The following is a 72,089-nucleotide window of genomic DNA, read 5'->3' on the forward strand; positions in this document are numbered from 1 at the left end:
TAAAATTCTTGGCCGAACCCAAGCGTATGCGGACCAAGATCATCATCTTTGGATTTGCAATGAACGTCGAGTTTCTCATTCGGACCTAAGTCATTAATAACGTACACAGTGTAGCCCCTTCCCTGTACAAAATATGGCTTGGACAAGACCAATGTGCAGGCTAGAACAAGGAAAAACTTCGAAGTATTCATGGTTTTTGCAATTAAAGAGGCTTCCGGTGTAGTTGTTCTAGGTAACTGATTTCCTCTCGTTTAAATAAATTTCCAGGAGATTTAGATAAGGTGAAAGTTAAATGGTGGGAGAGAACTCAAGCTAAATTTGGATAGTCTTAACTAAAATGGTAGATTTTGTATGCACCACTAGTTATCCCGATGGTTGTGATTTCAACAGAATTCACAAATCCGGGTGTTAGGAAAACAGATTTTTCTCAGCCTTGAAAAAGAGGGCTTTTCTCTAAAAAGAGACATGGGGTTGGAGTCTCCACGTAGATTTAGGGATTTAGGATGAATTTTTATCCTCTCCTATTACAGCATAGTGCTTGATCTTGCATCGTCCGTGGCTGCAGAGGCCATGTGCACCATGTGAGGCTCGCTGTGCCACATGGCCTCTGCAGCGCCGCACAATGCAGTACAGTCCCATGTTGTAACAGGAGAGGATAATTTCCCATTTAGGATCCATGCATTGTTATTGCTTTTTATCTTGATAGTCTTTGAGTAATCCTAGTGACACCTTTTTGAAATTGATTCAACCATGAAAATGGGCAAAGATCATATAACAATTTGGAGAAGGTGATAGATTTCAATCCAAAAGCATGGTATGGAAAAATTTTAATAGCTGGTGAATCTTTGGCTTTGATATCCACTACATGGCGAATCCACTTCGTCCTCTATAAGTCCAATATTTTAAATTGGTGCATCAGCCCTCTATTGAAATTTGACAAGTAAACCATCTAAGGGATATTAATTTTATCTTTTTAATGGTTTTTTTGGGAAACTATCTTTTCAATGGTTGGATCAATCATGATCACTCTACATGGCTAAACCATATCCTTCAACAACAGATTTCTATTTTCCGCTAGATTGTTCCCTGTAAGTGATGTGTCGCATAGTCGGTTGAATGTGGTGTTAGTAGGCAAAGGTTCTCGTATATATAGTAGGCAAGTGCAAATTAAGAGGTCAGTCTAAAAGCGTAGGATTAGATTAGCATCTTGGAACATTGAATCTTTTTTTTAGGTAAACGAACATTGAATCTTTAACAAGTAAAAATTTAGAATTGATAGATATTATGAGGACAAAAAGAGTTAATATTGCATGTATTCAAGTGACTAGATGGAAGGGTAACCTCTACCAACCAAAAAAATATTTACCTTTTGATACGTAAGTCCCTTACATACTGTTGGAAAACACATTCCTCCATAAACTGATTTTGATGATAACAAACATTAAGATTAATACTAATATTCCAATCTTTAAGCAATCTTCATAGTCAGACGTTGGAAGCATCAAGCATCCAGGAAGGACTTGATCAACGGAGTTCACAACAGAAGAGTTAAGGAAAAGAAGAAATTTGAAGATTGAAGAACATCTTTTAATGGAAGCCAAGAATTAACAAAACAAAGACTCTCCAAGAAGATTCAAGTGCATTAGAACACATTTCTTTACATGTGCATATCACATTGCACACACATTGCATTCACATGTAAGAGACCCTAGGAGGAACTCATTCCCATCCCCTAGACTCAAGAAACATGGTCATTAAAGTGTTGGACAAAAACCTATGAAGTCCCAAGCAAGCTGGACAAAAAATCCCCTTGACAGACAATCAAAAATAGGACAACTGTCTGTCGGTCGACCTACAAAATATAAAACACACACCTGTTTCCAGTAGCCTGTCGGTTGCAACCGACAGAATTATAGGTTGACCGACACTTGTAGGTCGATCCATAGGTCGATCGACAATCGACCGACAGCCCCAAACTTGGCCTTAACGGCTAGTTTTTCAATGGCTAGTTTTTGATGGTCGACCGACAACCTTTATAGGTCGACCGATAGTCTAAAAATATGACAGTTTTATATCCGTTGGAGAACAAACAAACTCCAACTTTTGGCTTTATAAAACACATCCAAACAAGGAACAAAATACAACTTTTAATAGAAAAAGTGCATAGTACATTTGTGAAAGTATAAAAGTAAAAATTTGTCATTGAGCTTAATTATTCAATTCAAGCTCTTCAAAGAGATCTTACCAAGCTCTTAACTCTCCATTCTCTCCAACTCATGCCATCAAGGAGAATCATCTAGGAGACTCAAGGTGCATCACTCTCATTCATATCATTGAGCACCATCACTAAAAGGGTAAAAGTGTCACTACTCTTTGATAGGTATTTATACCAAACTTTTATTGTATTTACTTGTTTATGCTTTTGATTTGATAAAGCATTGTTGTATTACTCTAGACCATACTTAGATTACTACAAGGACCCTCTCATCCTTAAGAGATTGAAAGTATACTCTTATCCTGGAACTAAGATTGTAAGGATCCTCTTATCCTGTTAAAAAGAATTGTAAAGGTGTCATTTTCCAACCTATTGTATTGAAAGAGAAATACTAGTGAAATTCTCTCAAGGTTGAAAGGAGTGGATGTAGACTAAGTTAGCCAAACCACTATAAATCTTGTGCGTCATTTACTTTTGCTTTTTATATTTAATAGTGCAACAAATCAAAAAAGAGGCAAAATCCACTAGTGGTAACCTATTCACCCCCCTTTAGGTTACCCAACACATACATGGTATGTTGTTTACATAATTAATGAAGGGTGGAGAGTTTTCCATTTGGGAGTGTGGCCTCTGCACCAGCGTGGGGCCAATGGGAAAGTGCACAGAAGCATTAACCAGGGCAAGATTTCCATCTTCATGGTGAGGCGGGGAGGTCATTTTGTAAGGGCTTGTGTTTGGGCATGCTCTTTTGTCCCTTAGAAGGATGTAAATGGATGGGATACGGATTGGATGTGATCAGATCCGGATATTCCTTGTTCGGATACGTATGCGAATTGAATTCATTTCAATTAACCATTTACATATCTGACTTGTGTAACCCAGACCTTCCACCCCCTCAACTGATACAATTCACTCACAATCTATGTTTTAGTCTCATAATTTCTCACTTGTTCATTCTTTAGGACCTGTTGAATCTTCAAAAACCTCTATATCACATTGGTTGGATATCTATTCGGATTGGATAATTTTTTTCCTGGAATATTCGAATAAAAATTCGAATACCCTTAAATGGATACGGATATCCCTAAACGAATACGGATGCAAATCCAGTTCGGATTTTGGGGTACTCATTCACATCCCTAATTTAGAGGAGTCTGAGGTGTGATTATTAACCAATGGGTCCCACATGCTGATAAGGTGAAGGGCAAGGAAAGTAAGGTTGGGGGAAAGTTGGATTTTTCCACCCCAACTACGTTCGGAAGAAAAACAAGGGTAGCCGATGGAGGTGCGTAGTTTCCCTAACAGAACACTTTTCCCATCAATCATGAACACCATCCCATTGCCATTCTTGGGTTATCAATCTCACCTCCAAAAACTCTTCCAAATGGGTTGTGGAGACCATGATTGGCCTAGCCGGTCCTACCCTAATTGGATTAAAAGATTTCAATCCAAGTGGTATGAATGCATCAATACAAATGGATATGTCTCTTTAAACTTTAGAGAAACATGTCCATTCAATAAAAACATAGTTACTTAATTAAATCCAAAAAGGATTAATACATGACAAAGTCTAAAGCCAGGCTAACTTTGAACCCAAAAAAATAACTCAAAACCAAGCCAACTTTGAATAAAAAAATATATATATTAAATAAACCACACCGCACTGCCACGACACGACTTAACTCCTCATACGCGCATATGCCTTTATCATTTCTCGTTCCACTTCCAATGCATTGCCCAAAAGCAAAAACTCAAGAAAACTAAAAACATTTGCAAAAGCTTTTAATGATTGGTAGACATAATAGCTACTCAAACATTAGCTAGAGAGTTTACATTGTATGAAAAAGTAGCCCGAAAAAGACTACCATGAATACTTCTTCCAATAGGCTCCATCTCTAAGTTGACTACCATGAATACTTCTTCCAATAGTCTCCATCTCTGTGCTTGTTATAATATACTCCATCCTTTCTTACCTTCCTATAACAATGGCCATCAAAGGTATTCCCACACTTATATTGCTCTTTTCTAGCATTGAAGATCTCAAAACTACCTTGTTTATTCCCCCAATCCATGTTACACCAGAAAAGAGTTGTTCCGAAGACGTTGAGATCAAAAACCCAATAAAATTCTTCGGCAAACCCAAGCGTATGCGGACCAAGATCATCATCTTTGGATTTGCAATGAACGTCGAGTTTCTCATTCGGACCTAAGTCATTAATAACGTACACAGTGTAGCCCCTTCCCAGTGCAAAATATGGCTTGGACAAGACCAATGTGCAGGCTAGAACAAGGAAAAACTTCCAAGTATTCAAGGTTTTTGCTATTGAAGAGGCTTTCGGTGTAGTTGTTCTAGGTAACTCATTTCCTCTCGTTTAAATAAATTTCCAGGAGATTAAGATATGGTGAAAGTTAAATGGTGGGAGAGAACTCAGGCTAAATTTGGATGGTCTTAACTAAAATGGTAGATTTTGTATGCACCACTAGTTTTCCCGATGGTTGTGATTTCAACAGAATTCACAAATCCGGGTGTTAGGAAAATAGATTTTTCTCAGCCTTGAAAAAGAGGGCTTTTCTCTAAAAAGAGACATGGGGTTGGAGTCTCCATGTAGATTTAGGGATTTAGGATGAATTTTTATCCTCTCCTATTACAGCATAGTGTTGTACTGCATCGTCTGATGGCTACAGAGGCCATGTGCACCATGTGAGGCTCGCTGTGCCACATGGCCTCTGCAGCGCCGCACAATGCAGTACAGCCCCATGTTTTAACAGGAGAGGATAATTTCCCATTTAGGATCCATGCATTCTTATTGCTTTTTATCTTGATAGTCTTTGAGTAATCCTAGTGACACCTTTTCGAAACTGATTCAACCATGAAAATGGGCAAAGATCATATAACAATTTGGAGAAGGTGACAGATTTCAATCCAAAAGCATGGTATGGAAAAATTTTAATAGCTGGTGAATCTTTGGCTTTGATATCCAGTACATGGCGAATCCACATCGTCCTCTACAAGTCCAATATTTTAAATTGGTGCATCAGCCCTCTATTGAAATTTGACAAGTAAACCATCTAAGGGATATTAATTTTATCTTTTTAATGGTTTTTTTTTGGGAAACTATCTCTTCAATGGTTGGATCAATCATGATCACTCTACATGGCTAAAGCATATCCTTCAACAACATATTTCTATTTTCCGCTAGATTGTTCCCTGTAAGTGATGTGTTGCATAGTCGCTTGAATGTGGTGTTAGTAGGCAAAGGTTCTCGTATATATAGTAGGCAAGTGCAAATTAAGAGGTCAGTCTAAAAGCGTAGGATTAGATTAGCATCTTGGAACATTGAATAATTTTTTTAGGTAGACGAACATTGAATCTTTAACATGTAAAAATTTAGAATTGATAGATAATATGAGGATAAAAAGAATTAATATTGCATGTATTCAAGTGACTAGATGGAAGGGTAACAACTACTAACCAAAAAAATATTTACCTTTTGATACGTAAGTCCCGTACATACATGGTATGTTGTTTACATAATTAATGATGGGTGGAGAGTTTTCCATTTGGGAGTGTGGCCTCTGCACCAGCGTGGGGCCAATGTGAAAGTGCACAGAAGCATCAACAAGGGCAAGATTTCCGTCTTCATGGTGAGGCGGGGAGGTCATTTTGTAAAGGCTTGTGTCCGGGCATGCTCTTTTTTCCCTTAGAAGGATGAAAATGGATCGAATACGGATTGGATGTGATCAGATCCGGATATTCCTTGTTCGGATACATATGCGAATTGAATTCAGATTTTCAATTAACCATTTACATCTCTGACTTGTGTAACCCAGACCTTCCTCCCCCTCAACTGATACAATTCCCTCACAATCTATGTTTTAGTCTCATAATTTCTCACTTGTTCATTCTTTAGGACCTATTGAATCTTCAAAAACCTCTATATCACATTGGTTGGATATCTATTTGGATTGGATAATTTTTTTTCTGGATTATTCGAATAAAAACTCGAATACCCTTAAACGGATACGGATATCCCTAAACAAATACAGATGCAAACCGAGTTCGGATTTTGGGGTACTCATTCACATCCCTAATTTGGAGGAGTATGAGGTGTGATTATTAACCAATGGGTCCCACATGCTGATAGGGTAAAGGGCAGGGAAAGTTGGATTTTTCCACCCCAACTGAGTTCGAAAGAAAAACAAGGGTAGCCGATGGAGGTGCGTAGTTTCCCTAACAAAACACTTTTCCCATCAATCATGAACACCATCCCATTGCCATTCTTGGGTTATCAATCTCACCTCCAAAAACTCCTCCAAATGGGTTGTGAAGACCATGATTGGCCTAGCCTGTCCTATCCTAATTGGATTAAAAGATTTCAATCCAAGTGGTATGAATGCATCAATACAAATGGATATGTCTCTTTAAACTTTAGAGAAACATGTCCATTCAATAAAAACATAGTTACTTAATTAAATCCAAAAAGGATTAATACGTGACAAAGTCTAAAGCCAGGCTAACTTTGAACCCAAAAAAATAACTCAAAACCAAGCCAACTTTGAACAAAAAAATATATATATTAAATAAATCACACCGCACTGCCACGACACGACTCGACTCGTCATACGCGCATATGCCTTTATCATTTCTCGTTCCACTTCCAATGCATTGCCCAAAACCAAAAACTCAAGAAAACTAAAAACATTTGCAAAAGCTTTTAATGATTGGTAGACATAATAGCTACTCAAACATTAGCTAGAGAGTTTACATTGTATGAAAAAGTAGCCTAAAAAAGACTACCACGAATACTTCTTCCAATAGGCTCCATCTCTAAGCTGACTACCATGAATACTTTTTCCAATAGTCTCCATCTCTGTGCTTGTTATAATATACTCCATCCTTTCTTACCTTCCTATAACAATGGCCATCAAAGGTATTCCCACACTTATATTGCTCTTTTCTAGCATTGAAGATCTCAAAACTACCTTGTTTATTCCCCCAATCCATGTTACACCAGAAAAGAGTTGTTCCGAAGACGTTGAGATCAAAAACCCAATAAAATTCTTCGCCAAACCCAAGCGTATGCGGACCAAGATCATCATCTTTGGATTTGCAATGAAGGTTGAGTTTCTCATTCGGACCTAAGTCATTAATAACGTACACAGTGTAGCCTCTTCCCTGTACAAAATATGGCTGGGACAAGACCAATGTGCAGGCTAGAACAAGGAAAAACTTCGAAGTATTCATGGTTTTTGCTATTGAAGAGGCTTCCGGTGTAGTTGTTCTAGGTAACTCATTTCCTCTCGTTTAAATAAATTTCCAGGAGATTTAGATAAGGTGAAAGTTAAATGGTGGGAGAGAACTCAAGCTAAATTTGGATGGTCTTAACTAAAATGGTAGATTTTGTATGCACCACTAGTTTTCCCGATGGTTGTGATTTCAACAGAATTCACAAATCCGGGTGTTTGGAAAACAGATTTTTCTCAGCCTTGAAAAAGGGGGCTTTTCTCCAAAAAGAGACATGGGGTTGGAGTCACCACATAGATTTAGGGATTTAGGATGAATTTTTATCCTCTCCTGTTACAGTATAGTGCTGTACTGCAGAGGCCATGTGCACCATGTGAGGCTCGCTGTGCCACATGGCCTCTGCAGCGCCGCACAATGCAGTACAGCCCCATGTTTTAACAGGAGAGGATAATTTCCCATTTAGGATCCATGCATTCTTATTGCTTTTTAACTTGATAGTCTTTGAGTAATCCTAGTGACACCTTTTTGAAACTGATTCAACCATGAAAATGGGCAAAGGTCATATAACAATTTGGAGAAGGTGACAGATTTCAATCCAAAAGCATGGTAAGGAAAAATTTTAATAGCTGGTGAATCTTTGGCTTTGATATCCAGTACATGGCGAATCCACATCGTCCTCTACAAGTCCAATATTTTAAATTGGTGCCTCAGCCCTCTATTGAAATTTGACAAGTAAACCATCTAAGGGATATTAATTTTATCTTTTTAATGGTTTTTTTTTGGGAAACTATCTTTTCAATGGTTGGATCAATCATGATCACTCTACATGGCTAAACCATATCCTTCAACAACATATTTCTATTTTCTGCTAGATTGTTCCCTGTAAGTGATGTGTTGCATAGTCGCTTGAATGTGGTGTTAGTAGGCAAAGGTTCTCGTATATATAGTAGGCAAGTGCAAATTAAGAGGTCAGTCTAAAAGCGTAGGATTAGATTAGCATCTTGGAACATTGAATAATTTTTTTAGGTAGACGAACATTGAATCTTTAACATGTAAAAATTTAGAATTGATAGATATTATGAGGATAAAAAGAGTTAATATTGCATGTATTCAAGTGACTAGATGGAAGGGTAACCACTACTAACCAAAAAAATATTTACCTTTTGATACGTAAGTCCCGTACATACATGGTATGTTGTTTACATAATTAATGATGGGTGGACAAGTTTCTATTTGGGAGTGTGACCTCTGCACCAGCGTGGGGCCAATGTGAAAGTGCACAGAAGCATCAACAAGGGCAAGATTTCCGTCTTCATGGTGAGGCGGGGAGGTCATTTTGTAAGGGCTTGTGTCCGGGCATGCTCTTTTTTCCCTTAGAAGGATGTAAATGGATCGAATACGGATTGGATGTGATCAGATCCGGATATTCCTTGTTCGGATACGTATGCGAATTGAATTCAGATTTTCAATTAACCATTTACATTTCTGACTTGTGTAACCCAGACCTTCCTCCCCCTCAACTGATACAATTCCCTCACAATCTATGTTTTAGTCTCATAATTTCTCACTTGTTCATTCTTTAGGACCTGTTGAATCTTCAAAAACCTCTATATCACATTGGTTGGATATCTATTTGGATTGGATAATTTTTTTTCTGGATTATTCGAATAAAAACTCGAATACCCTTAAAAGGCTACGGATATCCCTAAACGAATACAGATGCAAACCGAGTTCGGATTTTGGGGTACTCATTCACATCCCTAATTTAGAGGAGTATGAGGCGTGATTATTAACCAATGGGTCCCACTTGCTGATAGGGTGAAGGGCAGGGAAAGTAAGGTTGGGGGAAAGTTGGATTTTTCCACCCCAACTGCGTTCGAAAGAAAAACAAGGGTAGCCGATGGAGGTGCATAGTTTCCCTAACAGAACACTTTTTCCATCAATCATGAACACCATCCCATTGCCATTCTTGGGTTATCAATCTCACCTCCAAAAACTCCTCCAAATGGGTTGTGGAGACCATGATTGGCCTAGCCTGTCCGATCCTAATTGGATTAAAAGATTTCAATCCAAGTGGTATGAATGCATCAATACAAATGGATATGTCTCCTTAAACTTTAGAGAAACATGTCCATGAAATAAAAACTTAGTTACTTAATTAAATCCAAAAAGGATTAATACGTGACAAAGTCTAAAGCCAGGCTAACTTTCAACCCAAAAAAATAACTCAAAACCAAGCCAACTTTGAACAAAAAAATATATATATTAAATAAACCACACCGCACTGCCATGACACGACTTGACTCGTCATACGCGCATATGCCTTTTTCATTTCACGTTCCACTTCCAATGCATTGCCCAAAACAAAAAACTCAAGAAAACTTAAAACATTTGCAAAAGCTTTTAATGATTGGTAGACATAATAGCTACTCAAACATTAGCTAGAGAGTTTACATTGTATGAAAAAGTACCCTAAAAAAGACTACCACGAATACTTCTTCCAATAGGCTCCATCTCTAAGCTGACTACCATGAATATTTCTTCCAATAGTCTCCATCTCTGTGCTTGTTATAATATACTGCATCCTTTCTTACCTTCCTATAACAATGGCCATCAAAGGTATTCCCACACTTATACTACTCTTTTCTAGCATTGAAGATCTGAAAACTACCTTGTTTATTCCCCCAATCCATGTTACACCAGAAAAGAGTTGTTCCGAAGACGTTGAGGTCAAAAACCCAATAAAATTCTTTGCCAAAGCCAAGCGTATGCGGACCACGATCGTCATCTTTGGATTTGCAATGAACGTCGAGTTACTCATTCGGACCTAAGTCATTAATAACGTACACAGTGTAGCCCCTTCCCTGTACAAAATATGGCTTGGACAAGACCAATGTGCAGGCTAGAACAAGGAAAAACTTCGAAGTATTCATGGTTTTTGCTATTGAAGAGGCTTCTGGTGTAGTTGTTCTAGGTAACTCATTTCCTCTCGCTTAAGTAAATTTCCAGGAGATTTAGATAAGGTGAAGGTTAAATGGTGGGAGAGAACTCAAGCTAAATTTGGATGGTCTTAACAAAAATGGTAAATTTTGTATGCACCACTAGTTTTCCCAATGGTTGTGATTTCAACAGAATTCCCAAATCCGGGTGTTTGGAAAACAGATTTTTCTCAGCCTTGAAAAAGGGGGCTTTTCTCTAAAAAGAGACATGGGGTTGGAGTCTCCACGTAGATTTAGGGATTTAGGATGAATTTTTATCCTCTCCTGTTACAGTATAGTGCTGTACTGTAGAGGCCATGTGCACCATGTGAGGCTCGCTGTGCCACATGGCCTCTGCAGCGCAGCACAATGCAGTACTGCACCATGCTGTAACAGGAGAGGATAATTTCCCATTTAGGATCCATGCATTGTTATTGCTTTTTATCTTGATAGTCTTTGAGTAATCTTAGTGACACCTTTTTGAAACTGATTCAACCATGAAAATGGGCAAAGATCATATAACAATTTGGAGAAGGTGATAGATTTCAATCCAAAAGCATGGTAAGGAAAAATTTTAATACCTGGTGAATCTTTGGCTTTGATATCCAGTACATGGCGAATCCACATCATCCTCTACAAGTCCAATATTTTAAATTGGTGCATCAGCCCTCTATTCAAATTTGACAAGTAAACCATCTAAGGGATATTAATTTTATCTTTTTAATGGTTTTTTTTGGGAAACTATCTTTTTAATGGTTGGATCAATCATGATCACTCTACATGGCTAAACCATATCCTTTAATAACATATTCTATTTTTTGCTAGATTGTTCCCTGTAAGTGATTTGTCGCATAGTGGCTTGAATGTGCTGTTAGTAGGCAAAGGTTCTCGTATATATAGTAGGCAAGTGCAAATTAAGAGGTCAGTCTAAAAGCGTAGGATTAGATTAGCATCTTGGAATATTGAATCTTTTTTTTAGGTAAACGAACATTGAATCTTTAACAAGTAAAAATTTAGAATTGATAGATATTATAAGGACAAAAAGAGTTAATATTGCATGTATTAAAGTAACTAGATGGAAGGGTAACCTCTACTAACCAAAAAAATATTTACCTTTTGATACGTAAGTCCCGTACATACATGGTATGTTGTTTACATAATTAATGATGGGTGGACAAGTTTCCATTTCGGAGTGTGGCCTCTGCACCAGCGTGGGGCCAATGGGAAAGTGCACAGAAGCATCAACAAGGGCAAGATTTTCGTCTTCATGGTGAGGCGGGGAGGTCATTTTGTAAGGGCTTGTGTCCGAGCATGCTCTTTTTGCCCTTAGAAGGATGTAAATGGATCGAATACGGATTGGATGTGATCAGATCCAGATATTCCTTGTTCGGATACGTATGCGAATTGAATTCAGATTTTCAATTAACCATTTACATCTCCGACTTGTGTAACCCAGACCTTCCTCCCCCTCAACTGATACAATTCACTCACAATCTATGTTTTAGTCTCATAATTTTTCACTTGTTCATTCCTTAGGACCTGTTGAATCTTCAAAAACCTCTATATCACATTGGTTGGATATCTATTCGGATTGGATAATTTTTTTTCTGGATTATTCGAATAAAAATTCGAATACCCTTAAACGGATACGGATATCCCTAAACGAATATAGATGCAAACCGAGTTCAGATTTTGGGGTACTCATTCACATCCCTAATTTGGAGGAGTCTGAGGTGTGATTATTAACCAATGGGTCCCACATGCTGATAGGGTGAAGGGCAGGGAAAGTAAGGTTGGGGGAAAGTTGGATTTTTCCACCCCAACTGCGTTCGGAAGAAAAACAAGGGTAGCCGATGGAGGTGCGTAGTTTCCCTAACAGAACACTTTTCCCATCAATCATGAACACCATCCCATTGCCATTCTTGGGTTATCAATCTCACCTCCAAAAACTCCTCCAAATGGGTTGTGGAGACCATGATTGGCCTAGCCTGTCCTATCCTAATTGGATTAAAAGATTGCGATCCAAGTGGTAAGAATGCATCAATACAAATGGATATGTCTCTTTAAACTTTAGAGAAACATGTCCATTCAATAAAAACTTAGTTACTTAATTAAATCCAAAAAGGATTAATACGTAGCAAAGTCTAAAGCCAGGCTAACTTTGAACCCAAAAAAATTACTCAAAACCAAGCCAACTTTGAACAAAAAAAAATATATATTAAATAAACCACACCGCACTGCCACGACACGACTCGACTCGTCATACGCGCATATGCCTTTATCATTTCTCGTTCCACTTCCAATGCATTGCCCAAAACCAAAAACTCAAGAAAACTAAAAACATTTGCAAAAGCTTTTAATGATTGGTAGACATAATAGCTACTCAAACATTAGCTAGAGAGTTTACATTGTATGAAAAAGTAGCCTAAAAAAGACTACCACGAATACTTCTTCCAATAGGCTCCATCTCCAAGCTGACTACCATGAATACTTTTTCCAATAGTCTCCATCTCTGTGCTTGTTATAATATACTCCATCCTTTCTTACCTTCCTATAATAATGGCCATCAAAGGTATTCCCACACTTATATTGCTCTTTTCTAGCATTGAAGATCTCAAAACTACCTTGTTTATTCCCCCAATCCATGTTACACCAGAAAAGAGTTGTTCCGAAGACGTTGAGATCAAAAACCCAATAAAATTCTTCGCCAAACCCAAGCGTATGCGGACCAAGATCATCATCTTTGGATTTGCAGTGAACGTTCAGTTTCTCAATCGGACCTAAGTCATTAATAACGTACACAGTGTAGCCCCTTCCCTGTACAAAATATGGCTTGGACAAGACCAATGTGCAGGCTAGAACAAGGAAAAACTTCGAAGTATTCATGGTTTTTGCTATTGAAGAGGCTTCCGGTGTAGTTGTTCTAGGTAACTCATTTCCTCTCGTTTAAATAAATTTCCAGGAGATTTAGATAAGGTGAAGGTTAAATGGTGGGAGAGAACTCAAGCTAAATTTGGATGGTCTTAACAAAAATGGTAAATTTTGTATGCACCACTAGTTTTCCCAATGGTTGTGATTTCAACAGAATTCCCAAATCCGGGTGTTTGGAAAACAGATTTTCTCGCCTTGAAAAAGGGGGCTTTTCTCTAAAAAGAGACATGGGGTTGGAGTCTCCACGTAGATTTAGGGATTTAGGATGAATTTTTATCCTCTCTCTGTTCGATAGATAGTGTCTGTCATCAGAGGCCATGTGCACCATGTGAGGCTCTGTGCCACATGGCCTCTGCAGCAAAGACAATGCGATCGCACCATGTCAGAACAGGAGAGGATAATTTCCCATTTAGGATCCATGCATTGTTATTGCTTTTTATCTTGATAGTCTTTGAGTAATCTTAGTGACACCTTTTTGAAACTGATTCAACCATGAAAATGGGCAAAGATCATATAACAATTTGGAGAAGGTGATAGATTTCAATCCAAAAGCATGGTAAGGAAAAATTTTAATACCTGGTGAATCTTTGGCTTTGATATCCAGTACATGGCGAATCCACATCATCCTCTACAAGTCCAATATTTTAAATTGGTGCATCAGCCCTCTATTCAAATTTGACAAGTAAACCATCTAAGGGATATTAATTTTATCTTTTTAATGGTTTTTTTTGGGAAACTATCTTTTTAATGGTTGGATCAATCATGATCACTCTACATGGCTAAACCATATCCTTTAATAACATATTTCTATTTTTCGCTAGATTGTTCCCTGTAAGTGATTTGTCGCATAGTGGCTTGAATGTGCTGTTAGTAGGCAAAGGTTCTCGTATATATAGTAGGCAAGTGCAAATTAAGAGGTCAGTCTAAAAGCGTAGGATTAGATTAGCATCTTGGAATATTGAATCTTTTTTTTAGGTAAACGAACATTGAATCTTTAACAAGTAAAAATTTAGAATTGATAGATATTATAAGGACAAAAAGTGTTAATATTGCATGTATTAAAGTGACTAGATGGAAGGGTAACCTCTACTAACCAAAAAAATATTTACCTTTTGATACGTAAGTCCCGTACATACATGGTATGTTGTTTACATAATTAATGACGGGTGGACAAGTTTCCATTTCGGAGTGTGGCCTCTGCACCAGCGTGGGGCCAATGGGAAAGTGCACAGAAGCATCAACAAGGGCAAGATTTTCGTCTTCATGGTGAGGCGGGGAGGTCATTTTGTAAGGGCTTGTGTCCGAGCATGCTCTTTTTGCCCTTAGAAGGATGTAAATGGATCGAATACGGATTGGATGTGATCAGATCCAGATATTCCTTGTTTGGATACGTATGCGAATTGAATTCAGATTTTCAATTAACCATTTACATCTCCGACTTGTGTAACCCAGACCTTCCTCCCCCTCAACTGATACAATTCACTCACAATCTATGTTTTAGTCTCATAATTTTTCACTTGTTCATTCCTTAGGACCTGTTGAATCTTCAAAAACCTCTATATCACATTGGTTGCATATCTATTCGGATTGGATAATTTTTTTTCTGGATTATTCGAATAAAAATTTGAATACCCTTAAACGGATACGGATATCCCTAAACGAATACAGATGCAAACCGAGTTCAGATTTTGGGGTACTCATTCACATCCCTAATTTGGAGGAGTCTGAGGTGTGATTATTAACCAATGGGTCCCACATGCTGATAGGGTGAAGGGCAGGGAAAGTAAGGTTGGGGGGAAAGTTGGATTTTTCCACCCCAACTGCGTTCGGAAGAAAAACAAGGGTAGCCGATGGAGGTGCGTAGTTTCCCTAACAGAACACTTTTCCCATCAATCATGAACACCATCCCATTGCCATTCTTGGGTTATCAATCTCACCTCCAAAAACTCCTCCAAATGGGTTGTGGAGACCATGATTGGCCTAGCCTGTCCAATCCTAATTGGATTAAAAGATTGCAATCCAAGTGGTAAGAATGCATCAATACAAATGGATATGTCTCTTTAAACTTTAGAGAAACATGTCCATTCAATAAAAACATAGTTACTTAATTAAATCCAAAAAGGATTAATACGTGACAAAGTCTAAAGCCAGGCTAACTTTGAACCCAAAAAAATAACTCAAAACCAAGCCAACTTTGAACAAAAAAATATATATATTAAATAAATCACACCGCACTGCCACGACAGGACTCGACTCGTCATACGCGCATATGCCTTTATCATTTCTCGTTCCACTTCCAATGCATTGCCCAAAACCAAAAACTCAAGAAAACTAAAAACATTTGCAAAAGCTTTTAATGATTGGTAGACATAATAGCTACTCAAACATTAGCTAGAGAGTTTACATTGTATGAAAAAGTAGCCTAAAAAAGACTACCACGAATACTTCTTCCAATAGGCTCCATCTCTAAGCTGACTACCATGAATACTTTTTCCAATAGTCTCCATCTCTGTGCTTGTTATAATATACTCCATCCTTTCTTACCTTCCTATAACAATGGCCATCAAAGGTATTCCCACACTTATATTGCTCTTTTCTAGCATTGAAGATCTCAAAACTACCTTGTTTATTCCCCCAATCCATGTTACACCGGAAAAGAGTTGTTCCGAAGACGTTGAGATCAAAAACCCAATAAAATTCTTCGCCAAACCCAAGCGTATGCGGACCAAGATCATCATCTTTGGATTTGCAATGAACGTTGAGTTTCTCATTCGGACCTAAGTCATTAATAACGTACACAGTGTAGCCCCTTCCCTGTACAAAATATGGCTTGGACAAGACCAATGTGCAGGCCAGAACAAGGAAAAACTTCGAAGTATTCATGGTTTTTGCTATTGAAGAGGCTTCCGGTGTAGTTGTTCTAGGTAACTCATTTCCTCTCGTTTAAATAAATTTCCAGGAGATTTAGATAAGGTGAAAGTTAAATGGTGGGAGAGAACTCAAGCTAAATTTGGATGGTCTTAACTAAAATGGTAGATTTTGTATGCACCACTAGTTTTCCCGATGGTTGTGATTTCAACGGAATTCACAAATCCGGGTGTTTGGAAAACAGATTTTTCTCAGCCTTGAAAAAGGGGGCTTTTCTCTAAAAAGAGACATGGGGTTGGAGTCTCCACGTAGATTTAGGGATTTAGGATGAATTTTTATCCTCTCTGTTACGAGTATAGTCTTGTCTTGCGAGAGGCCATGTGCACCATGTGAGGCTCGCTGTGCCACATGGCCTCTGCAGCGCCGCACAATGCAGTACTGCACCATGCTGTAACAAGAGAGGATAATTTCCCATTTAGGATCCATGCATTGTTATTGCTTTTTATCTTGATAGTCTTTGAGTAATCTTAGTGACACCTTTTTGAAACTGATTCAACCATGAAAATGGGCAAAGATCATATAACAATTTGGAGAATGTGATAGATTTCAATCCAAAAGCATGGTAAGGAAAAATTTTAATACCTGGTGAATCTTTGGCTTTGATATCCAGTACATGGCGAATCCACATCGTCCTCTACTAGTCCAATATTTTAAATTGGTGCATCAGCCCTCTATGGAAATTTGACAAGTAAACCATCTAAGGGATATTAATTTTATCTTTTTAATGGTTTTTTTTGGTAAACTATCTTTTCATTGGTTGGATCAATCATGATCACTCTACATGGCTAAACCATATCCTTCAACAACATATTTCTATTTTCCGCTAGATTGTTCCCTGTAAGTGATGTGTCGCATAGTCGCTTGAATGTGGTGTTAGTAGGCAAAGATTCTCGTATATATAGTAGGCAAGTGCAAATTAAGAGGTCAGTCTAAAATCGTAGGATTAGATTAGCATCTTGGAACATTGAATCTTTTTTTTAGGTAAATGAACATTGAATCTTTAACAAGTAAAAATTTAGAATTGATAGATATTATGAGGACAAAAAGAGTTAATATTGCATGTATTCAAGTGACTAGATGGAAGGGTAACCTCTACCAACCAAAAAAATATTTACCTTTTGATACATAAGTCCCGTACATACATGGTATGTTGTTTACATAATTAATGATGGGTGGAGAGTTTTCCATTTGGGAGTGTGGCCTTTGCACCAGCGTGGGGCCAATGGGAAAGTGCACAGAAGCATCAACAAGGGCAAGATTTCCGTCTTCATGGTGAGGCAGGGAGTTAATTTTCTAAGGGCTTGTGTCCGGGCATGCTCTTTTGTCCCTTAGAAGGATGTAAATGGATCGGATATGGATTGGATGTGATCAGATCCGGATATTCCTTGTTCGGACACGTATGCGAATTGAATTCAGATTTTCAATTATCCATTTACATCTCTGACTTGTGTAACCCAGACCTTCCTCCCCCTCAACTGATACAATTCACTCACAATCTATGTTTTAGTCTCATAATTTCTCACTTGTTCATTCTTTAGGACCTGTTGAATCTTCAAAAACCTCTATATCACATTGGTAGGATATCTATTCGGATTGGATAACTTTTTTTCTGGATTATTCGAATAAAAATTCGAATACCCTTAAACGGATACGGATATCCCTAAACGAATATGGATGCAAACCGAATTCGGATTTTGGGGTACTCATTCACATCCCTAATTTAGAGGAGTATGAGGTGTGATTATTAACCAATGGGTCCCACATGCTGATAGGGTGAAGGGCAGGGAAAGTAAGGTTGGGGGAAAGTTGGATTTTTCCACCCCAATTGCGTTCGGAAGAAAACCAAGAGTTGCCGATGGAGGTGCGTAGTTTCCCTAACAGAACACTTTTCTTATCGATCATGAACACCATCCCATTGCCATTCTTGGGTTATCAATCTCACCACCAAAAACTCCTCCAAATGGGTTGTGGAGACCATGATTGGCCTAGCCTGTCCTATCCTGATTGGATTAAAAGATTTCAATCCAAGTGGTATGAATGCATCAATACAAATGGATATGTTTCTTTAAACTTTAAAGAAACATGTCCATTCAATAAAAACTTAGTTACTTAATTAAATCCAAAAAGGATTAATACGTGACTAAGTCTAAAGCCAGGCTAACTTTGAACCCAAAAAAATTACTCAAAACCAAGCCAACTTTGAACAAAAAAAAATATATATTAAATAAACCACACCGCACTGCCACGACATGACTTGACTCATCATATGCGCATATGCCTTTATCATTTCTCGTTCCACTTCCAATGCATTGCCCAAAAGCAAAAACTCAAGAAAACTAAAAACATTTGCAAATGCTTTTGATGATTGGTAGACATAATAGCTACTCAAACATTAGCTAGAGAGTTTACATTGTATGAAAAAGTACCCGAAAAAAGACTACCATGAATACTTCTTCCAATAGGCTCCATCTCTAAGCTGACTACCATGAATACTTCTTCCAATAGTCTCCATCTCTATGCTTGTTATAATATACTCCATCCTTTCTTACCTTCCTATAGCAATGGCCATCAAAGCTATTCCCACACTTATACTGCTCTTTTCTAGCATTGAAGATCTCAAAACTACCTTGTTTATTCCCCCAATCCATGTTACACCAGAAAAGAGTTGTTCCGAAGTACGCGTTGAGATCCTCTAGGCTTAGATCTCCATTTCCTTAGCTATATTTCTTACCAATGGAGATATCATTGGTAAGCTAAGTGAGATCTTCATTATTCACCCAAGACCAATGTGTTGATCTCCATTTCCTTAGCTATATTTCTTACCAATGGTGCAGATATTTAATTTTTTTTTAAGGAATTTAAAAAGTCAAATTTATAAAACTAATTTGTAGGGTTTACAAAAAATATAATTAAGATTGCAATTGAAAGGAAACTAATGAACCAACAAGCAGCCCCAAGATCCATGTGGCACAAGTGGATATTAGTGTCAGCTAGGTAACAAGCCAGGCAGACCAATCACTGCTAACATTCAAAACTAGCTTTCCAAATTGTCTAAAAATTTACCAAATCCACAGGATCTATATGTGACCCTCTTCTTAGCTGCCCAAATATGCAGAGGCACAAATCAAGGCAAAACTAACTACAAATGCTTCTTGGTATTTAAAAGCTCCTTTCCCAGCTTATGTTGCATGAATTCATTCCCATAACAGTAAATAACATTACTTCTCAGGCGAAAGCTCTCCTGGATAGACTTTTATCACTTTAGGGTTTCAAGGAGCTATATTCAGGACTTGAGACAGAACAAATTTACACATTGGACCCCACATTCAATCTATTTTTTGAACACATCAGAAAAGCAGTTGCAGATACCAATTATCTTTATGAAGTGTGATAAATTGTTTCACACGTGGCAAATTTCAACTCTTTAACTTTTCTCAACTACTGAGTTGTGATTCTGACTTCTGAGATATGGTCTATTGTTCTGTGATTCTAACTTCTAGGATATGGTTTATGAGAAATTTATAGCAATGGTTGAAAGAGGAAAATAAAGGAAATATTCACACCTGCTCAGCATTAGTTTAGGAACATTATCTTTCATTTTTTCGGTGTACAGGAGGGAATCCAATATATCGAATTACCCACCACATAGCTTTCTTCAACAGATGAGTAAAATAAGTCACCCACTATCTGCAAGATCCACCATTTGAGCAATCACCTCTTCAAGGCAAGAAAGGTGACTTGTAAGCTTCTCTTGCAATTCTTTGGATTCATAGTGCTGTTGCTGCCATAAAGCAAGACCTTCTCCAATAACCTTCAAACCATTCTGCATCAAAGCCACTCCTTCTCTTATTTCACCAGGAAGTTTTCTTTTCTTGTTTGGTTGGTTTTCCTCATTTAACTCCCTGATCTCTGTTCCTGGATCCACTAGATTAATATTTGAGACCTTAACAGTTTCTTTCAGCACCAGACCTTCTTTCAAAAGCAGCCCAAGTTGCTCTGCACATGGTTTAACTGCAACAATAGCTACTTCCTTCTCGAGAAAAACCTTCAGCTCAGACATAAACCTCTCTTCATTTGCATCGTTCCCTGTCTCTACATTAAAAGAGAGAGCGGCATCTGGTGGTACAAATCTCCATAGTTGATTACAAGAAGTACGAGCTGCAAAATATCCGAACGCTGTGATTGCCAAATGAACAAGCGCCCAGTGTCGTTCTCTTAACAACATGTGATACAACTCCCATATGGCACAGCAGTCTGCACTTCCCTCACCTTCTGCGATTTCCATGTGACCAAGACCTGCCATGAAAGAAGCTAGATGTGGTTTGCATTGATAAAATTGAGTATCTGAGGCTGCAGAACCTTTGACAAACAAGTTTTGAAGCTCAAGGATGACTTCTCTCATCTGATCAGATGCATATAGATGCTTGACATTAGAGATGATCCTTAAAGTCTGACTCAGAAGTGTAGAGAACAGGTTCTTTGTGAAACTATCCACAGCACTTCTGTAGCGATGAATAACATCAACTGTGAACTTCAGGGTCTTTGCATTAACATCAGTGGCATTGATATTGCTAGACGAACAAAAGAACAAAAACAAGAAAAATAAATTAAAATAAAGTTCTCCCCAGTAGAAGTCTCCATTTACATTTTGAAAGGACCATATAGCATTAATTTGAAGGAAATTGACTACTTACAGACAGTGTAAAGCAGACGACAGGGCATATACTGGTGCTCCAAGTCCACCTGAACTGCATGATCGTGAACCATCACACCATAGTCTTTCATCATTAGTCTCTATGAAGCCAGAAAAGGATGTAATGATTCTCTGTGTTGCAATCTTTTTCAGGTTTTCTGACATCAAATTTAATGGGAAGCCTTCCATGAGGAAGGCTATGTACATAATAGATGATAAGTTAGATCTATCACTAATGATGGAATTGTAAACACGATCTATCACAGACTGGGTTGCACAATGAATAATCATACAAATTGATCTCGCCATTTTCCTCAGGGCACAACCAGGCATTAGTGATGGTTCTGAAGATGCTATAACCTTGAATAGTGAACAAAATTTATCAACAATTTCATTCACCATATCGATCTCGGCATGACGCACAATGAAGCACCAGAGTTCCACAATAATCTCCCAGCAAAGAAAGTGAGGATGAAGAAGGTTCTCAAGTAAGAAAGACTCCACCTCCCTCCAAGCTAAATCCGAAGATGCCAGAATCATGAATGTTTTCAATGCATGCAAGACAAAAGGAAACATGGACTGCCACACTACCTTTGCTGTCGATCCAGAACCACATAGCATTGGAACATGCAAAGCAAGAATAGTAGAATAGACGTACTCATCCATCAAAAAATCCAGTAGAAATCCAAGTTTTCTGGAGATGCCAATTCTTATATCTTCTTCAAGATCAGTAGAAGTTTTCAAAAGATCAAGAAACAAGATAACCCGGCCAAGCAGCAGGGTTCTTGTTCTGGGCTTAGTTTCACAATTCAAACAAAATATTTCATCCATTTCAGTTGTTGCACCACCAATTTCCTCATGATATGAACTAGAGTGGCTTTCATCGGTCAGCAACCAGTCCAAAATTTTGCATTTGGACTCATATTCAACCTCAGCCGAATTGAGTAAGGTGTGAAGAAGAAGAAAAGAAGTTGGCTCCAGAAGTTCTGCCAGTACTTCACTGGCAGCTTTCAGATGTGTTTCTTTGCTAAGTGAAATGCCAAAGCTTGAGATTATCAAGACACACACAGTTATCTCTTTATATACTGTGAATGCTTGGCATGGGTATTGGGATGAAATTCGGATGGCATTAATCAGATAGAATTTTACTGGAAGGAATGCCTTTCTAGCTTCTGTTACACCAATGGTTGTTTTGAGTGTAGAAAACCATTGTTCTGATGCACACCGCAAAGACTCGGTCACCAGTGAAATTAGGGTCAAGACAATATCGGAGACCTTTACCTTTGCAGCTAGAATCCCCTTACCAAGCTGTAGCAAGCTAACAACACCTTTCCATGATGCATTGAGAATTGTCACCAGACTTCCACCACCAGTAGCTGCAATGGTGCCTAACTCATGCAAACTTTCAATTGCACATGCTGTTATGTGGATGACATGATTCACATTATTGACCTTTTCGCTATCCATGGAGCCTTCGTCTTCCTGAATTCCCAAGTTGTATGAGTCCAAATTTAGAGCTTGTGAATACGCTCTGCACAGTCTTATAGCAGCATCCACAACCACCTGTGCCACCTTTAGTACTTCTAAACCAACAGAAGGGATTCTCTGCGTGAGAACAAGAAAAACCTTTAGGTTAATCCTGACAACAATGGGCTAATAGTGCCTTCAATTTGGAATGACATTTTTCACCACTAGGTGTGTTTTCCTACTTACGCATCCATAGAAATGGAGCAAACATGTGCATTTCATAAATGAAAACGTAATAAAATCTACATCCAGTTTTATAGATCATCAACTCAGCAATGATTAGGTTCTTAGTTTCCCAATTATGATAATGAAAGTTTCCCTCCAAGTGATGACTATTCTCTTCTTTCATTTTCCCGCTACTTCCATTTCAACACTAAAACATTTAAACACATTGATCTTGCCAAATTCAAATCCCTATAATTAGGTAATTCCTGAAATCAGGATTTGCATCCAACCAAACAGGTTGCAACTGTTTTCTTTTTAATTTTCTAGATATTTGATTGAACTTTTTATTATTTTCTTAATTTCTTTAAAATTTACTATAATAAAGTAAATCTCATTGATGAAATAGCTTATATAGCATTCAGGGAAACCCTCTAGTACCTTGATCTCTGAAATTGTGGCCTTTGTTAGGTTTAATTGTTCAGAAAAAAACTTCTCAACAATAGGCATCACCAACTTCTCCCCCAAAATAGGCGACCTGGTCAAGGCTGAAAAGCAAGCAACAGAGAAACCCAACAAATCGAAGACCAACTGCCAAAAAAGATCACAAAAATTAGGTAAGCACCGTAATCATCAATTCATTATAGCACATTGAAAGAAAATGAAAATCATGGTTGTTATTGGGATGGAGTTTCAGAATCACAAAAGGAGCTTGATATCACTAAAGAAGAAAGGACAAGAAGACCCTTTGCAAGGAAAAAGCCTACCATTACCATGAAGTAGACACAGCTGAGGTGAATAAAATAAAGGCACCATTGAATTAAACTACAAGAACAAGGGAATATATACAATGAGACTATAATAAAAAATTAATCCTAGAATAAATGCAGCTTGTGTAAAATATCACCAACCTGGAAAAAGAGATCGGTATGTTCTTCTTCTTGAGACTCTCCAATTGATATAAGTGTCATCTTTAGATGTTTTCCACACCATATGCTTGCCTAACAAATGAAATCCAAGATATCATATAATCTATTAATACATTTTCCTGACAAGTTCACAAAATATAAATACTTAGGGTGTGGAAACAAAAGTACCTTGGTTCCAAGAGCAAGAAGTTGCCCTTGACATCCGGAGACATCAAATTTTAAGTATTTTGCAGCTACATGCAAAATAGTTTTATTTAACATGCACTGGGATGCATCCAAGCATGTAAAATCCTCCCAAAGTGTCTAGGCCAGTGTTAAGATTAAAAACATGGTATTCAACAACCTCAAAAATAGAACATTTGTGAAACAGCTTAGACAATCACATATTGTTTCTGAAGAATCAAGGTAAGCAATGATCTGATGGCCACACCCAGCACCTAAAATCTAGAAACAGGAAATGCTTATTTGTGCATATGTACTCCACTCATTGATATGGTGAACATAATTAGTCCACCACTCATTGATGGATTGTTCTTACTTGAGATATAACATAATTAGTCCACCACTCATTGATAGATTGTTCTTACTTGAGATATATACTCCCAAACCCTGCTTAATAATGAAAAAAGCCTTTACTTTTGGACAGTTTGATGCATCAATTTAAGTGTATTTTTTGTGCTTTTAGTTGGGTGCATCATAAGTAAAGCAAGTCAAAAGAAAACATAGAAAATAGGCATAAAAGGGAGGGAGATATCAGACTTAGTCCAAACATTTCACTTGCCATGTCCATTCACATGTATGGCATAACACATGAACAGGAAAGAAATCTGTAAGAGGGAAGTGTTTTACAGGCCATAGAATATCAGGCACCGGAAGAACATCTCACTGATATAAAATTATCCAAAACTATTATCCCATAGATCACAAGGTTTGAACGATTCCTAGCTGAAATAGATTCTGTCCTGTAAAGAAAATTTCTAATTAAACTGCTTAAACCAAATTAAAAAAATTCCTCTGAAGCTGCTGGTGGCAACATGATGCAATCATCAGTTAACATACAACATAAATTTTGGGGATGCAAACATATCCTACTTGTTGGACTTTCCTTCAAGTTTGAATGGTCAAAAGTTTCTTTAAACTTCCTTTCAACTAATGAATACCATTGCTGAAGCAAACATATTTTTCCCTTTGGCTTCTTGAAAGAGGCATCATAATGAAGGAAAATTGAAGAAGCTAATTTTTCCAAAGTTGTTTAGGTTTCAATATGATAGTGGAATTGGATGAAATTTACACCATAGAATATTAATTCAATAGGACACAAATATGTCATGTAAAAAAAGTAAGAGTCCACACGTATAATGAGGGACATGCGATATTCCTTTACTTTTTTGGGGTCACATTTATGGTGTAGAATCCTCTTCTATTTTTGAGTGATAGAGTCCTTCACCCTTTTGCGAGGTGTGTTTACATGTATCATAGTCTACTTATTTTGGTATTTTATTGACAATGTTCCTGTATCTGAATTCTGAAGTATAAGAGAATTCTACTTCCAGTTCAACTTCTAACAAATTAGCTTTTGAGAAGACAGCAGGTAAAACTCTTATCTTTGTTGTAATCATACATGTTCTAGTAGTGTTATATTTTGTCCATGTTTTGAGAGTTCATGGAGATCTTTCCAATTATTATCAATATACTTTCGAAGGTTAAATGTCCAGAGAGAACGAGCAAGAAGTTGAGCTAGACTTTTAGTGACACAGCTTTGCTGGACAGTATTAGGACAAACAAACACAACTTCACAAACAACAAAACTAATAGCATGACCTAAAAAGTGAAGAAACAGAATAAACTGGATACTGCAAGAAAATCAGCAAGAGAAGACAAATCAGTCTTCTCAGATAGGTCCAAATCCCCAAGTTGGCTGAGAAGATGAATTCGATTTTCAACAATCTGTATAAGACAAAAAGGTCAAGTTTTAACAACACAGCTGTACAAGATTCATTAGTTGGCTTGAAGTACAACAAACAACATTAAAATTCCTATATATTTAAACTATAGAGAACATGATTGTTTAAAAAAACAGGCTCAGATTATGTGCAAAGCAACATTATGATTAGAACTGATACATTACACTGTAACAGTTAACTAAAAAAGTTAGGAAGTATCAATAACAAGTAACGAATATATTAGAAACTAAAAGTGTTCCAAAATGTTGTTTCTTAGCATGAAATCAAATTCATCATGTTTCCCTGAATATTGTCATGGAAACATAACGAGACACCAAAAAATAAAATAACAATAACACAAGAGAACACATCAATCTGATAATAAGAAACCCCTTCAGCTGTCTAAGTTGAACTACTGGTTTCCAATGCCTCCCATCAAACAGCTCGGTATAACAGTGAATAGATACACTTTACACAGCACCATAGCTTTACTTGGCAATATCAGAAATTCAGAATAAGTGATTTACAGCAGTGTTATGATGCTAATCAGTTAATGATAAACAGATTGGAAAAATATGTAGAATCATGACAGTGTATTGTTAATACTCTGCATCCAGCAGTATTGTCAGTGCAGAGTCTACAGACATCAACTGAAATGGAGGGTATTTTTCCTACATACTGTACTGCATTACGTTATCCTGAGTTTGGAGGTTGAAGAGTGTAATAGTAAGCAGTGTTGCACTGTCCACACCTCTGCCTGACGGTTAGAAATTTCACTTAATGATTATATGATTTGGATTTTGCTCTATAATTGGCATAGAGTGCTGATAGCTCAAGCCTTGACAACAAGCAGTTAAGTTTTTTATGCACGTAAGCAGATTATAGAGTTACAGACTACTACTTCAAGCATGAAGAGGTGACACTCAAAGGTGATACAATGTACTGACCAATAAAGGTACAGAGAATGCTTCAATAAATTAACATATTACAGTTTCAAGGTTAAAGAATTATGTTCGCCTATTACAGCTCTAGCATGAGCGAGTAAATACAACTGCCAGTCATCTAGGTAACTCAGGATTTGAGATTCAGCTATCAGTACTCTGCAGTTCAGGGCTGTCTTCAGTTCAAAGCATTCTTAATCTCAGAGCACTGTGAAGACAATCCCTTGTTAGTTCCCAAATGGTTCAGGAAGAAGGAATCTCCTAGAAGATACAAACTGCAAACTTATTTCAGGGTTCAGTTTGTCAGACTTCATAGTGAGTATTTGAGCACGAGAATATTCTTGAACTAACAATGGAGATGTTGAGGAGATTTACAGGAGGTTGGAGTTCTTGCATCCAATCAGATTAGTCAGGCTTGTCCAACCTTGTGCAACATCAAGTAAACAATTCTCTTGGTATGAGGCCAAGAAACCCCATATTCGGCACTTGACCAATAATATGATAATATCATCTCTTACTTAGAAGTACTACAGCAAGTCTAGCCAATGAGTCGAGCTTCAAATTTACAAAATCCACTTAATTTTCATAATTAGTAGCGTTGCAAAGTAATAACCTGCCATTTCCAGTCCATCAACACACAGGAGTATGGAACGTAACAAACTGAAATTGAAGGGAAAAAAAAATGATAATGATGAAAATTAAGCATCAGTCCTTGGTTTCCTTGAACATCAAAGCCAGTTCCATCGTTTGTTAAAATTTCACAGAAAATCAAATCAATCAATGTTTTATGAGCTTTTAACATACATTTGGTTCAATCAGTTCAGCATATTCTGGTGAGATTAAAAGCAATAAGTCTAGCCATCCATGATTTCAAAACAATTTCACTAAATGACATAAAGAAGGCGAAATGTCACTCCTAATCTAAAGAAATATCGGGGATGACAAATGGAGAGAGATTGAAGAGGGACTGAAACGGACTGAATTAAGTTTCAGGTGAATAGAAGCTTACATCTGAAGCTTTGATGGCCTGCAGTAAGCTTTCGACGTCGTTATTCGCTCCTTCTCCATCCATCTTCTCTCTCTCTCTCTCTCTCTCTGTCTCTGGTTTTCCCGCCTCGTGAAGTAAATCTGTTTGTGTTTAAAATTTGTTTAATATAGGGTTCCCGGCACAAAGCCACAAAGGGCATGACTGGTGGAAGGATGAAGTTTTCATCCTTTCATCCTGCCATGACCCAATCTTTTTTTTTTTTGGGAAATTTACTGTCCCCTCCCCTTATTACACCTTAATGACGGTCGCCTCCCCTCATATTGAGCAATAACACTCCCCTCCCCTAAAATGGAAAGATTCTATCAACTGTACCCAGTCCGTGAAAAAACACTGTTAAGTGATGAGATCAACTTTAATATATTCATTTAAACCCAAAAATACCCTTATATAGTGTGATATCCCAAGATTACCCTCCCTAATGCCCTTCTTCTTCTTCTTCTTCCTGCAATGTCATCTGCCCCCAACCTTTATTGGAACATAACCAATTCAGATCCTCTACGGCGCGCTACTCATGGCGGCCTGAGTGGCGCACAAACAGGGTGCGCTGAAATGACCGCCTTACCCCTGCCCGAGCGCCTTGCCCGAGCAGTGGGTAAGGCGGTCATTGCGTTGCGCCCTATTTGTGTGCCGCTCAGGCCGCTACGGATAGCGTGTCTTAGACGATCTGGATCCAAACACAACCCATATGTAGAGGAGTCTTTGAGATCAGAACCCAAAGACTTCTGATCTCTGAGTCTTTGGATGGAAGCATTATCAGCAAAATTGAAGGTGAAAGTGTGGTTGATCGGTTGAAACAACAGGTTGAGTATGACCGGAAATCAATGGGTGCTTTGTACAAGGATTTGGAGGAAGAAAGAAATGTTGAGGTTGTTGCTCTTTTCTTCGGTCAAATTTTTTATAGACGCAGAGAGAGAGGGAGATGGCTTCAGGTTGGGGGATCTGACAAGAAACAAGGGAAGGTGCTACGACTTCCGGACAAACTTCAACCAGTGTATGTCTTGTTGCAGAGAGCCCAAAAAGACTGCACTTCTGAGGGAAGACTATCTCAAGTGCCTTCACCATTCCAAGGAGGTCTGTTCATTTCATACCCCCTTTCTTCCATCTATCTCGTTCAAATCGTTTGTACATATTCTTCCCCTATTTCAGTAAGATGTGCATCAACACATTGATCCGCTGATGTTTGGAACGATTCTTTGTTCTATTTTCCTTTTGGGAAAATTTCACGGGCACCCCCTGTAAGTATATGAAATATCTTGGACATATCAAACTTTGGAAAAATATCACATATTACCCTTACTTTGTGTTTTTATTTCAACTTAGTCCACTCCATTAGGTCTGTGCAGTTAAGTTGCTGTTAATTCTTTTATAATGATGAAATTACCCTTACCATAAGGTGAACTTACCATAATACCCTTAAGGATAAAACCACAAATACAAACCATTCATCCGCCGTGTTGATTCCACCGGTGATCTACAGGGGCAATATTCCCTGCAAAGACAAGCAAAAATGGAGGCAACGAACCCAATTCGTAAATCCTCATTCTCTTCTGTAACTCCATCCACTCCACAATCTTGGTAGTGTAGTCCCCAACACGCCATCGCTTGAGATCGATTACCATGACTCCGGTGTTAAAGTAGCAAGCTTTACGAATTACGACCCACGAAGATCAAGGAGAGAGCAGGATTAGACCAACAGATTGGAGTGAAGTAAGAGGTGAAATTGGCATTGCAGTACTCCGAAGCGAAAAAAATCTGAAGCTGTTAATAATCTCCAATTCTCCAAAACAAACTCTGAAAAAATCTAAACCTAATCTCTATTAATTAAAAAATCTTATAATCTAACAAATATCCAAAACAGAAACCATATCTAACTTGACTTCCCGTGTAATGGCGAAACTGACGGAGCTTCTTCTTCTTCTTCTGTAGATGTGATGGTGACTTCGTCGTCGCTGCTATTAATCTTTTAGGCTTTCGTGTTTGCAAGCTGCGGGACCACCTGTAAGCAGACAACACGTGTCAAAGAGAAGGAATTCAATCGTTAAAGAAATGTGAAAAAACAAAGAAAAGGCTTTGTGGCTTAGCCGGAGGCGAGGTTGGGGTTAAAAACATAGACTAATCGATGTTATAGATGTTGGAATTGTATGTCCATCAAATCCGAATTATTAAATTATTGAATTTAATTTTTATATTTTATTATTTTATTTGGGTTTATAAGAATGTTCCATAGGTCTTTACCTAAAACCTGTTGTCTGGGAACGGGACTGGACATTCTGTTTATATGGTTTCCATATCGCATGCCACGAGAAATGGAGATTTCGGTGTATGGATGTGGGTACACGTTGAGAACGTGTATAGATGAGAATCTGGTACGTATATCTTATGTACTGCTACTGGTTGTGTGTGTGATATACTTACCCGCCACTCGATGGCCCTTTGACTTGAGAAGATTTCATTTGTTGCAGTGTGGCATTACGGATTTTGGTAAGCCAATAGTTGACGTCCAATCGGATTATAAACCGGTACACTGGATTCTTGATCCTGCATTGTAAGCAAAGGGTTTATCAACATGGAATCTACTGCCCGTTTACGGGGAATATCTAGGAGAGAGAAAGTCGGTGATTGATCGAACAGAAATCTGGATCCAGTGTTTATTCGAAATGTTTTATAAATTTATTTTCAATATAAAATTAATATATAATATATATTGAATTTTATTTCAAAGTTTTATGGTCGTCCGATCACAATCACATATTCTCTCGATCAACGTACATGATGAATTAGGGATAAGTAGCTTTAAAGTACATACCTTATAATTCATTATGGGATATTAGGAAAGTGGAAGGGCTTATCTACAATAAAAGAGTTTATTGGACACATGACATTATATGGGAGAACAAATTAGGTTAAATATCTTTTTATATTATGGCAAGAGATATTATGAGAATATCTCATAGACCATAATTTAGAAAGATTGTATCCCTTTTGAGATTCTATATTTTCACTTTACCAGCAAATTGAAGCTGCAAAAATTAGAACAAAACACCAAAATGGAAGATTGAGCCAAGGCCAAGATGGAAGGAGATTACTTGAGACCCAAGGATCTCCAAAACTATAAAAGAGGGAGAGGGAGGAGCCTCCCAAGATTTGGCAGTGCTCTCTCCCCCTCCCACGATTTCTCTCTCTCTCCTCTCTTATAGTGGTGTGTGTGAAACTTGAGTTAGAAAACTCAAGAGGCTTTGGTAATTTTTGTGTTCTTCTAAAAGGTTGCAAGGATTGATCAAGCTTCAAAGTGTTGAACGATTTTTCAATCTCCAAGTTTGGACAAGTTGGAAGACCTATTATCTATAAGAGGAGTTTCACTTGGACTCTAAGGTAACCATGAATGTTATTTTGAAATTGTTTCTTCCCTACTCTTAATCATGGACTATAAGTATTGACCCGATCCAAATTCCGCTGCGTATCGAGTTTATTCCCAACAATAGAACCTCACTGCCATTTGATTTCGAGTTTAACGAGAAGATCTTATAGGATAGTTTCGTAAGCAAAACACATATTGATCAGTTCTTTACGATCAACATGTATAATATCTTGGAACAGTCTAAGAAGCTATAATGACTCTCACCTGATCTTCCGATGCATCGCGTGGCTGCCTTGACCATCTTTTGTTACATTCCTCCGTTCCAGGGTCGGAAGTCATGTTTGGATGCAAGACATCAACACCGACTACTAAAAATTTCAACAAAAAAAAAAGATGAAGAGAAAGAAGGATTCAATTTCTCGTGAAACAAGAGGCCGTTACAGTACATAACTTAACTGTGATCTACAACCAATCAAGAGAGCTGCCAGAACCGGTGAAAAGTAAAACAAAAAAAAAAAGATGAGATTGGGAAATACACTCATTTTCTCCAAAACGGTAAAGAATATGGAAGAAGAGGGAAGAAGATGAAATGACAGTTTTTTATTTAAATAACTAAGGGGTAAAATGGATATTTTACCTTTGGGTACTAACTGTGCTTAATGTCAGGGGGGAAGGTTGCCATTTTGACCAAGTTTGGCAAGTTCGTGACATATTGAATACTTAGTGGGGGTGTTCGTAAAATTTGCCCTTTCCTTTTTTGGGCATCATTGGAATCACTAAGGGTTGGTATTTGAACAGCATTAAAGGATTTGCAAATATCTAAAATCTTTGTTCTTGAGAACCATGAATGAAAGGGTATTTTTGTTTTTTGGTCACCGGTTGTTTTGGGTAGGGGTGTCAATCGGTCGGGCTCGGTTGGTCTCGGTCAAGCCTAGCTGAGCCTAAATCGGGTCTAAAACGGGCTAATGAGCCGTTTAACTCTAAACGGTCTCTAAATGGTGTGGGCTTACTAATTGACATGCAACCAGAATTTTAAGTTCAAACCATCACACCGTTGGACACTTACTGTACACCTCAGCTCAAAATCAAATAAACCTTATCCCAACTAAAATAGCAGCAGAACACCGAATAGAAGCACATCTAACAAAGTAAGTAGAGGGAAAAATGATAGCAGCATAACACCAAATAGAAACTCTTCTAACAAACTAAGTAGAGGGTAATAAAAAAATAGCAACACAACACTAAATAGAAGCACATTTAACAAAAGAAGATCTAAAAACTAAAACTAAGTCTCATCTCACCTACGTTAAGTGTATCTAAATCTAGCCAATAAATGTCAAAGACCAACAAAAAAAAGAAAAATTTGGAGGGAAGAGGAGGGGAATTTTATAAGTTAAAGGGTCGGGCTACAACAGGGCGGTCTAAATCGGGCCTGGAATCGATCGGTCTTGTCGGGCGCCCGACGGGCTAGGACCCCACACCGGGACCACCTGATTACTAAACATGTTGGGCTTAAGCCCAACATGTTTAGTAATCGGGCCAGGGCGGGCTAGGTCGGGCCGGGCCTAGAATTGACACCCCTAGTTTTGGGGGAGAGGTTTTTGAAATGAATCCAGCCTTCAGGATGCTCTTAGGAGGGTCGTTGGTGCATCTAGCAGTAGCCAATTTTTAGCCAATTTTTCCACCGTTCATGGTGGTTTTGGGGTTTAAAATCAGGTTGACAAAGGGACAAAGGGATTGTGACAAGTACATGTGAGTTGTGACACGTGGCAAAATTAAAGCTTTTTGAACAAAGTCTCCACCAAACTCAGACTTTGGTCAAATCACAATTGTAGGATTCTCTCAGAATATTCAACATATGCAGGAAATGAATTCCATCCATGTTGAGTATCTCTTCCATTCATGGATGAATATTGTGAATTCATCATGTCGATACATAAGTAGTGTAGGCATCAACTTTTGGTACACCAAAATGCATAAGGTGCAGCTGCAACGATGTGAACAAAATACCTAATTCTATTAAATTTAGTTTGTTGGACACATATATCCAATAACAAGCGAGTGGGGTTTAAGTGTTCAACGTAGGGATGACGATTTGATTAGTCCTTTACCCCAAAAAAAAAAAACAAAAGACGATTTGATTGGTCCGGTTATATTGAAAATGTCCACCTTGGCATACTTAGAGGCTTTGGGCAACCCTGGCCCAGACTTAGCTTGACCCAGAATCTGGGCTAAAAATACAAGTCTCATCAGGTTATGTGCATCAAAGTTCTGTTTGGATGTAAATTGTTGCATCAAAAGTTCAAAACAATATATTTTAAGTGGAAAAAGAACTCCCGATATTTGCCACATGGCATGTCAATTGGACAAATTGGATTCAATATTGAGAGGAAAAAGAACACCATGCATTGGTCAAGTGTCAAATCTTAGTTATAACATAATCATGTGGTCCACCTTGTATTTGCACATTCTATTTTAATGGTTACGATTATCCAAAGATTGTTATTAGCCTATCAAGGTACCGACAAGATAACACGGCTGTTCCCTACACTGCCAACGTGGGGTGGAATTTCCAAGCCACACCAATGAGTGTTCTTAAAAAGATATCATCCAATGGGGTGTAAACTCTTACTAGTTGCCCTGCACGACCTTCAAACCCATGAAGAGTAAAAAACCAAGGGCCACTATTATCTGTGATAATCTCATGCTAACCTAAACTAAGGGTCTCGATCGGGATTGTTCTAGCTAATCAGGATGGTTTTTATTTGGTCTCCAATTTGCTGCCCGCTCAAATTTTCTCTAATTCCTCACATGGGAGTGGAAATGACCATCCTGCTCCACCTTGGACAGTGTGTTCGGGCAGGGGATATGGTGGTCATTTCCATTCTTATGTGAGAAATTGGAGGAATTGGAGTGGGCCGCGAATTGGAGAGGATAATGATTCCTCAATGGACTAATATCGAAACCGACCCATTTGGGCACTCGAGATTTGATTCCGATTCTTTAATGGTTTTGGTTACTCGAGCATTCAACTAAGTCCAAAATTCCTAAACATATAACTTCATATATAAGAGGTTGTTTGCTTGATGGGGAGGATGAGGTGGGAATGTTGTGACATTAGGTCCTACAATGTAGTGGGTTGGACCGTTGGAGAACAAGAGTTGACTGCTGTCCGGGTTGTAGTCATGTTTGCTACTCCAATCATAGGTGTGTTGGAATCCAGAAGGATATTTTGGAAAATATTAAAACTTGAAGGGGCAATTATGAAGCCAAAGGGGAAGGGAATTATTTCAAATTGGTGCCTACAATTGGGGGCAGTTGGAACTTGGGTTGCAGCCAAATTTTTTCCGAGAACAAGGGTATGATTTTCACTTTTTCCATGAACAATAACCAAATTATACCAGATTTGTTAGGATTTTTAAGTGTCACATCAACAAATAAAGCAATTAATGTTGATCCCTGAGCTTTTGTAAATTAACTACCCAGATTAATCAAACAAGTTTGAGAAGGGATTTTGAAATGCCACATCAGCTCTTTCCCGTTCCAATTCTCCCACCCCACCTAAGTCTCCATCAAACGAAGGATAGCTAATGGACTCCAAAATCAGCTAAACCTTAAACCCTAGATCTGGATAAGAATTTTAAATTCTAAACCTTAAACCCTACATCTTGAGAGAATATGAAAGACTTATTCCATAGTACGCTGGGCATATGACACGTACATGTGAGTTGTGACACGTGGCAAAATTAAAGCTTTTTGACCAAAGTCTCCACCTACCCTCTTCATATAGCAGAGAGAACCCATTAAAGATTTTCCTTCGTATTCATGTCACCATTTAATAAAAGTGGATGTACACACAGTACCTTATACGACTGTCTTTGATTACTACTAATCCGATTCCGTACCATTCAATGTGGGGCTGACCCATCCTATTAAATTTGCATTAAAGCTCCTTACTTAATTACTATTATGTTTAATTGCTCAAATAAGATGCTTAGTGGACTCATTAATTTGAAGAACAAAGACACTATTAGCTCGGTGAATCGCGATTCAACCCGGCTGACTCGAGCTCCAATAGTTCTATTAATCTCTCCCGAGTCACACGTCTATTAATAATTCAAGTTTCAGAGAAGAAGAAACGCATCCATTAACCATGTAACAGCTTTTTAGATACTACAAGAAGTCTAGAAGACCAGAAACAAGATCAGTAATCCTGCTCACACACTTTTAACTAAACAATCAAAACTACAAACCCTAAATCTCTAAAAGGGTCTCTTATGATTAATAAACTACAAACACACTACTCGTGGAGAAAAAACAATAACGTAAAGAATAAAATCAAGGAAGAGGAAGGACACCACCACCGACACCACCGCCAGCACCACCACCAGCTCCACCTCCAGCTCCACCACCAACACCACCGCCAGCACCACCACCGCCACCAACACCACCACCAGCACCAGCACCACCACCAACACCACCTCCAGCACCACCACCACCACCAGCTCCACCACCCAAGCCACCTGCACCTCCCACGCCACCTACGCCTCCTAAACCGCCAAGCCCACCGATACCACTTGCACCACCGAGTCCACCGAGCCCACCGAGACCACTTGCACCACCGAGTCCTCCAGCTCCACCGAGCCCACCTAGCCCACCGAGTCCTCCAGCTCCACCGCCGGCTCCGCCACCTCCACCAAGGCCAGCTCCACCGCCGGCTCCGCCACCTCCACCAAGGCCAGCGCCACCGCCGGCCCCGCCACCTCCACCAAGGCCAGCACCACCAATGCAACAGGCAGGTAAGCCTCCAGCTACGCCAGCAACACCGCCAACGCCGGCAAACCCTCCAACGCCACCGTATGTGATGAAGTTCTTCTGGTCGTTGAGACCCACGTCGCTTGGAACATTGCCACTCTTCTGGTTGTTGTTGTTGTTGATGGTTTTAAGAGCAGCTTCGCTAGGCGCATTCCTAGCACTAGTTTGAATGACAACTAGAGCAAGCAGCAGCAGCAGCAGCAGCAGCACGTTCCAACTGGCCATCTCTCTCTCTCTCTCTCTGATCTTAGACACTTCACACTCTCTCTCTCCCTATGTTGTGTTGGTGGTGGGCTACTTGATGATATCCAAGCCATTTTATAGACGAGGAGCACAAACTTTGAGCGGTTGGGGACAGTTCGGAGTATTAAAGGAGACGTTAAATGCCCCTCTCATCCCCCAATCTTGAGGTGTCTCAATGAATTTTACGATATGTTTGTGTGTCCAACTATCCATCTATCCTCAACTCTTACAATTCAGATCCTCTATGGTGCGCTATTCGGAGCGGTCTGAACCGCACATACAAAGACCATCTTACCCCTGCCCAAATACCTTGCCTGAACGGGTGTAGGTGTGGAATATATTATTTTAATAGATTAATTGATGAAAGGGTTCCAAAATTTTCTAATAAGGGATTCTCAACACGGATAATTATCACCTCAAATTCGCGGGCACCTCCAATTCCTCTAATAGGGGGAGTGGACCCCATCTGGGGCAGTGTTTTCGGGCAAGGGATAGGGCAATCATTTTCACCCACATGTGAGGAATTGGAGGAATTAGAGGGAGCAGCCAATTGGAGGGGATAACAAATCTTCTCAACACCCCTCTGTTTTTGTTTTTTTTTTTTTTTTTGGTAGAAGTAGTAGATTTATTATATCAACGTGTAGTACATACGGGTGGAGAAGAAACAAACTCGACAATCTATGGAGTGAAATTACGCCAAAGTTATGTATACATTACCAACACTGCCCTCCTTGCCAGGGAATCAACAAGGCTATATATTTTGCTCCCATGAAACATAAGAGAAATTACATACAACAAAAAAGCATGATAAATATATAATATCGTCCAAGATTGGCTGAACCTCCAGTATTGTTGAACCACCACGTACCATGTTGAAGAATATTGTCCTTATGATCAGACTCTACTAACAAAGCACCATAACCAGCCGATTTTGCCTCCAATAACACATATCGGATAGCCAATGCCTCAAAACTCTTCTCACATGTTGTCTTTTATTGTGTGATATATAGTACATATGACATATGACCATATATATTTTGTAGGGTAAGAGATCACTGCCTAGTCGCATGGCCCCTGCACTAGCGTGGGACGTCAACGTGAATGGAATTTTTTATTTCAAAAGGAGAAAGGAGGCACGCGATCAGGCAATGCTATTTTTCCCATATATGTATTAGGGAGAGGATTCTCTGTTGGGGGGAGGGGGGGGGGGCACAGCCACGGAGGCCACACCCAAACACAGTGGGGGGCGGAATGATCGTCATGCCCCTATGAAAGGCAGAATTTCCTCCCATGAGATGTCAGCGCGCACTCCAAATGACTGCCCCACCCCAATGAAAGGTGGAATTTTCATCCCCTGAGATGTCAACATGCTCTCATTGGTTGTCGCACGCATGGCCCCTGCGCCCCCGAAAGAACATTTTCCTTGCGGCCATGCCCCCGAAAGAACATTTTCCTTACGTATTATTAAGGTACTAGGTTTGGTGGTTATATACCATATTGCTCGTAGGGACATCAACATGAATGAGATTTTTTATTTCAAGGGAGAAGAGGGCAAGCACAGGCAATGCTATTTTTCCCATATATTTGTTAATTAGATATTGGAGTACTTGATGGTTATATACCATATTGAAGTGTTAATTTTAGAAACTTAAGCTATAACATGGAGAGATCTAATTAACATATGGGACTGACCGAGTTCTCTATTTTGACTATTTTTCCCTGTTTTTATCTCTCTCCTCTTATTACAATAGGGATATATATCTCTTTTCATAGGAGGGAGGAGTGATAGATACAAGGAAACACTAGCGTACCCTATGCAACTGAACAACGCTCTTTTCTTGTTAATATATAAAAGTGCACTTATATATTGTCCCAAGAATTTTCCACTTTGGTTCTGTTTGTTTCGGAGTAAAATTTTCTAATACTTGAAATTTTTCACTTCAAAAAATTTGACTTATAAAAGTTTTCCAAACGAAGCCTTTGGAATTTTTCTTAAAATTTGATTTATAAAATTTTACAGCAGAAAATTTTACATGTATAAAAGTTTTCTTCATCGTCTTCAGTCTGAACGTCTTCACTCAACACTTGACAGGATAAACAGATGCCACTGTCTATGTTTTTACGATTGGATTTTTAAATGTGGTCGATTAGGGCCACTAGGCAGCGCAACACACTTGAGAGGATGAAAATCCATCATATTCATAATGACCTTGGTCAACACCGATATTGATACAGATCAATTGTACCTGATCAGACCATTTTGCCCCTCAAACGATTGATATTTAGGTTTTTTTTTACTGTTTTATCCTTCCACTATATCGATACCACTGATACAATATACAATTCAGATCTTTTACGGCCTGGCTGTCCGTAGCGGCCTGAGTGGTGCAGACACAAGGCGCTGTGCAATGCCCGCCTTACCCCTGTCTAAGTGCCTTACCCGAGTGGAGATAAGGCGGTCATTGCACACCGCTTTATGCCTGTGCCACTCAAGCCACCTGGGCAGCTAGGCCGTAGAAGATTTGAATCCTACAATATATGTATCGATTACGATACCTATAGAAATTAATGAGGGGGGGGGGGTGTTGTTAAGTTCTACCATTTTACACTTGCTCTTAATAATTATGGGCAGTAAAAGATATCCAGTGGAATGAATTGGCTCCCCGCTGGCTTGCATTATTATCACAGCTCTCTCAGGTACAGTGCGGTGCAGTGCAGACGTGCAGTGCAGTGAAGAAGATGAAGAAACTTCTACTTCACAGGAAGGAGAGAGAGAGAGAGCTGGGGCCAGGTCAGATGGGATGAAAAGCTTTATATTATAACGAACAAAGTGAACAACCACTCAACCAGTAGTAAATTTCATTGATGAACAGAGACAGAAGAGTAACTCCTAACACAGAGGCACCCACAGCTAGATATCATCATAGAAACAGGAACAGTTCCTCCTCGTGATCTCAGTAAATTCGATAGTAGCCAATACGGGGTGTCGGTGACTATTGCAATGTGTGGACGACAGCACTTGTACTTTAGTATGTTGTCAGGAATCTGCGGACTAGTCACCTGCTGAGCTGTACCTTTCAAACGTCACCAAAACGGAAAATTATCGTCCCAGTACTGGGGGCGGTGCTGTGCGCATCATGCGGCGCAGCACCACCCATGTGTATTCAAAGGAGAGGACCATAACGAACAAAGTGAACAACCAGTAGTGATTTTCCTTACAAAAGGAATTTTTTATTTTATTTTTATTATTTTACCCCTTATTTGTACTATTTTACTGATACATTATCAACATGGTATTGAGATCGGTGACTAAAAAACTATCAGGATCGTCTCCAGGGAGCCCAGTGTTAAGGGCACGTTTAGAAGGCATCCAGCAGTTGAGCTATGTCACACATATCGGTGCATGCCTAAGGATGTGTGCAACACAGCCCATCTACTCGCAGCACCTTGGGTGTACTGGGCTCCTCGGAGACGAACTAAATTCAATATGTATCGCCTACCTATATACCCAATACCTCAAACCATGCGTGCTGTGCACCATCTGGTTTTCCCCCAAAAAATGGTGCAGTCTTTATACCTTATTCATTTTTAATAGTTTTCTTGATATGCTTACGAAAATTACAAATTTTGGACCAAGGGCGTTTTATTTGCAAATTTTTGCCATATTAGAGAAAAATTGTCTGCTGAGGCTATGCTTAGGCTATGTTTAGATGCCAACAAAAGAAAAAAAAAATTTCAAAAAAATTTGAATTTTTTGAGACAGATAGACACACAACAATTATTGTATCCATCATATATTTTGTCTTATAATGTTTTTTTGTTTCTTTTCTTTTCTTGGCATCCAAACATAGCCTTAGTGTATACCCTATCACGATTTTTTTAATGGAAAGATGTTTTTTTTGTCCAGGAGTGTGGTCTAGGCCAGTGCTCCCTGGGTCTCTCTCTTCCCCCCAATAGAGGGCATAGATGTTAGTTCCTATTGGAGGAAGAGAGATAAACACAAGGAGTGCTGGCATAGGCATGGGATCGAGTATTGATCACCTACAAAAAATCAATATAGTATCGGAACGGATCAGACAAATTTGCCCTGATTTTTCTTTAAAAAAATGGGTTTTTAAAACTATTTTATTCCTTGTGTATATGGTATCGACGCGATATCAAGATCGGTGACTAGTGAAACCAATACGTATTACCTGATACTGACAATACAATACTGATACCTCAAACCATGGGCGTAGGCCACCACCCCTCACAAAAAAAACATTTCCCCTTTTTTATTTATTTTCTATCTTTTGTGATCTATTGATGATATCATTCTTGGTGTGGCAGATTCCTCCCTCCTACAAGGGCAGCATAAGGAACCCTCCCCTGCCATATTATTTATAAGGGAAAAAGGTCTGTTCGAGAGAGAGAACCTCTTGCAGTCCAGCGCCAGGCCTGCAAGAGTTAATGAATTGAATCCGGTATTTCTCCTCTCTGAAACCTTGAAGAGTTTCAATGCTTTCAAGCCTTGAAGGGCATGAAGACAAGCTTTGAAGAGTATGAAGACAAACCTAGAAGAGCACATCCTCGTCTTCTGCCATTCTTGGAAGAGTTCAATAGTTGGTTCACGTTTCTGATCTGCATCACCTATCCTTCCAAATGGAAAATTTTTGAAGGTATTGATGGTGTGATCTTAAAGCAGACTATACTGTCATGTTTGCCATGATTCAAAATGTTATATGAATAGTCATAATCCATATCAAAGGTTAAAACAAAAGTAAAAAATGATGTTGAACTATATTTTTCCAACTAATTTTTTTTTGATAGATATAGAAATGTAGGTGAAGTGTTGGAATTTTTACTTGTTTTTAATATTAAGATTCAAAATATTATTTTGTTTTATAAATGGTGTGTTGGAGGTTAGAGTCCTTTCCTAATAGACACCTAAATAGCCAATGGGTGTGCCTATTGAAAGACTTGTTTGAATGGCTAACAAACAAGCCTTGTAAGAAAAGACATTTTGTGGGGCATATCTTTTGAAGACATCCCTTAGAGGGTCTCTTCCTCTCCTATATAAAGAGAGGAGATCTTGCTTATTTTTCTAACATTGTTTAAAACAATCTTAAATTTTTGTTTTCTCCTCTATCGTAGTGTGTATGTGTCAATGAGTTAGTGAATATAATTTTCAGATATGGCTTGATTGTAATCACACTCGGAGTACTGCCTTTTGTGATTGGAATAGATTTATCTTGGAGGTGAGAACATAAGGTCAACCCGGTTTGCACATATTTGGGGCGTTCAATACCTTAAGGACAATACGTTAGTACGACTCAACTCAAGTATGTAGTTTGTTGTTTCAAGTGATACAAAAGGATATATATATCAATCCCTTCTCCAACTTCTACAAAGATATTTTGGTGACATACAAATTATCATACAAACAGATAAGTCTTATACTATTGCCCATTACATTAAATTTCTAACGGTAGGGCATTTTGGTTATTTCAATATAATCTGTTAACATTTGCACTTCAATACCCTAAACCTAATTTTTTTTTTTAAACGTTAGATATCTCAGAAGAAATTTTCTAAATGTTAGTACCTTAAACGTAGATAACCTAAGTACGTAAGATACGTCAACTGTAATTTATCCAATTAAATTTTACTTCACCTTATCAAATAAATTACTTAGATTTGAATAGAAAACTATGATAATCTAAAGGATGTATTGAAATGTTTAAATACCATATTTGTTAGATTTTTAAGTTAGTTACATAATCACAATTATAAAAGTTTTTGTTTTTGTTTCTAAATTATTTTAACTTTCTTTCATCGTATTCCAAATGATTTTAAGAGTCCATTAACATCGAATTAATACTACGTATTTGTACTGTTAAATAATATCCACATTTTTTTTTATCCAATTAGTTGTCTTGTGATCATCTACATATACCATTTTCATGGTGTAAATAGATGAAAATCATATTGCAAGACATGATAAGCTTTAATATTTGAAGGGAGGACAAAATGTGGTAGTCACTAGTTCTTTTGAGTATAAACTTAGAAGACTAGTCATCTATTAAATTTGACAGTTATCATTTCTTTCTAAGATCAACAAGCCCAAATATGCATACTTACCCACTTGATTAATCTCATTTTTCCTTTTTCAGAAAATTAGCCAATGAATTAAAGGTAGAGAGCGAGGGAATGAGAGAGGGAAGATGAGAAACCAAAAAGAAAAATTAAAAGGAATATATGTATATAGATCCGTAACAAATAAGTACAAGAATAATGCAGGTGTGAGAGATTATATCGCGAAACAATGATATACAATGGAAGCACAATTAATCAGCTCGAGTGAAACCTGATTTGGTTAACTTAAACTCCCCTCTTTGTTACCATTCACACAAAACCCTAAATCCCTCCAGAATCTATGTCATCAAAAGGAAAGAATGAGTTCTCCCATGAGAAATTTTCGCTATTCTGGAAAGAATAAGGAGTACCACAAAACTTGAAATCTTCCAGGTAAGGACGTGGTTGCAATGTGGGCATTTGAGTTTCTTTCATTTCCATGCATGTGTTGTTGGTTGCTTGTAGGTTTTCCTGTTGTTGACATGTTATATTGAGAAGTTGAGCGTTTGTAGTAGCTAACTCCATCTGAAGCTGGTTTATTTGTTTTTGTAGACTACAAATTACACCTGCACACCCATATACTGGGTCTCTAATCCTTGTTGTCGCCTCGTAAACCATGCTATCCACTGCATCAGCCCTTTGAGACTCTGGAATTCCCTGTAATCACAAGTACAAAGATTAACGTCTAGGCATACCCAGATGAGAAAAAAACAGTTGACTTAAGAATCCACCTTCGGCGTGGCCTAACTCAAGACAAACCAAAAGACATAGGTGACCAAGAAACCCTAATTAGTAGCTTACCTGCAAGAACTTGGAGACATTGCTAGCTCCAAACACCCTGTGAACAGCCAAGAACTTGAGGGGTTGGGTTGGGGGGAAGTATGGTGCAAGGATACATGTTGCAACACATCGTCGACGGAGGCCTTTACAAGCACCACAAGGTCTGACAACAAGAGGAGGAGGAGGAGGACGAGGACGAGGAGGAGGAGATTCATGATTTTCATGAGATGATTGAGGTGAAGTTGATGTAGTAGAAGTAGAGGAAAAGAATGGAGAAGAGGTCATAGCGTTTATGACTTCATGTAAGTACATATCTTAGAGCCAAGAAGTTTTGGTGAGAGGGAGAAAGGTGTGTGGTGTTGATTTATATGTGATTAGTAGCCAAGCATGTGGAGTTTAGGGTTACATAGCTATCAAAGACACTTCAATGTCAATCTTATTAGAGATTCTGAATCAAAATTTTCAAACACGTTGAAATGACTTTGGGGGGGAAGGAAGACCTTAGGGTCCCATAGATTCTCTTTGTTGTGTTGGTGCTAATTAACGGTAGAAACTCATTCCTAACCCTCAAGTTGGAACGCTGGTGCCTACAGCTAGGACCATATATATGGTTCAAGGAATCAGGATTGAATCAGTCGAATCGGTCTATTCAAATAGGAAATGATCAAGTCTGATTCCAATTTTGGACGATTTAAGATTAATATGGATAAGTAAAATGTAAATAGATAGTTGAAAGTAAAATGTAAATAGATAGTTGAATATTATTATTCGATATGTGTTTGTATCCGTTTAAAATGGCCAAAATTTGGCTGCTGCTCCAATCATATGCACCGACTTGGAATCCCTTAGGATATTTTGGAAAATACTAAAAACCTAAGTGGGTATTTGTGAACTCAAACGGGAAGGCTAAGGAGTTATTTCAAGTTGGTGTCTGCGATTGGGGGCAGCAAGAACATGGCTTCAACCCGGGTTGTAACCAAATTTTTTTCATTTAAGACAATCCATATTCAAAAAATCTGTGTGTCTGATACTATATGAATCCGTTCAAAAGCTAATCGGATGTGGATACTGAATAATATTTAAGTTTCAGATTAAATATTATCTGATTTTAAAAATATTAATTTTATATATAAATAATAATTTATAATACTAAAATACCCTTATGAAATTTACAGTATATTACAAGTAATTAAATTAAAGGCCTAGTGGGGTAGTAGATGATTCAGTCTTTCACCTTCTCGTTTTCTTGGATTTTTTTTCTATCTCTCTGGCTCTCACCATAAACAGTGAGATCATAGCATTGCTCTCTCTAGACTCATGATTCCACTTTCTAATTCCCAATAAGAATGTAAATGGGTGGTTCAAAATCCATATTCAATTCATGTTTTCATCCATATAGGAGAATTCGTATTCAAAAAATCGATTTTAGAAAACTATTTGAATACGTTCATAATTCCATGTATTTACATCTGTATTTTTTTTTTTAATAAATCGTATCAAATTTATTGATAAGAAGAAAAATAAATATATAAAGAGGTAAGACTAATTCAAATGTAACATTTAAACCCTCTACACACACACACATATATCCCTATTTGAGAGAGCTTTTTCTTTTGACTTCTTTTTTTTTGTTTTTTTGTTTTTTTTGAAGGTGCAGGTAATTCTAACCGGATTTTGGTAGTGTCAGAATTGAAATTCGATTAGACAGAAGCCTGTCCCATTGCCAAATCCCATTTTAGTACTTTGTTTTCTTGTCAATTCCCTTTTCTTGGCATGTGTATCCATCTGAATCTGATGTGGTTTTCTGTTTTCAAAGACTTTGAACTTTCCTAACTCCTAAAACTATTTTACCAACTGGAAAAGAACTTTCCTCGTGCTTATAGGGTTTTTCCTCATCTCATAATAAAAAAGTACTTTGTCAAGAAAATTGTTTTCGTTTTGGACCTTTCCAAGAAAATAACAAAACTTATCCACTACAGAGTACAGATATGATCAGATGAGTTCATGATGACGTATCGCCGCCTTGTTCATGTAATCTCTCACTTCACTTAACGTGGGATACAGTAATGATTGTTGATGAGAGTGATTGAAGAATCCAAAATCTAACGAGTTGCTGCCGCCCCCTAACTTTTTTTTTTCAGTTTTCTCAAAATTTCAATAGCCAAGATTGACCAGAGCACCACAGCTGGTTTTGAATTAGGCCGAAGCCACTGTTGCTCTTCTGGAAACCACTCGAGCAGGTGTTTCAATGACCCTTTCCTTCCACAAAGGCATCTGTCTATATATGTATAGAGTATTAGATATATGGGTATTTCATAATTAATCTTTATTCCACAACTTTGGCTTGGTCAATCTTTTATTGTGCTATGTGTAATCAAATCCGGGTTTTTGGTTTTTCAATTTGTTGTAATGTCCAAAAGGAAATAGGATAGATACATGCACTAGTTGAGTTATGTTAATTAATATCTTTAAGATATTTATACAATTATTGGATTAGGTGTGTTCACCCTTAGCTGTGGAGTCAGCTACCTGTTGAGATGATAGGATTCTCTAAATACTTAGCTTTCATAAGGTATCTTGGGGTTCCTTTGATCTCTTGCAATTTGAAGATTGCGGATTGTGCTCTCTTCTTTGACCTAGTGAAGATACGATTTGCCAGTTTTCATCCTATGTAAAGTTGGACTCTCTGTTGGACTCTCTCTCTGTTCCCAACTTTCTTTGGTCGGGGCTTAGTTTGGAGAGGAGGGTTCACTTTATTGTTTAGGAAATTCGTAAACCTAAGTCGGCCAAGGGGGAGGGGGAGAGATTGAAAATGAAGCAGATTAAGGATATGAATATGACAAGCATTCTGAAGCAGATTTGGTGGGTGGCCTGCCAGAAAGAGTCCTTCTGGGTGAATAAAAAAAAAATACTTGAAACGGGAATCTATGTGGACTGCTATGAAGAGCACTTAAAACTTCTCTTGGATGTAGAGGAAGAGTTTTAAGTACAGTGATAGAGAAAGGCTATTTATTTACCATATCATTGGAAACGAGCTACCTATAAAGCTATGGTTGGATCCTTAGCACCCAGATAGGATTCTGATGCTTAGATATGGGGAACAACTTGTGGGATCAAGGGGATGGTATCGTGGTTTCGGGGAGGGGGGGGGGAACCAAACCTTAAGGTCTCAATTGACAAAGAGTCACCACCTAGATTAGGGTCTAGAACTCATACTAAAAAAAAAAAAAGAAAAAAAAAAGCACTCCATTTAAATTGATCCAATCCAAAGGCTAGGGTTCGTGTTAGGTTGCGGTCCGGGAAAGGTATTGGGCATCTTAGTCCAGCCGATAAAGACCGGACTTCTACCCTAGGTTGCATGTTATTTGGGTTGAGCATAAATTTAAAATAACTAGAATGCTAGGAAATCACACACAAATCACAAAAAAAGGATGAATGACATACCTTAATCCAGCTTTATCATGTATGGTTAGTATACTGGAATATAAAACAGACATGGTATCATGTGATGAGATATATCTTGATAAACCCAAAATCACCCCCAACCAATCAGAGATCGCCACGTGGCACGACCCAGAAAAGTGGGCCAAGACAGAGTCAGTGAAGCACCATCCACCAACACCCATGGGCGCGGCCACCCTTGGACGCCAACCTTGGGGGTGTGGACCTCCCTGGGCGCCAACCCCCTTGGACGAAGATCCCTTCTCCGAACATGTCATCCCCGGGCACGGCTTCCCCCAACACGTCATCTCCAAGCACAAGCTCCCTCGGATCGCCATCAACAAGACAACATTGCCAAGGACTCTAGGCCACCGCTTATCGGGTCACGTGGAGTGAATGAACTCATAACTTCATCTACCATGTAGATGAATCTATCCATCAAGATTACCAAGGCCACCAGGACATTACGCCCATAGGAAGACAACTTCCAAAGACACCACATCTCTAAGGAAGGCAACTACCAAGTCAATCAAGGACACTACGTGTCTCAGGAAGACGACTACCAGGTCTACCGTGACACCACGTCTCACGGGAAGACAACCTAGCAAGGATAAGCCCTATAATTCAGGGACTCTATCACCTACGGCAAACACTCTACATCAACTGGGACTCTCCACACCGCCATACACTACTATAAAAGGCAAGTTACACAACCCCATCAGGGGACATCTGAACTCACCTTGAATACTACTATTCATTCATCTGTTTGCTCAGAGAGATCTAACTTAGGCATCAGAGAGTCCTAGGCCGAAACCACACCGGTTTTCTTTTGTCACCCCAGGGTCTTTTGTAGGTTACGACACTCGAAGGACTGTTGAGCTATTTCTTGACGCAACAGATTGGTGTCGTCTATGGGAACGATGCTAGCCATCACCTTTACTAGCTTGTTTCCATCACTGATCAATCATGGCACGCAAGAAGACCGCTCCCTCCACCAACAATGCCCCGAGGGAGGGGAATAGGTCACCTCCTCCAGAGAGTTCACGTCGCAATGACCATGTCTCTCATAAGGAGGAGATCCAAGAGAACCAACAGGTTGAGGCAGCCAACCTCAACCCCGAAGCAGCCGTTGAAGGCGCGGAGCTAGTACTTGATCCCAATGCACCGGCCATTGTGGGTCAGGTTAATGACCTACAGCGTCAGATCCTCGACGACCAACGACTCTTCCGTGAATACCTCAGGCAGAAGGTGGTGACCCACCGTCGCAGACGAAAGCAAAGCCCCAGGGGATCACCTCCCCGGGGTGACAGGTCCGAGAGGCACACTAGGCAACAGGGAGAACTCTCCCAACATCCAAGGAGAATGGCAGACCTCCCAGCACGGTCGGACCGGGGGAGAACACCATCACACCGATCCGTGGTACCTAACCCTGAAGGGTCCATTCGGAGGTCGGTGTTTGATGGTCGACTAGAAGGAAGACATGCATCCGGACGAAGCCGAACTTACCGTGAAGAGAGTCCCTCGCCTTCACGACAAGATTCATCACGACATGATTCCTTCCCATCTCACCAACAGTCAAGACGGGAAGGGACTTCCAGGAGAAGGCACGAATGGGGTCGGGACGAACAACCCACCAATCGGGAAACGCGAGATGAAGAGCTAGACAAGAGACTTTGAGAGCTGGACGAGAAACTGAAAGGGTTGAAGAAGCAGACCAAGGGCGAGACACATTCGGTACCTGGACAACACCCCTTCTCAAAAGAGATCATGTTCGCTGCACTACCATCCAGGTTCAAGTTGCCTACCTTTGAACTCTACAATGGAATCACCGACCCTAATGACCATATCAACTACTTTAATGGCATGATGACATTATATGGTAGATCGGATGTGGTATCCTGTCGAGCATTCCCTGCATCCCTCAAGGGTAGTGCAGCAACTTCATGGTTCTCCTGACTACGATCACGATTGATGGGATCATTTGTAGAGCTATGCGAACAGTTCGTAACCCGCTTCCAGAGTAGGATCACGCAAAAGAAGACCACAGTCAGTCTACTGAACATGATCCAAAACCCTGGGGAGTCCCTCAGGGAGTATGTCAGCAGGTTCACCAAGGAATCCTTGGAAGTCAGAGACTTGGATGACCAGACCCAGCATGCCGCCCTGGCATGGGGCATCAGAGACATGGAACTAATCAAGGACATGGCACGTCATGAGACCAAGACCATGAAAGAGCTGCTAGAGCGATGTAATGAGTTCGCTAACATGGCCGAGATAGTACAGTCACGGATGAAGGCAATTAAAGGCAAGACCCAAGACAATAAGAGGTCAGTGTCGGATGACAGCAAAGGCAATAAGAGATTAAGGACTGAACGTCGACAGGAGAAAGGCGATCGCCCATTAGGAAGAAGTGATCGTCGATCAGAGAGAGGGGAAAGGGCAAGCAGCCCAGAGTTCACACCCCTCAACACCATCAGGTCACAGATCCTCAGGCAGATCCAAGATCGTGACCTAATCAAATGGCCCGACCCATGCTGGCAGGACCTGAGAAGGTAACCCTAACCGAGAAAGAGAAGAACCAAGAAGGGAAGAAAGAAGAGCAGATCGAGATAGAGAAAGAGACCGCATTGACGAGAGAAGAGATGCAGCAGAGCCAAGTGGCACCAAGGGAGCCTCCATCCTTACCATACTTGGAGAACCGGGGCAAGAATCAATAAGAAAGGCTAAAGCCCATGCCAGGTTCATGGGAGTAGCAGAGAAGCCAAGCAAAATAGCAAAGACCAAGACGGTGATCTCCTTCTCGAATGCAGACTTGGAAGGCGTAAGCTTTCCACATGAGGATGCCCTAGTAGTACAAGTGGAGATAGCCAACCACCCAGTACACAGGGTGTTGATTGATACAAGGGCATTCGTGGACGTACTGTCCCTGGAAGCCTACCGCCAATTCGGGTTCAGAGATGACCAACTCAAGCCAGCGGCCACTTACCTCCATGGATTCTCGGGCTCGACAGCCTCCATCAGAGGCACTATAGAGCTACCCGTCACCTTTGGTGAACACCCTCGACAGGTGACCATCATGGTAAACTTCATGGTCGTCAGGTCCGTGGTGTCGTTCAATGGCCTCCTAGGACAACCATCCTTGACAACCCTGAGGGGCATTGTATCTCTAACCCACCTAAAGATGAAGTCCCCCACTGACAATGGAGTGGGTGAAGTACAAGGTGATCAAAAGAAAGCCAGAGAATGCTATGCCACCTTCGTGAAGAAGAACAATGGCAATACATGAGGGATGGCACTGTGCATAGAGAACCTGGTTAGTAACCAGAGAGACGAGCTGACAGAGAAGAGAGGAAGACCGGTGGAGGACCTCATCCCCTAGCCACTCAGCAAAGATGACCCTTCCAAGGTCATATAGATGGGCTCACTACTGAGCAACAAGCAGAAAGAAGAACTGGGGTACGTCCTCCAGAATAATATGGATGTCTTTGCATGTTCGACTGTAAACATGCCAGGCATACCCAGATCCATAGCAGAGCACAGACTACATGTCGACCCAACCAGGAAGCCCGTCCAGCGGAAGAGAAGAAATTTTACCCTCGACCAACAGGCAACCATCAAAGAAGAGGTCGAGAAGTTGAGCCGAGCAGGGTTCATCAGAGAAGAAAAGCTCCCTACCTGGCTCACAAACGTGGTCATGGTACCCAAGCCTAACGAAAAGTGGAGGATGTACGTCGACTACACTGACTTGAATAGGGCATGCCCCAAGGATGAGTACCCACTACCCAGAATCGATCTGCCGATCGACGCTACTGCAAGATATGAGATGCTAAGCTTCATAGACGCCTACTTCGGCTACAACCAGATCCTCATGCATGAGGATGACGAGTCTTACACCACCTTCAGAACGGACAAAGAGAATTACTGCCACCATGTCATGCCATTCAGACTGAAGAATGCAGGGGCCACCTACCAGAGGATGGTCAACAAGATGTTCGAGGAACAGATTGGGCGCAACATAGAGGTGTACGTAGATGACATGCTCGTGAAAAGCGTCCAAGCTCATCGACACCTGGCCGACCTGGAAGAAGCATTCACCGTACTGAGAAGGAACCAGATGAAACTCAACCCTGCAAAGTGTGCTTTCGGAGTAACGTCCAGAAAATTCTTAGGGTTCATGGTCTCAGTACGAGGAATAGAAGCCAACCCCTCCAAGATCAAGGCCATCTAGGAGATGGCACCTCTGCGAACTAAACGAGTGTCAATGACCGTGGATCAAACAAGCGTCAATGACCGTGAATTGAATGAGAGTCAATGACCATGGATCGAATGAACGTCAATGATTGTGGATTGAATGAGCGTCAATGACTGCGGACCGAATGGGCGTCCAAGGGCGCGAATCAGGATTGAACGAGGGTGCCATCAATGGGCGTCGACTCTTACAAAAAAAAAAAAAAAAAAGGGAAAAGAAAGAATATACATACCAAGTACAAACGGGAGAGGATCCCAATAGGAGAGGATCGATGACACCCAAATGGGAACGGATCGAAGGACTCCCACCAGGCGTGGATTGAGTGCACAAGTGCTAACCAAGCACAGGTCGAGGACAAGCACAAGAGGCAATAGTCAAGAAACAAAGAGGTGGCACACAACTCTTTGCCACCCAAAAGCAAACACCTGGCCGGCCAAGCCATCAAAGCAAGGCTAATGGCCAAGAGAGATCAAGCAAGCATGCAAAGGCACCACGAGTCATTGCCCCCCAAAAGCAAACACTTGGGGGCACCAAAAAGCAAAGACCAAGTTCAAAAAAGGTTCGAGGCCAGTAGACCTGTAACCTGGGCATATTCGAGGTTTAAGGTTCGAGGTTCGAGGATCGTGGTTCGAGGTTCGAGGTTCAAGGTTCTAGATTCGAGCAAAGAAGTGTCTGTGGCAAAAGACCAATTCAAAAAATAAATAAATAAAAAGGCTACAACCAAGGACCATAGGTGACAAACCATGGTCGAAGTTCGAGGTTCGATGTTCGAGGTTCAGGAAGTTCGAGATGGTTCGAGTTCCAAGGATTGAGAATGCAACTGTTGATGTACTGTCCAGGCTAGCCAATGATGAACTCAGAAACTTGGCCAGTGCAGTGTAAATATTACATGAGCCAATATACTAGGAGAAGCAAGTTAGTGAAATTGAGGAGGGGCCTAGCTAGATGGACCCTATACTCACGAACCTACAGAATGACATCCAATCAGAAGACAAGGTTGAAGCAAGGAAGATGAGAGTGAGAGCTGCAGAGTACACCGTCTTGGACGGAGTACTGTACAAGAGGGGGGCCACAGCACCACTACTTCAGTGCCTAGGACCCAAGGGAGCACGATATGCCCTGGCAGAGGTGCATGAAGGGGTCTGCAAAAGCCACATGGGTAGAAGAGCCGTAGCCTATAAGATACTCTGTTAGGGACTCTACTTGCTAAGAATGCAAGAGGAAGCCATCCAGTATGGCAAAGCCTGTGAGCAATGTTAGTTGTTCGCCCCAGTACCCCATCTACCCGCCACCAAGCTGATCAACCCCATTCCCTTTGCCATGTGGGGGGTGGACATCCTGGGGGACTTCATAGCAACACCAGGCAACCGCAAGTACTTGGTGGTCGCCATAGACTACTTCACCAAGTGGGTGGAAGCCAAACCACAAGCCAAGATCACAGAGAATGAGATGGAGAAGTTCGTCCATGACGACATCATCTACAGGTTCAGTGTGAAAAAAAAATCATAGTCTCAGACAAGGGAAAGCTATCAGCAAACTGGGAAGGACCCTACAGAGTTTCCAAGAAGATACGTCCAGGGACATACCGCTTGAAAACTCCAGGGGGCAAGGAGGTAAACCATACCTAGAGCAGCACCACCAGTAGCAGTAAATGGCAGTACTGTTTCAAGGATAATTTAAAATTTTATATGGGGATACATTCGTCTACTCTACCCAGCGGTCGAACACCTCCAAAAGCACCAAGACCTGTTGACCTCTGAGGCTTTATGCCGAAGGCAGTACGCCACCACCGAGGCTTTATGCCTAAGGCAGTCCGCCACCACTGAGGCTTTAAGCCTAAGGCAGTCCGCCACCATTGAGGCTTTAAGCATAAGGTAGTCCGCCACCACTGAGGTTTTCAGTCTAAGGTAGTCAATCACCATCGAGGCTTTAAGCCTAAGGCAGTCCACCACCACTGAGGCTTTAAGCCTAAGGCAGTCCGCCACCACTGAGGCTTTATGCCTAAGGCAGTCCGCCACCACTGAGGCTTTACGCCTAAGGCAGTCCTCCACCACTAAGGCTTTACGCCTAAGGCAGTCCACCACCACCGAGGCCTCATGCCTAAGGCACCATGCCACACCCGAGGCGTTATGCCACTAAGGTCCGTGGACTACCCAACCAGGGCATCCCTATGGACTGCCAACTACATGGGGTTACACAGATACGAGAACCATCAAAGCAACAAGGATCAAATGCATGTCATATCAACATAGCAACAAGGATCAAATGCATGTCATACCAACATAGCAACAATGATCAAATGCATGTCATATCAACATAGCAACAATGATCAAATGCATGTCATATCAACATAGCAACAATGATCAAATGCATGTCATATCAACATCACCAGAAGAAAAAGTCAAGTATATACAAAAGATAAAAAGCAAGCATCACAATCCAAAAGCTGTCATCCAAAAAGTGTACATCCAAAAGTTCAACATCCAACCAAGAACTCCTGGCAGGTCAAGCCAGGAATACATAGAAGGAAAGTACATAAGCAAACATCAAAGAAGTCAAGTATCTTACCAGGACTCAACTTCCAAAGGCACAAGAAAGCCTCAGAATCCAACTGATGGATATCGAACGGGTCACATCCCTAACAGCGCTGGAGGGAGTCGCGCTCAAAGTTGCTCAACTCAAAAGGGCGGTTCACCCTCCTGATATCAATAACTTCCCAGGTAGACCGCAAGGCATAGTGGGGGACCATGGTGAAGAAGAAGCGATCCCTCCAGTACTTCACCGAACTGGTGATCCCCACCAAAGGATCGAGCACGGTATGAGATCTCCTAGGGAGACGAGGGGCGAAGTGGTAACACCCACCTTCCCCCTTCTTCAACACGTAGAAGTAAGAGAACAAGGGAACAGTGGCAGCACGGCCCATCCGGGCGAAGAACACATAGAAGCCCAGTATGACCCTCCAAGAGTTGGGCAACACCTGCCTGGGGGTAAGGCACCAATGCCCCAACGCCAGCTCCACAAAGCGGGAGACAGGGAGACGAAGACCATGAACAAGAAAAATGCGGTACAGACAAATCTCATCTCCTCGGTGGGAGTAAGCACTGTCATCCGGTCCAGGGACACGAAGCAAGACCTCAGGGGGTGTATGGAACTCCCGACATAGGGATGCCAAGTCTGAAGAAGTCAAGATACTAGCAATATGGGCCAACCTGCTCCTAGGGTCGCCAACAGAAGTGGAAGCTCAGGAGGCCTGAGGACCTCTACTAGGAGCAGAATCTCCAGAAGCCTGTTCCCCATCACTAGCAACAGGGGAAGGCAAGGAAGCAGAAGTATCCGTAGGGGAAGACGACCCCAACGAAGACGCCTCAACAGATCCAACTCCAATTGAGGTCGGATCAGAGTCGTCAGCAGAAGACATGAACAAACAAGGAGGACAACGGGTTACTTACTCAGAATGAAGACCTCCCAAGACCAAGCAACCAATACAAAGAGAGGGATGCCAACCTGTAACCACCAATGCAGAACCAATTAAAAAAAATAAACAAAAAAAAAAAAAAAAGAGAGAAGAAAAGAAGAGAAGAGCAATACACACCAAGGGACGCCAACCCCGGGTGCGGATCGACGGATGCTCAACCACCTGGGCGCGGATCAATGGACGCCAACCCCGGGTGTGGATCGACGCCAATCCACCAGGGGTGCAGATCGACGGCAATCACTCAAAGGCACAATAGGCGCTACCCAAGAGGGCGTGGACCAGGATGGGCGCCAACCTCCAATGTGACAGGGCGTGGACCAGATGGGCGCCAACCTCCAACCGAAAATAGGCGCGGATCGATGCCAATCACCCACAGGAGTGGATCGATGCCAATCACTCACAGGCGCAGATCAAATGGATGTCCAAGGGCGTGAATCGGGATCGAATGGACGTCACCAGGCGACGATCGAGGGGGCGTCAATCGACGTGGATCAAACGAGGATGCCATCAATGGGCATCGACTCTTAAGAGAGAGAGAAAAAAAAGAAAAAAAAAAAAGAAGAAGAAGGCAGCGCCCAAAAAACCATGGGCGGTGACTCTTGAATGAGCAAAAGTAAGAGAGAGAAAGGGGGCGCCCGATTGAAGATAGTAATTGAAAAAAGAAATAAATAAAAAGCAGCAAAGGCTCCACGCCCAAAAGGCCATGGGCGGCGGACTCTTGAATGAGCAAAAGTAAGAGAGAGAAAGGGGGCGCCGATTGAAGATAGTAATTGAAAAAAAAAATAACAAAAAGAAGTCAAAATACGTCAGGGATCTACGTCCAAAACCAAAAGAAAAAGGCAAAAAGTATGAAAGAGAAAAGAAGAAGAGAGAAGGAAGAAAAGTAGGAGAGAGAAAAGAAGAAAAGAAAAAAAGAAAAAAAAGAAAAGGGTTTTTGACCATGCCCAAGGGCTGCGGTTGAGCGGCGCCAACGGGTGCAAATGGCCTATAGGCGCAGATCGACAGGTGCGATAGACATCAACCCAGCTAGATAGGAGCGGATGGAACAGGCACGGGTTGAAACAGGTGTGGATCGAACAGGTGCAAATTGAGACCACAAATGTGATCAAGATCAAAAGTAAACAAGCCACTAGGAAGGCCAAGGGCTAATAGCCAAGAAAGGAAGAAATCAGAAGAGAGCAAGGGAGACAGCTTCAAAATAAAAATGGAAAATTTACTCTCTTGAACACTCCATTCCAAGAGAGTGGAGGGCAAATGATAAATCCAAAATCACCCCAACCAATCAGAGATCGCCACTGATCAAAAAAAATGGACCAAGATAGAGTCAGTGAAGCACCATCCACCAACACCCATGGGCGCGGCCACCCTTGGGCGCCAACCTTGGGGGTGTGGACCTCCCTGGGCGCCAACCCCCTTGGACAAAGATCCCTTCTTCGAACATGTCATCCCTGGGCATGGCTTCCCCCAACACGTCATCTCCAAGTACAAGCTCCCTCGGATCGCCATCAACAAGACAACATCGCCAAGGACTCTAGGCCACCGCCTATCTAGTCACGTGGAGTGAATGGACTCATAACTTCATTTACCACGTAGATGAATCTATCCATCAAGATTACTAAGGCCACCAGGACACTACGCCCACAGGAAGACAACTTCCAAAGACACCACGTCTCTAAGGAAGGCAACTACCAAGTCAATCAAGGACACTGCGTTTCTCAGGAAGACGACTACTAGGTCTACCGTGACACCATATCTCATGGGAAGACAACCTAGCAATGATAAACCCTACAATTCAGGGACTCTATCACCTACGGCAAACACTCTACATCAACTGGGACTCTCCACACCGCCATACACTACTATAAAAGGCAAGCTACACAACCCCATCAGGGGACATCTGAACTCACCTTGAATACTACTATTCATTCATTTGTTTGCTCAGAGAGATCTAACTTAGGCATCGGAGAGTCATAGGCCGGAACCACACTGGTTCTCCTTTGTCACCCCAGGATTTTTTGTAGATTACGACACTCGAAGGACCGCTGAGCGATTTCTTGACGCAACATATTGTATACTTAACATGTTGAAAATCATTCATACATGCTAAAAATTACAGAATTACCATCCAAAGCATTTAAATGGAGAACAAGCAATATGGAACATAAATCATAGAAATTCATAGCAAGTATGGCAAACAAGAATATAAGCATGATAGGCATAATGAACAGCAGGTATGACATCAGAAATAATATAAATAAATGAAGAAAAATTCATGCATGGGAAATTACAAAAATACCATTGGTGCCAATTTAGCCTAACGAGAGTGAAAAACATGAAAAAGAAAGGGACAAGGATCTAAAACCCTATGACAAAGAAAATTCGCTTAAACAACAATGAAAATGCAATGAAACCATTAAAGAGATCAAAGAATTTTGAAAGAAAATAATAGATCAAAGATCAAAAGAAAGACAAAAGCGATGAAAACTTCGATTAACCAAAACAATGGAAACAACTTATTCTTAATGAAAAATCAAGGAGAAATATCAAATTAATCCTAAAAGATCTAAAAGGGGTTAAAAATACTCCTAAACTACTGGGGAAAAGACTGTTGGAAAGAGTTCTTGAGAAAAACTAAACTAAAAATAATATAGCTCTACACAATACCGCTGCCCCATAGAAGGTAGCAATGACGTGTGCTCAGTAGAAAAAAGATATAAAATCATAGGAAAATCCCAAAATAATAATTGAAAGGAAGAGGAAGTAACTGTCTACAACTTTCATGAAGGAAGGAAAATCGTTTGAGTGTCTTGGACTCAAATTAGAGAGTCTTCAAGTCGGAACAATTACTGCAGCACAACAACTTAATTTAGCTCCAAAACATACCACAATCATAATAAAATGTGTCAAAACTCTCTCAATTCATTAGATCGAATCATATGAATTATGTCAAAATCCCCCAAAACGTGTAAGAGGTGATCTATTTATAATGTAAGTTTCCCAAAACCGAGTAAGGTATGGGTTCTCAACTTCCAATTAAAGGGGATCTTCTTACCATAAGAAGAAGGGTTGAACCTAGATTTTGATGGAAGGGAATCGCTTCGATCTGCCAAAGGAAGGTTTCTAGGGTCTTGTGGAAGGTCTTTGTGAGTCCTAAAGAGTGTCTAAGGCGTGCTAAGGTTGAAGAATTGGGAGTCAAGCTGAATCTCGCTGTAGGACTCGCAAGATCCCTGGATTTTTGCCAAAATGACATGTGATGATCAAAACGGCATGGAGTACAATTCAGATGGCGGTTTTTTACAAAACGACACCGAATGAAGTGCATCGAGTGCCGTTTGGATGGCATAGCCGGGTTATATTTTAGGACAGGATGTACCTGGTCCATGTGCAGCACCAGGGGGTACTGTAGCTAGTTATGGGGTTAGTCTAGGTCTACCTAAATGTGTAAAAACCATTGACCATTATTTTAAAAATCATTTGGGTTCATTTTAACCACTTGTATCATCTTGGAAGTTGAGAACACTGCTTGGGGGTAAGGGGGACACTTTGAACTATAAGAAGGAACCACTTCCATACTTTGGGTAGATTCTGAGCTCATCATCGTCTAGGGCCACTCTCAGATAGATTTTCTAGAGGATAATCTATTCTCATGGATGGTGGGGGTAGAACCTTGGTCATGCTGATGCAGCCTCGTTGGAAGCTACGGATGGGAAGAATCGAGAACACACTCTACCAGGCATGTAACCGGGTAACACAAATACAAGAGAAAAAGATAATGCAAAGGGGAAAGCTACAGTTCTACCAGACTATAGTGAAACTCTCTGTAGTTTCAAGGGGAAAGCTGCAACTTTTCAAAGATCTAGTAATCACTCGTCGTGGTTTCAAAGGTTTATACACTCCGGGTGTCTGCTAAAAGCAAATTCGGTTCTCCATTCTTCACTATTGAATAAGTACAACTCTTATATGTATATAAGATATCAAAAACCTTAATTCTCTAACCTCTACCCTTAGTACATGCAAGATTCTGATCAGATTCTTTTCCATATACATACAATACGTGTACCTACATTTATGTATCAAAAACACATTTCTAGCTACATACAATGTGATGACCATATGAACATGAAGTCTGATCCTATCCTTAGCCGAAAACCATTTTGGATGAAAACCCATAGAATAACTTGTGAATCCCAATAAAATATATGCCATGACATGAAATAAAATAAACAATTTATTAATATGAACCGATTTGATGGGCACATATCCAAGAGATAGATTAGTTAATCGTTTTCAGCATGAAGTTGATGTAATAAGGATGAGGTATTTTGTCTTTGTGGAAATTAAGGTTGAAACACCCTATTCCTATCCCTATCCCTATGTTCCCTATCCCTATCTAATATATACTTATATATGTGGAAATTAAGGTTGAAACACCCTATCCCTATCCCTATCCCTATCCCTATGATCCCTATCCCTATCTAATATATACTTATATATGTGGAAATTAAGGTTGAAACACCCTATCCCTATCCCTATCTAATATATACTCTATATATAGTCTAGACATATATATGCCATTTGCCTCTGTTGAAAGGTTGAAACTGTACCTCCGATACCTCCTTCGAGTAGTCCTAATTGAGCAACCAGGGTTCAAAAGAGCTACAGTGGCTTCGGCCTAATTAAAAAACAGCTGTGATCCTTGGGCCCCACCAGCCCATGAATAGAGAGAGGATCCAATCTACCAAGAGCCCATACTAGGTCTTTAGGGATGACACCACCACACTAAGAGGCACTTTTCCCAATTGGTCAATCAAATTGGTTATTCAAAAGTTTTACGTATTCACAACTACCTATGGTCTCTATTGGCTATTTGGGTGGCTGTTTACATGTAACTCATTTTGATTTTGGATTCTTATCCAACAAAATATATATATATATATATATATATATATATATATATATATATTTTTTTTTTTTTTTTTTGAATTTTTACTAGACAGAAAGGAAACGTAGGTACTTAAAAAAAAAAAAATTTCTATGAAAAATAAACATATATATTAATGGAGAATGTTCTCTATGCTACAACGTAGATTGCACCCAGACACATGGGCCTGCCACTTAGGTGGCAGAGTGATCATTGCACCTATCCTCATGTGCCTGGACGCAGCCTGCACTGCGGCATAAAGAACAATGCCCCATATATTAAATAAGAAAATATAAAGATTGTACAATACTATGTGAGAGTAGTGTACACTCTTTGTTAATATACATATATTTTACTAGTTCATAAAGCAGGAAAAAGAGTTCGGTATCCTCTTTAAAAACAAACTGACTCGAAACAAAGGCCTTGTGAGCTTGGAGTAAATAGTGAAACAATGACAATTTTTGAACATTAGTGAAAGACTGATTGATCAATTCCACTATTCTTTTGTTGCAGTACCAAACTTCCTTTATATTATATTGCTCTTTTTTCATAAAATTCAAACCTTGAATAATTCCATAAAGATCTATTTCCAGTAGATCATTAATATTTAAAAAATCCACATAAATCCCCCATGCAACAAAATACAAAACACCCAATCGAATCTAGAAGGTATTCATTCCAATTACCTTCGTGAATGAATGAATGAATGAATGAATGATTACTGTAAGCACGTTCTCTTTGTTAATTTCTACACGATGTCTAAACTCATGTCATTTCTATGGTGGGGGATTACGTGAATTATTAAATGATGACGAAGGCATCGAGACGTATGATGAACTCATGTCATTTCTATGGTGGGTGGGACACCGGGCACCGACACGTGTTAATAATTGAAAAAAGCCCAGGTCTGTGATGGGTTGGACACTTGGACATCGGTCACATGTTCATTATTGGAAAAAGCCCAGGTAAACAAAATTTTTCCTCTATAAGAAGAAAGAAGCTTCTTACCAAGAAACAGAAAAAGATTGATTGTCCAAAAAATGAAAAGAAAAAAAAATTTAATAAAATAAAAACAATGATGATATAATGATTGATTTATGATTTCTCTAGTTCTCTCATCATATTAAAGAAAAAAAATTGATTTTTTTTTTTCTTTCTTGGCAACAAACATAGTTTTGTTGTTTGGATGTCAAGAAATTTTTTTTTTGAATTTGAAAAAACAATGTATTGTTTAGTTTCTGGTGCATGAATTTCCGTTTGGAAGCCTCACTCAAATCAAATTTTGAATTATCTAGAACCTTAAAATTCAAAGAATCAATCAGTTGTTTGAAATCACCCGGAATTGGGATCCGACTTCGTCAATTTCTATTCGAATAGAGGAAGTTTGACTTATTCGCTCCTGATCCCTTGAACCTATGGGTATAGATCGGTTCGGTTCCAGTTATTCGATTATTTGTTCAGTTTCAGAGAGTGTCGGTGTAAATCAAAATCAAATCAATTCGAAAAAATCGATACTCATGATCAAACGTATTTGGTTCCGTTCGATTTTGATTCTTATTCAGTTACGACTTTGGTTCTTAAACGGTTCGATTAAAGTTCATGTACTAGGTTCGTATACTATAATATAATTGTAATACAAAATATTATATATTAATATATTATATACAGTATAATATATTAGTATTATAATTTATTGATATGCTATAATATATTACTATTAATTTAATATACTAGTATCTCAATTCAGTTCAATTTCAATAGGAACCGACAGTTCCTATAATGGAATTGAAATTGAATCAAATCCAATTGGGATACTATATTCAAAACCAAATTTATTCAGTTAAGTTCGATTCAACTTATTCGGTCTAGTTTAGGTTTCGGTTTCGATTTTCATTAATCTGGTTTTAATTTAACACCCTTGAACTATGCATAGTCCTAACTGTAATGTTTTTCCAATGTGATCATATGTAGCGATTCTAGTTAAGGGTATTGGGGACGAATGCACAACCACGAGGAAGAACCTAAACAAACAATCACGCACAATGCAATGAATTTACCATTGTTTGGCAAAATTAATATCCACCCGAGAGAATCAGAGATTTTTCACTATTTCCTGAAAAACTCTCCGTCTCACAAAGTGTTCCCTTTTGCTTGTCGTCTCCAACAGAGAGCTAGAAAATGAGTTTATAGCGTCAGCAGACTCAGCATAAGCACATGCACAACCACATCCAATAAAATAAAATTAAAAAAAAAAAAAAAAAAAAAAGAGAATGTATTGGATCCCAAGGTCTTCCTTCCCCAAAAACGTTTCAACGTTTGAAAATTTTGATTCAGAGTCTCTAATAAGGGTTGAAATTTAGGTGACTTTGATAGCTATGTAACCCTAAACTCCACATGCTTCGCTACTAATTAATCACATATAAATCAACACCTCGCACCCTTCTCTCTCTCTTCCCAAGATCTGATGATCCATTTTATTCTTCACTTGAATCTTTGTTTGCTTCTTGTCTATTAATGCTCATTTAATCTCTTGCTTTCTACGATTACTTGATTTTTCTCTTGCTTGCTTGTTTGCTAAGATATGGACTTACATGAAGTCATCAATGCTATGACCTCAACATTTTCGTATCGTGCATGTAAATCATTCCCTGTACTTGTGATTACAGGGAATAATTCTAGAACCTCAGACGCCTGTTGCGGAGGATAGCATGGTCTACAAGGAGACAACAAGGATTAGAGACTAGGGGTGTAAATGAATAGTCAAAATCCGTTTCTGTATCTATTTAGCATTATTCGGATTCGTCCGAAAGCTAAACGAATGTGGATACGGATAGGCTATAGCTATCCAAAAAGCTATATTTACATGTAAATGGATATAATATCTGATCCGTATCCATGTCCGTATCCATTTAGCACTGTCCGAATCCGTTCGATAGCTAATAGGATGCGGATGCGGATATAGCACTATCCGAGCCGAATCTGATCCGTTTACAGCTAGCCTTATTAGACACCCGTGGTGCCGAGAATGGATCATCTGCACGTACCAATAGGTGAACGTATATCTTCAGAATCAATCACATTTTAATTTTGTTTTCTTAAAAACACCTCCTCTCCTTGTAAATGACAAAAACAAGACAGGTAGTTGGCTCTGACATGTACGTTCATCTGTTGGTACATGCAGAGAAACCGAACTCCACACATTCATGCATGGGACTAGCTTCAAATGAAGTTGGCTACTGCGAAGGCTCAACTTCTCTCAATATAACATGTAAATAGAAAAACCTACAAGCGACCAACACATGCATGAAAATGAAAGAAGCTCAACTGCCCACGTACATTGCAACGATGTCCTCATCACTGGAAGACTTCGGGTTTTGTGGTACTCCTTACTCTTTCCAAAATTGTGAAAACTTCTCATGAGACAACTCACTAGTCCTTCCTTTCGATGACAGAGGGATTTAGATATCCTTTCTACCAGATTTAAATATTGTGTGAATGGTAACAAAGAGGGAGTGTAAGTTAACTGTTAATGTGAGTATCCAATATGGACACAATCACTTAAATATTTTATTCAATATATGAAATATGTATACAAAAGAATGACTCAATCTACTCCTAATTACAAGGGAAGATTACAACAAATATGGACAATGAGATAAGAGAGGTGAGCTGGAGATGGATATCCGGTAAGATTAATCGAGTAACAAATATGGAAACTGAGATAAGAGAGGTGAGCTGGAGATGGATATCCGGTAAGATTAATCAACTCAATCAGATTTCACTCAAGCTGATTAACTGTGACTCCATTGTAACTATTACGTACATTGTTATAGTTATTTAGGTAATTATTAAGGGTGGAGTTATAACTACTTGTTCGGCTTTGACTATTTAATAGACTTGTTAATTCACATAATCCAAGATCCAAATAGTTCAAGGTTGGATCATACCTAAATATGTACGAAAAGACAGCGGAAGAAAAATCAAGAACCGAGCTTATGGTTATGAGCACATGAACGAATCTTCACAATTACAATAGGTTTCTCCTCAGAAAACTCCACACCACAAATCCCTGGGAAGAGATGGAATCCCAAAGAGAACACAAAATATTGGACAGAGGGAGAATTTGGTTTCTCAGATGATCTAGTCTTAGGGTTACATGTTTTCTATTTAAAGCCAAAACCCTAAGACCCTGCCCCTTAGTAGACTCCCACTGGGAATCGACCAAAGAGGGGGGAAGAGACCCAGCCACTTAAGTGGTTGGTTCTCTCCACGTGCAGTGGGTCAGGTCGGGTCTGGCCTACCCCTTGTGGGCGGCTTGGACCGGGCCTGGCCCGTGTTTGATTTACAAGGCTAATATGAAATAGAAGATAAGACTGAAAAATTCTAAATTAATTCTTGAGTTTATCTTGAGAGAGGATTGACGGCCTCCCAATGCTTCGTCGATAAAGCAAAAATCCCTATTTTTTTCTCTATCTCTTGTAGCTTCTCTCATATTTTTCTCTTTTTAATCTATTTTCTCTCCACCAAGATCAACGCACGTAACAGTATCATTGCTTTAGGACATAATCTCTCAGACCTACATTATTCAGAATCATGAGAATGGAAAGGCTCAGGCCTGCAACTGTGCAAGGGGCTGGTACCACCTACAGGCTCAGCAGTGGGGTCAACATTGGACTCCCTACCCGCCTGAACTCCCACCATCTCTTCGGGCTACGGCAACAGACCTTCACCTGTAGAATTCTAAGGACACTCGCCATGGCTGCTATGAAATTATTGGTCCGACAGTGTGAATATTATTTTAACTGTACTAATATATGTTTGATATTGGACTCTTAAAATCAATTGGACTACAATGAAAGAAAGTTTAATAACTTAAAAATGAAAATAATTTTTTTTTTTTTTTTTTTTTTGTAATCGTGATTATGCAACTAAGTTAAAAATCTAACAAATATTGTATTTAAACTTTTCAATAGATCCATTAGATTATCAGAATATCCTATTCAAATCCAAGTAACTTATTTGACAGGTGAAGTAAAATTTAATTGGGTAAATTACACATGAGGTATCTAACATTGAGGGTAACTATATTTAAGGTAGTGACATTTAGAAAACTACATTTGAGATATCTAAGATGTAAAAAATAAAAATTAAGTTTAGGGTATACCCCAAGTGCAAATGGCGCTATTAGATGTTAACAGAAATGACCAAAATATCCCAAGCTTCCATATGTATCAAAAAAAAATTTCAATTGGGAAAGATACAGTCCAACATCACCTAAAAAACCTATAAGGGGCTCACACTCCATCTCCGACAAGGAAGAGGCCGGTTTCTAGGGAATTTCATCCCCTTAGGAATAACAGCCCCACACCAGTCCACAACATCAGCTTGGATATCTCTAATGATAGATGGCAACGTCCTATTATTGTTTCGAAATGAACAAAATTTCCTCTCCTTCCAAATGTGGGAGATGTGCTTCCAAATGCCAATTTGGCAATGCTCCCAATAGAGTCCTCTATGAAGTTCTTCTCAATCCACTGAGCTTCTATGATGACTGTACTCGCAGGACCTCTCAATCTCCACCCGAAAAAAGGAACAAATTTAAGGGAGGCTAACAAAACATTCCTCTTCATAAGCTGATCTTTAGTAAAAGACCTTTGACCATGTACCTACAAACCGTTGCTGAATGCCTACGAATGCAACTCTTGAACCATACATTGGGTGCCCATGTCACCTTAGAGTTAGGGCTCTTCACAATGACCCAAGCTGATCTTGCCCCCTCCCCTCCCCCCCACCTAACTATGATCCATTGAAGGGGAGAGGCCAGGATTCAACCTGCCATCTATCAAGATAGACTCCAATGTACCCAGTATATAAGAACCCGCATCATAATGGAATTGGTCCTCATACCTATTAAGGAGGATCCAAGCAGGATGCCAAGGGTCAAGCCAAAGCAAGGTAGATGACCCATTTTGTAATACCCCGTACCCATTTAGCCTTATGAAAGTACTTGTTGGTACTGTCAGGTGTTAATGGATTCGAATTTCGATGGAACCCAGAGATGGGTATGTTTACCCGAAGATGAAATTTTAGAATTTTAACATTTTTATGGGAAAAAGATCTCTATTGGGGAGTGTGGCCCACACCAGCGGATCGTTCTCCTCTCAAGTTCTCTGACCGGTCAAGTTCCCAGGTTCCTCTAATAGGGGGGGGGGGGGGGCTGAAATGATGACCTCACCCCCTGCCCGAACACACTGCCCGGGTGGGGTGAGGTCATCATTTCCGCCCCACCTATGAGAGGAACCTGCGAACCTGACCGGTTAGGGAACCTAAGAGGAGAAAAATTCCACACCAGTACTCCCATGAGTCTATCTCTCTCCTCCCATATGAAAAGACACCTCTGCCCCCTTGTTTTAAGGAGGAGAGAGATAGACACATGGGAGTGGTGGTGTAGACCACACTCCTCGACAGAGATCTTTTTCCCAATAGGTCTTTTATCCAATTGTGAGAATATCAGGCGATTATGTCAAAGTGATTAGCTCCATACATCATTTTCATGATAAGAGGCTGAAAATTAAATTGAAAAACCCAAAAATTTAATATTTGAATTAGTGACGACATAATGTAGCAATCACTGCTCTTTTGAGCATAAAATTAGAAGAATCAGCATCTATTAAATTGGAATTTTACCCTAGTTGCCGACAGATAGGGCTGTAAACGGATCGAATTCGGCTCGGATAGTGCTATATCCGCATCCGCATTCGATTAGCTATCGGACGGATTCGGATAGTGCTAAATGGATATGGATCGGATATTTTATCCGTTTACATGTAAATGTAGCTTTTCGGATAGCTATAGCCTATCTGTATCCACATCCGTTTAGCTTTCAGACGGATTTGGATAATGCTAAACGGATACGGACACAGAAACGGAAACGGATTTCAGCTATTCATTTACACCCCTACCGACAGAGAGGGATGATGAGGAAGAGAAAGAAAAAAAAAAATAAAAAGAAAAAAAAAGAGCTTAGAGGCTTAGATCCTTGACAAACTAGTTTAAGAACAATGCAAGTCCGAGAGATTAAAATCAGGTTCTTGTCCCCTGCAGGTAACCACCCCACTACCCTATCTCACACCATCCATGAGTTGTCCTCTAATAAGTTCTCGCAATTCTGGAAGGTAGAAGTACCACCAAATATGAAGTCTTTGAATGAGGGTTGTTGCAATTTGGGCTGTTGAGCTTCTTTCATTTCCAAGCATGACATGGCCGCTGGAAGGTTTTCCTGTTGACATGTTATATTGAAAAGATGGGCCTTTGTAATATCCAACTCCATCTGAAGATGGTTTACAAGCTTCTGCAGATTGCAAATTACACCTGCACACCCATACACTGGGTCTCTAATCCTTGTTGTTGCTTCGTAGACCATGCTAACGACCGCATCAGCCCTCTGAGACTCTGGAAGTCCCTGCAATCACAAGTAGTGTTGCACGGCTGATACCATGTAAAGTTTCCATCCCAAAAGTTTGAAATTTTTAAGTAAAGATCAAGACTCCCATGTGTATAAGGGGGTTGTAGGCTAATTAGTAGCCGATGTGGGACAGTAGCTTACCTGCAAGAATTTCAAGACATTGCTAGCTCCAAATACCTTATGCACAGCCAAGAACTTGAGGGGTTGGGTAGGGGGAAAGTATGGTGCCAGGATACATGTTGCAACACATCTTCGACGGAGGCCTTTACAAGCAGCACAAGGTCTAATGACAAGAGGAGGACAAGGAGGAGGAGATTCATCTTCATGAGATGGATGATGACCAAGAGAAGATTGATCAAGTGAAGATGATGAAGTAGAAGTAAAGGCGAACAATGGAGATGGGATCATAGCATTGGTGACTTCATTTGAGTCCATGTCTTAGCAAGAGATTAATTAAGAGAATGTATTTAGAGATGAATAATTAAGATAGATTTGGCCTTGCTGTGAGGAGAGGAAAGGGTCTTATATGGATCCTCTGGCCAGGTGTGGGGGAAGACTGAAGAGAATAATAGGGGTGCTTGGTGTTAGAGTAAAAAATTTCAATATTGAGTAAGAAACACTCCCAAAAAGTATACCACATTGTGAGTGTTGCTTCTGGGCAAGTATCTATCTGACTCTCTTGATATGATTTTCTGTTTTAAAGTGTTTGGAGGTCCGAAATGCCCTTCATTGTTTCTTGTTTCTAGCCACCATAAAGTGCAATAATCGGCAAAGGTAGGTAGGAATGTAAATGGATAATCGAAAATCTGAATTCGATCCGCATCCGTATCTGTTTAGGAACATCCGTGTTCGTTTAGAGATATCCGGAAAAAAAATCCGAATACTTCGATAAAAATCCATTCAAAAAAATATTTGAATACTAAATAATAAAAAATTAAGTAAATAATGATCTTGAGGTTTTTTAAAGATTCCATAGGTTCTAGAATATGAGAAAAGAGAATCATGATCTAAGAGATATGGATTGAGAGTGAATTGAATTTGCTAGGTGGAGGAAGGTCCGGGTTACATAAGGCAGAAATGTAAACAGATGGTCGAAAATCCAAATTTGATCCGCATCTGAATCCATTCGAATCTGTTAAGAGATATCCGTATTTGGTGAGGGAATATCTGGATCCGATCACATCCAATCCGTATCCGAGCCGAATCCATCCATTTACAAGCCTAGTACCATGTAGGTGAATTGAAAATCGGTTCAAGGAAAAATATTTCGATTATATTTTTAGATTTTTCTTGTACTCCATGTTTAAGTTTGTGTAATCAGAATCACCAATTGCCTTATTTGAATTAAAATCAGTTGAGCCCCCTCTTTTGAATTGCCGGTTATTTATTTTTGTTCTTAAGTTTTTAATAATTTTGTTAAAACTTTTTTTAAATAAATAAGAGAAAATTGATAATTAAACTTGTTTCTTGTAGCAAGATAACGAAGTTTTTTAAATTAAAAACTCTTAAAATATATATATTTTGAGAAAATATTTGCCCTTTCATTTCTATTCTAATATGTGCCGATTTATTTCTATTCCAATTTTGAAACTATAATTGAACCATTTATTAAACGATTTCACGATTTTAGTTTAAACGATTTTCGATTTCAGTTTGAATTTTGAACACGACATAAAAAGAAAAAGAAAATTTCTTGGGGCACTGTTCTCTATGCCGTAGCGCAAGCTACACCCAAAAACATGGGAAGCCTGTGCAGGGAGGCAGGATGAACATTACACCCACCCCCATATGCGTGGGCACAGTCTGCGCTGCGGCACAGAGAACTTTCTCCCAAAATTCTTTTACTAACGAAGAGATTCCCACATGTTATTCACCCAATTAGTTACCATCAGCGAGCAGAAAATTTTTTCCGCATGGGGGTTTTGGGTTTCCACTGGGATGACATGAGCTCATGACGTCAATGTAATGTAATCCATGACGTCAGCTCTCTGTCTTCATCGTTTAAGGTCATGTAATCACCGCCGTCTGATACCATGAGTAATGCAATCAAGCGGCAATCGTACATTTGATGATTTCCATTCCGCTTGCTGACGTTGACTTTTCAATTTTCAATAGCCCAAGAGCCACCAGCTGGATCCTCTCTCCATGGGTAGTTGGGTCCAAGAACCCCACCCCAGCCCCAGACCAAGACCAGCCCACTTGAAGAATACCCGGGTCCATAGTGTACGATCCGTTTGTCCTAGGTGCGCTTTTTTCATGGAATCCTAGGGTGGCTATTTTGGAAGCTACTCGACAGAGCAGTGTTTATGGGTGTGTAGTACCAACATTTCCACAAAGACAAAAGACGTCTAAAGAACGACTGAGGTTTCAAGTTTCACAGCAGGGCTATGGCAAAGGAAGGCCCACTTTTTTATTTTTTTCGGTAAGCAAGGAAGACCCACACTAGTTCAATAAGATGGCATGATTCAGACTTTGGGTAGTCCTTAATATTTTAGAATCCATAATTCTTCTAGATGAATCATTTAATCTTCTCCTCGTGTGACACTTATATATATATTATTAGCTTACGCCCAGCCCAGCTCAATTAGTGCACGCCCAGCTCACCTAACCTTATCTCAGCAACATTGGCTTCTCCTAATTCTTTTCTTGCAAGTCTGTAAATGTATTAGATATTTATTCTTTTTTTCTTATCTCTCTTCCCCAATATGGACGAAATTTCGCTGCTACACACTAGTAGCAAGAACATTCTAGCTACAAGTCCGGCAGCCAAAGAAATGGAATCTTAAGGGGTATTTTAGAAATTACAAAAACCTAAGAAAGTATTTATGAACCCAAAGGGGGAAGTGAATTATCCCATTTCCTTGGCTGCTAGCCTTGTAGCAGGAACATTCCTGCTATAAGTGTAGCAGCAAAATTTTTTCCCCCCATTATAGGAAGATAGATTTTATCTTGGAGAGATTTTCTCCAAGGATTCTTTGTATTTTCTGTGTATAACCACACAACAATTCATAGAATATTCAAGTGAAGTTTTCACCTCAACGGATTCTCTAAATTCTATTTCTTATCATGGTATCAGTCTAGTCGATCCATCTTTTTTCCAATGGCTGGAGAACACCAGGCTGTTGCTACTGCTTCCAGCAATGCCATTCCCACGGCTTATCCCTCCTCTCCATACTTCTTGCATTCATCCGACCAACCTGGCAGTCCAGCTCCTCACCGGTGACAACTACCACACCTGGAGCCGAGCTGTTACGATGGCTCTTCAGGCAAAAAATAAGATCGGTTTCATCAATGGAACCATCACCAAACCTGCTACAGAACCAACCCTCTCTGCCTGGCTTCGATGCAACAGTATGGTGACATCGTGGCTCATTCATTCCACATCCCTGCCATTGCGAACAGCCTGCTGTGGAACACTAATGCTGCTGAAATTTGAAAGGAACTCCTTGATTGCTTTTCTCAAGGAAATGCTCCATGGATCTTCGAAATCCATCAGGCCATTGCTACTCTCAGCCAAGACACTGGTTCCATCTCCCAATATTACACCAATCTCAAAGCTTTGCACTATGAACTGGCCTGTTATCGTGTGCCTTGCCTGTTTGCACATGCAATGTCCTTGCACCTCTCAATAAACTCTTGGCTGAAGATCATTTGATGGATTTCTTACAGGGACTCAACGACTCATACGCCGCTGTCCGTAGCCAACTGTTATTAATGGATCCCCTTCCATCCATTAACAAAGCCTACTCTCTTCTCCTTCAAGAAGAGCGTCAACGAACCTTAACCGATTCTTGGCATCCTCAACCAGAGCATGCTGCCATGATGACTCAAGCGAATCCAAGATCATCTTCCAAATAGGACAACAGCTCACGTCTGAAATATCATTGCACTCACTGCAACGTTGACGGACATTCCAATTCCCGCTGTTTTAAATTACATGGGTACCCCCCGGGTTCCCTCGCAATGGCTCTTCAGCCAACCATGGTGGCTCTACCACCAGTGGTTGTGGATCTGGTTCATCATCCCGATACCCACAGTCCCCTCATCGTGCCAACATGACTTCTTCTCCATTGGATGACCCTGCTGTCGATTCGACCAGTGGATCGCCGTCATTCACAGCCGAACAAGTGCAACAACTTTTGGCCTTACTTCCCTCTGGTAACTCCCATGGCTTGGCAAACTTTGCAAGTAACTCCTCTTGTTTCACCGTCAATTAGCAACCCTATTAGATTATTGACAGTGGTGCCACCAATCATATGATCTCTGATCTTTCCCTTTTTCTTCCTACACTAAAGCAAGCCCCAATTTTTGTATTGGTCTGCCTACTGGCGCCAACACTCCTGTCGCCCATGTTGGCAGCGTCCAACTTTTTCCTCATCTAACTCTGCATAATGTTTTACATGTCCCTCATTTTAAATGTAATTTGTTATCTCTCAGCCAACTCACCAGTGATTCCAATCTCCATGTCATTTTTTCTGACTCCTCTTGTGCTTTTCAAGACCAACAAACGATAAAGATTTTTGCGACGGGTAGGAAACATGGTGGCCTCTACCTCTTGGACTCCCTGCCTGCTTTCACTACTGCAACTGTCACAGGATCCCACTTTGACCTTTGGCATTGGCGCCTTGGTCACCCGGCTACATCTTTATTTCCTACTTTAAAATCCTTAGATAATAATATTGTTTTTTCCAAGAAGTGCACTTGCACTGTTTGCCCCTTAGCAAAACAAACTCGCCTACCGTTTCCTTCTAGCACTATTAATACTGCATGTTGTTTTGAATTGATTCATGTTGATGTTTGGGGACCCTTTGGTATTCCATCTCATACTGGTGCACGTTATTTTTTAACTGTGGTTGATGACTTTTCTAGGAGTACTTGGGTTTATTTGATGAATCACAAATCTGATGTGTCTACACTTCTTTGTTATTTTATGGCTATGGTTCAAACCCAATTTAATGTTCTGGTTCGTAAAGTACGATCTGACAATTCCCGGGATTTCTTTAATAATCAAAATTTTGATTATTTTCGCTCATTGGGAGTAATACACCAATCCAGTTGTGTTCACACTCCACAGCAAAATGGTGTTGTGGAGCATAAGCACCATCATTTACTCACCATTGCACAGGCTTTACGCTTTCAAGCTAATCCACCCTTATCTTTTTGGGGGGAATATATCCTCACCGCTGCTTTTCTCATCAACCACTTACCTACCCCCGTACTCAACCATCAAACACCCTATGAGGTCCTTTTTCACAAAAAACCCATTTTATCTACCCTTCATGTGTTTGGATGTCTTTGTTTTGGTCACAACCCCACTGTTAAACATAAATTTGATCAACGTGCTTCCCCAGGTATATTTGTTGGGTACCCCTATAGTCAAAAGGGCTATAGAATTTTTGATCTCATTACTCAAAAAATTTATGTTTCACGGGATGTCCTCTTCCATGAATCAATCTTTCCTTACAACATGCTTGCCCCCACTTCTCCCTCTCCTGTTCTACCTCTTCCCCCCCCCCCCATCCATGACCCTGATTGGTCTCCACCCCCTCCTACAACCACCACCCCAACCCCACCTACACCCACCGATCCTATTATTGCCGATTTTCCACAGCCTCCCACACCCCCCGAATCCGACGTACCCCCTCCTCCCATCCTTGCCAACACCAACCATCCACCATCTCCTAACCA

The 72,089-nt window shown here is 39.9% G+C and overlaps 6 protein-coding genes across 6 annotated transcripts; all 6 read right to left on the reverse strand.

Moving 5' to 3' along the window:
* Positions 1-12,916: 12,916 nt before the first annotated feature.
* LOC122655464 (S-protein homolog 21-like) lies at positions 12,917-13,324 on the reverse strand. The gene has a single exon (XM_043849658.1). It carries the CDS (start codon positions 13,322-13,324, stop codon positions 12,917-12,919), a length of 408 nt encoding a protein of 135 aa, XP_043705593.1.
* Positions 13,325-15,844: 2,520 nt separating this feature from the next.
* LOC122655465 (S-protein homolog 24-like) lies at positions 15,845-16,252 on the reverse strand. Its single transcript, XM_043849659.1, has one exon. The coding sequence runs from the start codon at positions 16,250-16,252 to the stop codon at positions 15,845-15,847; it is 408 nt and encodes a 135-aa protein (XP_043705594.1).
* Positions 16,253-19,474: 3,222 nt separating this feature from the next.
* Positions 19,475-27,656, reverse strand: LOC122656928. Its single transcript, XM_043851631.1, has 7 exons — positions 27,502-27,656; positions 25,463-25,555; positions 23,777-23,911; positions 23,591-23,680; positions 23,121-23,270; positions 20,992-22,595; positions 19,475-20,868 (listed from the first exon to the last, which is right to left on the reverse strand). Exons 1-7 carry the CDS (start codon positions 27,562-27,564, stop codon positions 19,974-19,976), a joined length of 3,030 nt encoding a protein of 1,009 aa, XP_043707566.1. The 5' UTR covers positions 27,565-27,656; the 3' UTR covers positions 19,475-19,973.
* Positions 27,657-35,236: 7,580 nt separating this feature from the next.
* LOC122655466 (glycine-rich protein 23) lies at positions 35,237-35,950 on the reverse strand. The gene is made up of 2 exons (XM_043849660.1): positions 35,662-35,950; positions 35,237-35,589 (listed from the first exon to the last, which is right to left on the reverse strand). The coding sequence occupies exons 1-2, from the start codon at positions 35,936-35,938 to the stop codon at positions 35,237-35,239; spliced, it is 630 nt and encodes a 209-aa protein (XP_043705595.1). The 5' UTR covers positions 35,939-35,950.
* Positions 35,951-42,352: 6,402 nt separating this feature from the next.
* Positions 42,353-43,135, reverse strand: LOC122655467 (LOB domain-containing protein 1-like). The gene is made up of 2 exons (XM_043849661.1): positions 42,872-43,135; positions 42,353-42,727 (listed from the first exon to the last, which is right to left on the reverse strand). The coding sequence occupies exons 1-2, from the start codon at positions 43,133-43,135 to the stop codon at positions 42,353-42,355; spliced, it is 639 nt and encodes a 212-aa protein (XP_043705596.1).
* Positions 43,136-66,062: 22,927 nt separating this feature from the next.
* On the reverse strand, positions 66,063-66,836 carry LOC122655468 (LOB domain-containing protein 1-like). Its single transcript, XM_043849662.1, has 2 exons — positions 66,543-66,836; positions 66,063-66,398 (listed from the first exon to the last, which is right to left on the reverse strand). The coding sequence occupies exons 1-2, from the start codon at positions 66,834-66,836 to the stop codon at positions 66,063-66,065; spliced, it is 630 nt and encodes a 209-aa protein (XP_043705597.1).
* Positions 66,837-72,089: the final 5,253 nt, after the last annotated feature.

This window comes from Telopea speciosissima, chromosome 3 (assembly GCF_018873765.1).
Source record: "Telopea speciosissima isolate NSW1024214 ecotype Mountain lineage chromosome 3, Tspe_v1, whole genome shotgun sequence".
Classification (NCBI taxonomy): domain Eukaryota; kingdom Viridiplantae; phylum Streptophyta; class Magnoliopsida; order Proteales; family Proteaceae; genus Telopea; species Telopea speciosissima.

Bases quoted from the DNA above. Each gene is read 5' to 3' on its own strand.
- LOC122655464 (XM_043849658.1), bottom strand. From the start codon at position 13,324: ATGAATACTTCGAAGTTTTTCCTTGTTCTAGCCTGCACATTGGTCTTG.
- LOC122655465 (XM_043849659.1), bottom strand. From the start codon at position 16,252: ATGAATACTTCGAAGTTTTTCCTTGTTCTGGCCTGCACATTGGTCTTG.
- LOC122655466 (XM_043849660.1), bottom strand. From the start codon at position 35,938: ATGGCCAGTTGGAACGTGCTGCTGCTGCTGCTGCTGCTGCTTGCTCTA. The intron at 35,590-35,661 runs GTGGCGGGGCCG...GCCTTGGTGGAG, and splicing joins TGGTGCTGGCCTTGGTGGAG to GTGGCGGAGCCGGCGGTGGA.
- LOC122655468 (XM_043849662.1), bottom strand. From the start codon at position 66,836: ATGGACTCAAATGAAGTCACCAATGCTATGATCCCATCTCCATTGTTC. The intron at 66,399-66,542 runs GTAAGCTACTGT...TTGTGATTGCAG, and splicing joins ATGTCTTGAAATTCTTGCAG to GGACTTCCAGAGTCTCAGAG.
- LOC122655467 (XM_043849661.1), bottom strand. From the start codon at position 43,135: ATGACCTCTTCTCCATTCTTTTCCTCTACTTCTACTACATCAACTTCA. The intron at 42,728-42,871 runs GTAAGCTACTAA...TTGTGATTACAG, and splicing joins ATGTCTCCAAGTTCTTGCAG to GGAATTCCAGAGTCTCAAAG.
- LOC122656928 (XM_043851631.1), bottom strand. From the start codon at position 27,564: ATGGATGGAGAAGGAGCGAATAACGACGTCGAAAGCTTACTGCAGGCC. The intron at 22,596-23,120 runs GTACTAGAGGGT...GTTCTCACGCAG, and splicing joins CCACAATTTCAGAGATCAAG to AGAATCCCTTCTGTTGGTTT. The intron at 20,869-20,991 runs GTAAGTAGTCAA...TTGTTCGTCTAG, and splicing joins TCGTCTGCTTTACACTGTCT to CAATATCAATGCCACTGATG.